At 40.1% G+C, this 72,089-nt stretch overlaps 1 long non-coding RNA gene across 1 annotated transcript; it reads left to right on the top strand.

Moving 5' to 3' along the window:
* Positions 1-11,479: 11,479 nt before the first annotated feature.
* Positions 11,480-41,012, top strand: LOC112545825 (uncharacterized). The gene is made up of 3 exons (XR_003089372.3): positions 11,480-11,978; positions 37,861-37,927; positions 39,059-41,012. It is a non-coding gene; the product is annotated as an uncharacterized LOC112545825 (long non-coding RNA).
* The last annotated feature ends 31,077 nt before the right edge of the window (positions 41,013-72,089 follow it).

The following is a 72,089-nucleotide window of genomic DNA, read 5'->3' as shown; positions in this document are numbered from 1 at the left end:
ATATTTCTAGCTGTTTTAATCAAAGTGCCATACAGTACCAAGTCAAATGCCTTACAAAAATCTAAGTATTTTACATGTATACTATTGCCATTACCAAACTTGTAATCTCATTAAAAAGTATCAAGTTATTTTGACAGGATCTATTTTTCATTAACCCACATTGATTTGCATTAATTATATTATCCTTTAATTCATCACTCATTAGCTTGCATGGGATCAATGTGACACTGACAGGCTTATGATTTATATGCAGGTTATCCTGTTTACTCTTTTTTAAATATTGGCACAATAGCTTTCATCCAGTCTTCTGGAATTTCTTCAGTTTCAAGACTTTTTGAAAAGCCACATTATTGGTCCATTGACCTCATCAGCCAGCTCTTTTAAAACTCTTGAATGCAAGTTATTAGGATCTGTTGATTTTAAAATGTTGATTTTAAAATGTTTGATGTTAGTAGAGGTTTCTTAATATCCTTCTGAAAAACGAGTGGAATGGAAAAGATGTTATCATCTGATTAGACTACATCAGTGGTCCCCAATCTGTGGTTTGCGGACTCCTGCTGGTCCGTGACAGTATTGTAGGGTGTCTGCAGAAAGTTTAAAAATAAGGATTGGGCCCACCATGGGACTAGGACTTTCCGCCCGGCGAGTCTCACCCGGGGCTGACCATTCATGACTATCCGTCCACCATCAGCTGTGCTGCCGTTTATGCTCCAGCCTTTTCCACTTCCCAGTGCCGCAGTGGGCCTGATCCTTACTTTTCTTTTCCTTTTTCTTTTTTTTCTTCCCTAGGGTTGTGTGCCCAGCCAAGGGCTGAGTGCTGGGGCAGGAGCTGCCTTTGGCCATGAGAGCCTCCTCACTGTATCTTCCATGCATGGGAAGGAGACGGAAGGAGCAGGAGCTGAGGAAGCAGCGTGGGCCAAGGTATGTGCTGGGTACCACTTCCTGCTAGTCCCATTGAGTGAAAGGCAGGAACTGGCAGCTGACAGGCTCCAAGCCTGCAGACACTCCACATGGATAAAAAGTCCCAGTGCACCAGCGGTTTGCCCTGCTGGGCTTGGAAGTGACCCTAGGAAATGCTGTGGGCTGTGCTGGGACATTTGTTTGCTTGCAGAGTCTGAGTTTGTTTGATTGGAGGCACAGAGTCCCTCAGCTCCCATTGGCTCTGAACAGCAAACAGCAGCCAATGGGAGCTGAGAAGTTCCATGCCCTGTAATCTGCACGTCCCTCAGCCCGCGCTGAAGCTGACAAGCTGTGATTGTACTCTGGAGTCAGCTTTTAAATGGGTCAGTCTCTTTTTACCATTTTTTCTGTTTTTTGAAACAATCATATTATCTGAATATGTCACCCCGCCTTTGCTCTTTAAAAGGTATTAGAGTGGCAGGAAGGGTTTAGTCGGGGTGCTAGCAAAAATGGATCGGTGGAGCCAATAAAATTTGATTCAATAAAAATATATGGTACCTCAAAGTTGTTACATTTCAATGGGGACACCCTGTATTATCTCTCAATACTACTATATTTGTTTAGATAACATGAACTATTATACATTTCAAATAATTATCAAGTAATGGAATGTTTGAAAACAGATATATTGTTTGGGGAGGTCCGTAACATTTTAATAGATTGAAAAGAGGTACGTATGCCCATAAAGGTTGGGAGCCACGGGACTACATCATCTGATTTTTTTTCCTAAATACAGAACAGAAATATTTATTAAACACACACATATATTTTTCTGCATTATTATTGATAATTCAACCTTTTTCATCTAGAAATGGACCAACATCAGTTAAGATTCTTTTAATTCCTAACATACTTTTAAAAATCCTCTTTTTGTTGTCCTGAACTCTGCTTGCAATACACGTCTCTTTGCAGTCCTGAGCTTCCCTTATCAATTTTATACAGTTTCTAGCTCATTATTTATTATATAGGTAAGATCAGATATTGAAAGGTATATTGAAGTCAATGAGAGTTAGGTATCCAACCTAGTTAAGTTCCTCTGAAAAATATATTATGTGCCTATATATATATTTAGCACATAACTTTGAAAATCTTGTCCTTATGAGTCTAAGTCCCTTTGACTGCCAATGAAACTTAAGATTCTATGTTTCTCTCTTGAAAACAGGACTTAAGATTTTAAATCATTTAGACATGTTAGATAAATTGACCCTTAGTGCTGGAACTACTATTCATAGCTAATGTATTAAGATCTTCATAGATAAGAGAGGGAAATTGTTTTTTCCCCTTTGGCTTTTCTTTTAAATGGGAAGGAAAGGACATTAATACACACTTCATCTCTGGTCACTTATCACCATGGTAGCTAACTGTGGTTAATACCACCAATCAGGGTTACTGAAGAGATGAACAAAAGAGAGACAGAGCAAAAGGTACAAAGAAGCAAACAACGAGATGGCATATCTAAAAGTGACTGGACTGAGAAAACCTAAACAAAACTAGATTCTGTTAGGGTATGTCTACACTTGCACCCTCATTCGAACTAGCGATGCCAATGCAGGCATTCGAAATAGTCAATGAAGCGGAGATTTAAATATCCCGTGCTTCATTAGCATGATCTCGTCGGCGCATTACTCCAAATGCCAGCTGTTTCAAAAGTGAAAGTGCGCGCCGGGACACATTAGTTCGAACCAAACCCCTTGGTTAGAACTAACGTTACTCCTGATAGTAAGGTTAGTTCAAACCAAGGGGTTTGGTTCAAACTAACATGTTCTGGCATGAACTTTCACTTTCAAAACAGCTGGGATTCAGAGTAACGCGCCGGCGAAATTATGCTAATGAAGCATGGGATATTTAAATCTCTGCTTCTTTTACTATTTCGAATCTCTCCGTTTGCATCCCTCATTCAAACTAGGGTACAAGTGTAGACATACCCTTAATATTCTATTTTGTTCCTCTTATGTACAAAGACCTGGGGCCAACCCTTCAAAAGAGTGTGAGTCTAGCATATTCAATGCACAGAAAACTTCTCTTATTTGAGAGTGCTGGAGTTTTAAAAAAATAATAAAATAACTGTCAAATAATAGCTGTCAAATATCATTTTACACTAATTATTATAGCATGGTCCATTGGAGTATCAGCCGGTTCTTAGTAGCTAGACTCAAGTTGAAAGTCCATCAAACAGCAGACAAGTGTTCAAATGCCACCCAGCTGATTAGCAGTGGATCCAGAGTTGGGAGCATGTGTTTCTATTGGTGGTGCACATCCATACACCTCTTGGTGAATAGAACAATAATTATTCTGCATATGGATAGAACACTGCAGCACACCCAGACTATTTGCCTGTCTAGGAAATGACTCTGCAAGATAGCCTCGTTGTTCTCGTCAAAGCAATGTGGTATGTCTGGGAGAGGCTCACCTATCTGAGCTGTACTCCAAGTTCTGCACACAACTTGCTGTCCCTCCCCCCTCCTTTTCCTTATGAAAAAAAAGTATATTATCAAGGTGCATGAACTCATTTAAAACATGAAAAGGGTTGAGTTATCAGCAATAATGCAGAAAAGGTAAATTTGTTCAATAAATATTTCTGTTCTGTAGTTAGGAAAAAAACACAGATGGTGTAGTCATATCATATGATAACACTTTTTCCATTCCACCAGTTTTTCAGGAAGATGTTAAGAAGTAGCTACAAAAAGAAGCCATTTCAAAACCAGTGCATCCAAGAGTTTTAAAGGAGGAAACAAGATTTCCAACAGGTGGAACAGCATCTTCTAGTTGCTGAACTGGGAGGTCTCTACTATCATCTGCACCAGCCTGACATCATTAGCATTTCCAGGCCCACTAATCGGAGCTGGGGAGAAAAGGGAGTAGTTGTCCTGAGGCCCAGCAATTCAGAAGGGCCTGGGGCTCCTAGCCACTGCAGTTGCTAGTGTAATAGCGATGGTAGCCAGAGCCTTGGGCCCTTTAAATCACTGCTGGAGCACTGTGCTGCATGCTCTATGCACTTCTGATTGGCACAGAGGGCTGATTGCCCCATCCCCATTTTTCCATCCGAGTTCCCACCATTTCTAGAAGCATGGAGTCAATCCCCTCCCTCCTTGCCCAGTGGCCCATGGAGGCTGTGAACTCCCGTGACCCCATTAGCCAAATCATAATTCTTTCCTTGTGTATAATTTGTAAATCAATGGCATTAGTTCTGCTTATCCTTGTTGGATGTTTTTCAATATGTTCTGAAGTTTGTGACAATATATTTGGCTCCTACTATTCTACCACATTTAGATATGAACTGCATTTGACTAAGTACACAGAGGAAGCTTCAACACAGAGCTCTGCATTGGAAAAGGGCTCGATAATAAATTGAGAGGAAGTAAGCTTCTTCAGGTCTTCACAGTGTAGTTGATATTCTTCAAAAGAATGTTGGTGACATGCTCATTTGTCAGTGCTGTCAGAAGAAAGAAGAAAACAGGAAGACTCTAATGAAAATACTAAGTATTATATGTTACCTTCCAAACAAGGACTAGCACAGTGAGACCACTGCAGTGAGACATTAGTGCAACTTTATTCCAGTAGATAGAATCATTCAAAGTAGCTCAACCAGTGTCATGACAAATTCACAAGTCCAGTTATTCAAAATGAGATAACTGAAGAAGATAATTGGTTCTTAAAACCACAAGGGATAGTTCTGACAAATTCCTTGAAAGTGGAATACAATTATGGTAGATGAAACAATAGAGTTCTGCAACAAAGAGCAAGTAATTTTATGCCTGTGGTATGTTAACGATGAGAATGAAAAAGATCACCAAACAAAGTAATTTGTACCTCAGAAGGGGTAATCATATCAGTAATTACAGATAACATTGGGTCTCAGTGTGACAATCAACAGTTATAATGGAAAATGGGGTGGGGTTTTTCCTAGCAAACAGATTGTGGAATGAGGAACCATGAACTAGCTGGATATGTTGGTACAGGCTAGGGATTGTAGCCAGAGTTTTTGGATCATGTCGCTTCCAGAGGACAGATCTGTTGGGGCATCTCTCAGCATTCCCTAGGCTGCCTGCTGTGAAGGGATCCTGTATCCTAGCAGTCAAAATCTGAGATGTAATAAGCTCTTCCTATAAACTCTGGGGCGTCTGTTGGCTGCCCGCCATGAAGGGATCCCGATCCTAGCGGTTAAAGACACAGACATTAAACCGCTCGGGGCACCTGTCAGCCTCCCTAGGCTGCCCACTGCAACAGGACCTTGTCTCCCAGCAGTTGAAGACTCGGGTGTAACATACACACACACACTGCCCTGACCATCAGCTGACAGGGATGTAAACAACTAATCGACTAGTTGCTTCCCCCCCTTGTTGCCTCTATCACAAAGAGGCAGAAAGTGGGGGGAAAAGAGAGGGTGCTGGAGGAAGCCAGATTAAAAGCCAGTCCCCCACCCCTCTCAGCTCCAGCTCCGTGGGAGGGGACAGAAGCTCAGCGGCAGCCAACTTTAAAATGTACAAGAGTTCCTGCTGGGGTTCTTGTACATTTCAAAGTTGAAACGCCGTGTGGAGCCTGGAGTCAGAGGGGGATTCCCCGCTAGCCCTGGGCCCCACACGGTGTGCCAGCTTTGAAATGTACAAAAGTCCCCAGCAGGGGCTCTTGTGCACTTCAAAGAGGAAGCGCAGCATGGAGCCTGGGGCCAGCACAGGACTCTGAGTCCCAGCTGGTTCGTCGGCTCCATGTGGTGCTTCCGCTTTGAAATTCACAAGCGCCCCCACTGGGGACTCTTGTACATTTCAAAGATGGAACACAGAAGTTCTTATCGACTAATCGATCAGTCGATGGAAATCCCATCGACTATTCAATTAGTTAATTAATAACATTTAATATCCATAGTACAGGCATGTTTTGAATTTAGCAAACCAGGATGCTGTCAAAAGAAAGATTCTTGAAATTGTATGCAGGCATCACAAAGTACATTTAAAAAGCAAATTAATCATATGAGAAGCAGTATTTCAGGACATAATATGTGAAGTGTTAGGAACATCAGGAAGCAGTCTCTGTGTCCTGTGTTGAACAAGATGGTTTCTCTGCACAGGAACATTAGCTTCTATATCTGAGAATTACCTTGCACTGTGTAAAACTTGGGAAGCTGAGGAATTTCAGCCAAAATATTTAATTTTTTGTCTAATCAAAAATTAATTTTTGTTGGTTTATTTTAAATCAGCTAAAATATGTCAAGTCAATTTGAAATTGGTTTTCCCATTTTTCAATTTATTTCAAGTTGAATGAAATGATTCAATTGACTCTAAATGAATTTTTTTTAATTTCTATTAGGCCATTTGGGGGGTTTTCACTCTTGTGGGTGTGACTCTTTTAACTGGTCAAATTTGAAATTGAAATAGCATTTTAAATTAAAAATATCAAAGGGAAACATTCAAAATGGTGAAAACAAAATGTTTTTTTGCAGCCAAAACAAATTCAACTACTTTAATTCAAATTCAGCAAAAAGTTTTAGGGTCTGAAAAATGCTTTTTGAGCAATACAAGTTAGTTGAGAAAAATCACCTAACTCTACTTGGGAAGGATTCAACAAAAGATCCAGAAATGAGAGCTCAAATTGGTAATATATCATTTCACAATGAAATGTTTAAGTTGGTCTTTGGTATTGGCCTGAGTTAAAAACTCACAAGTCTGGTGGGCAATCTATCTAAAAGTTTGCAAGTATCAGACATTTCAGTAACAGAAGGCCACTTTCTTACGAAAATGGCACATAATTCACTTCAGTCCATCTGATCAGATAAAAACTCCAAATTTCCTATGGGAGTAAATCGATCAGAAAAGTTTAAAGCTGGAGATACTTGAAATTCTTGAGCTTCAGGGAAGAGAGATGTTCCCAAGAAAACACAAATAGGCACTGGTGAACCCAGCTACGCAAATTTAGCAAAGGTATTTTACATCTACTTCAAAGTAATAGATTTTATAATAACTAATAGTCACTCAAGAGCTGAACAGAAAAATTATTCAAAATCTTGAAACTCTCCTCACAAGTACACACTTAACAGAAACGTAGGTTCAAGATATGCTTCGGCTGCATGGCCCCAATTTCAGCCATGACCAATGGATTACTCAGCTTCACCTGTTGCAAGGAAAATGCCAGCTCACAGAAAGATTGTTGACATCTGTTCAGAAATATCTGAGCTCACTCAGCCAAACTGAAGATCAGTTGTTTTCTGAAGGGGTAAAGTTGATAACAATGACTGTGATGATGCCAGAAACTAACATTGCAATACCACGTGATTTAAGTGTTCTATGTGACGTTAAAACTTGGTTTTGGTCTACAATCAAAAAACAACTTCTCAAGTGCTGTATGATTTTTCATGTATACTTCATAATGTAGAGCTGACAGACTATGCAAAAGAAATCAAGTAGTACAGCTGAAGATCACTGATTTTTTTTTTCAGATTTGTAAGTTATTCTTTTACTCATATTCAAAACTGTAAAGCTTTAAGAGGATCTCTGTACCAAGACTAAGTTTTACTAGAGGGTGATAAAAGAGCTTCTGTTCCAAACTCAGTGTTCGATGTCTTAATTATGCAATTTCTAAATTTTATGGGGATAACAGACCTGCAACTTTTCAGTTTTCTATCTTCTTGAATGGTCATGTTCTGTGTGACCACAAACCTCGCTTGTGTAATGTCAAATTTGCATGCCTAAACTGACCCACACTGGGACAATCTGGCCTTGAATCTATATTGGTCTGAATTTAGGAAACACATCTCATAAAGTCTCTCAAATAGTGGGAACTATATGCCATAGCAGATAGTAGCGTAGATGAAGAGACTCATATTCTGGGTTCATTATTTAATTATTACCTCTGTTACAGTCATGCCCAGAGTCCTCTCAGGATTGGAGCCATATAGTTCCGTCCTCTTCAATCCAGTTGATCAGATAAAAGCTCCGAACTTACTATGGGAGCAAAATACATGTACAGAAAAACACAGATTTCCACTTTAAAGAGCTCACAAGCTACTTCTTGAGTTTTATTCCTATCTGAACCACCTTCTGCTATAAGTCAGAGCTTTACTCCAGTGCCTACTACTTTTCAGTGGCTCCATTTTGAATACCCAACTTTGACACCTGATGCCTGAATTTTACAGGCACTCAGAATTCCCAGAAATCCAGGTGAAATTAATAGGAGATTCAAATGCTCAAGTTGGTAAATCAAAATTAGTAAACACTTTTTTGTACCACCCAATTTTAAATATGGTTTGCCTATTTAATTCACTGAAATGGTGAAAATTAATGGCCATAAAGTGGATTGAAATCCTGGTACATAAAGCACTAAAGAAGTATAAAACATCAGTGAAATCTGGCCCTTTGACTCCCACTGATGTCCATAGAGTCAGAGTTTTATCATATAAAACTTAAACAAGCAGAAATACTTAAAAAAAAACATTTTTAAACATGCCAAGCTTGTTTTTCTACATTAAAAAATATTTGGTTTTGGTTTTTTTACTGAGATCTAAAAATTAACCACAGTACTTCTTTAACTGGGGAATATATTCCCAGGGCACGTACCACGTCTTTTAGGGAGAATCAGAGAAATCCATGCTAAATAGAATGAGAAAATGTTTCTCTGATTTGCTTATTCATAGTTATTAAGGAAAAGCAGTGGTTTTAAGCACAGCATTTGGATTACATCCATGTTTTTAAAGTCCCATAGTTTGAGAATATTGTGGTTGGGTTTTGGTTTGGTCTCTTATAAAACTATGGCCTGTTTCCAAAATGAATTAAGGATAGAGCTAGTCATAATATTTTAATTAAAATGTTTTCCATTTAAATATGCCATTTGAATCTAAACAGTTTTTTGCAGGAAAATGAAGCGATTCTGATAACATTTCTTTTTTTAAAAAATGCATAAAAATGCATAAAATGTTGACTTTGAATGAAAAATATTGATTTTTCATTTTGAAATATTTTATTTTATACTGAAAAAAGGGACAAAATCAAAAAGACTAGTTTTAATTTTTGAAGTATTTCATAAAATAAACTCTTTTTGGTATTTGGTTTATTTTGAAGCATATAAAAAAGTTGTCTTTTCATCCAAATTTAATTTTTTTAACCTCAAAATTTTCCACACAGCAATAAAATCTATTTTTAAACCAGCTCTAATTGGGGGAAATAAACATGTTTTAAGTGTTGGAGAGAGACTGAATCCAATATTTTGTTTAAGAAACATCTCTACTTAAGACTCAGCAAAAGTAGAACAATTTGTCCTGACTCCTTGGTAACCAAATGATCGTTGCTATTTAGTTCACTTTGGGGAAGCAAAATGCCAAATAAGTCCCCTTTAAACTTTCCAAAGAGGTCAATAAAATATTATGCACTTTGTAGAGTGATTATCAGATAAAATCTCTGCAATCTTGGAGTAAGTTATACTATATAATATACATATAAATTACTATTAAAATACTTGCTGAGTTACTTAAAATTTGTCAAGAGCAGCTTACACTTATGTTTCCTGAAATAGATGTGATGAAAGAATTGTCTTGGGCTCAAATATCAAACTTGGGTAAATATCGGTGCATTGTCTATTCCTGAATAATCAAAGGGTGATAGTTTTGCTGCTACAAGAATTTTTTTTAATCTCTGCTTGCTACTCCCATGTGACTTTGATAAATCAAATACCATATTTCAGTCTACATCAGTGAACTTCTATAAATCAGCCTTATGCATTCCATAGTCTTGAAATAACCCAATAGATTTATCTAAAAATCCACTATTTGATACAAACTCCTGTAACAAATTAAAGCAAATAAGAAAAAAATCAACATCCAGGTTTGAGTGATAAATATGTGAAAAGCTGAAAAACAGCTTAGAATGACAACAGTAATGGAAAGCTAACTGGAATACAGCTGAAAAAGAAAGATAAAATGAGAAAAGAAAAATGATAAAAAATGTTTATATTTGTAAAATAGGAAGGATTGATGCACTTTTAGATAATTCTAGTGATACATTCAAGAACTGCAGTATAGTACAAGTCAAAATTCTTTCTGCATATAAGCTTCAGTTCTTCCAAGTTCTCTAGAAATATTGTTTGGTCTAAAATTATTTTAAAAGTTTATTTGTAAACATAACCATTTGTCAGACTACATTACTTTATAAAAAGTTGCAGGAAGTTACTGTCTTCTAGATATATTGGATTAGGTGTCATTATTAATTATTATTATTACTATTGTTAGACTCCATCTGACAGTCTGAACAAAAGTGGCTAAGTAATCAAATTCTATAAAACCCTTGTCATCACAGCCTGATGGATCATTCCTCAAAGGCAACAGACTTTCAGTGAATATGCCAGAGGGCAAAGAGTATACCATCGGTGTACAGGAGCAAAGAAGGTACAAGCCCTTTGGCTATTTCATTGAGAGGGGGAAAAAAATATCTGTTTTTTAGGAAGGCCCATGAACAGGCAAAATCTAACAACAAAACTGTTTTCAGTATTATAAAGACTGTGTGATTAGCTGTGAAATATTATACACGGACACACACTTATGTGCACAATATGTTTAGAATATCCAATTTTGCTGAGAATTACTTTTTTTCCCCTTCTGTATCTTGTCTGATTAATTTCTGTGGGAGGAGAGAGAACTGCATGGTTTCAGTTTGAGAGCTGTCTCTCTCATATTGGTTTGTTAGCTTCTCATTTCATTTCCTTGTCCAATATTACCAGGACTATTGATATGCATTAAATGAAAGGTTTTCATCGTCATCTAACTAAAGTCGACCATCAGGTGATGTGCATCAAATCTCATTAGTGTGTTGATTTCGTTCAACATCCTTTTGAAGGAATGCTTCATTACCATGCAAATAGAAATAGCACTTGTTTTCATACTGGCTAATTGCTACAGACTATCACATACAGACCCCTTAGAGTCAAATTCTTTCCTAATTTAAAACTTGTGCAATCCCATCCAAATCTGTCAGGTTATGCAACAGAATTCCACTATGCCCATCAGATGGGCAAGCCACCACATAACATCACATGGGAAGGTACCTTCCTTTTCATTCCGCAATAATTAGTAACTAAGAAACTGTACTGAATGCTAAAATCTCCCATACATGTATTATCATGTTTCCAACAGTGATTAATGTAAACACATAATGTACCAAGATATGCTACAGAAAGGGGGGAATGGGTTAGAGTTAGGATTACTAGCTTTATATTTAATATGCAGAAGTGGAAGCAAAGACACAATGAAATGGAGCCATTAGGTTGCACGTATAGATTTCAAGATAATCTGAATTGCAAGATCTATAGCTAAAGGCATATTCTATATTTGATTTTACTATATACACTACTGGAAGGTCTTCTGTAATAATCTCTCCAGCTAGCAAAACTTGTTTTTCTTCAGCTACCATCAACCAGCCCAGATGCCATCCATAATCTTTCTGATAATGTAAGTTGCTCTAACATCCCAGAACTCAGTTATTTTGAACAAATTTTGTTGAAAAATAGCCAACCAAAGCAGTCATCTGGTCTGGGATTCTTCACTGAAACAAAAGCTTTAATTCATCTAACATTGAAACTTTTTTTCCTGAATTTCTTTGTGGTCCTTTAGATTAGCTTGCAGAATTACTATTTGGTTTTGGAAAATCAGAACCACTATTTAAAAAACAAACAAACAAACAAAGACAGCACACTTAACTGAATTTATACCGGCTCTGCGACCAATTCATTGTTATGTTTAAGCTGAGCTATTTCATTTCCTTGAGGCCTTCTCCCCAGGGATCCTACTCCCCAAGCCATTTTCTCAGAGCTCTGCCTGTATTTTGAAAAGAAATCTGCTGGGACAAGAACTAAGAAAATGAAATACAAGACAGGAGCTCAGAAAGTGAGAGTATGCATAAGAGAATAAAGGAAGGAGAGTCGAATGGGATAAATAAAACAGTTGGATACAAGAAAGCAAGAAAGCACACGGCTGCAAGCTAAAAGAGAAATCTCATTGCCAACTCAGAAGAAACTCCTGAGGCTGATTACAAGATTCAAATGTAAGTAGTACTGCTCTTGCAATAAAAATGAGCATTTATTAAAATTTTAATATTCCAACACAATTTATTTCTCTACTTCACTATTCCCAATTCCCATACCAAATGTAATCTTCTTTTTACCTATTACCTATATCTGTGAGTTGCATTCATTTTTTTAAAAATTCCCCTAAAATAATATATGTTTATATAAAAGCATTGGAAAAGGCCCCTGAAACAAGTTGTTTACTTAATCATAAAAAATTGAAAGCCCTGATGACAACGGACTAGTCATTAATTTGTTATAAATCAATGTAAAAATACATGCCCAAATCTTAGTCCCACTGAAGTCAGTAACTGAACATCCATGTGGTTTCTTTTGAGAAGTCAACACTTTTAGGACAAAATTTCCAGTGAGCACACTAAATTTGAGCTTATTAAGTCACACAGCATGTTGGACTGAAAGACTATTCTAGTTCTAAATGTGTGCACGGATTATATCTGTTGCATCACCATTGACCAGAGTGAATTTGTGCCAGTTGCACTGATAAACATAGACATTAAATAGTGAATGGAATCTGTGACTTTGTCTAGTCCTCTCAGTTGATCTCAGACTCTTTCGTGTGACATTAAAGGATGTAATACATTTGCTGATTGGTCTCACAAAAAATCAAGAGGCAGTAGAAGTTATTTCTGGGCTGACTGAACATGAGCTCTCTTACAGCTGTCATAAGATAAATGGCCTTGCAGCCAAAATGTACAATAAAAAAATGGGTGATATGGCATAAACAAAGGGCATAGTAAAGCACAGGGCATGGTGGAAGACTTTTCATGATTCTCTTTATTCAAATATTTTTGCAGTTCCTCGCTATTCAGAGAATGATGGAGGGAGGGAGAATAGTTCAGGTCCTTTTGGCAGGTTGACCTTTCCACTAGATAAAGTGGCTTTGCAACTCAGAAGACCTATGGCAGATGGTCATGGGACATGCTCTTAGAGTTGGAATCAATCTAAAGCTGTTTGGATACCAGAACAATACAAATATTGACACAAATCTTTGCACAAATAATGATTTAATTGTATAAATAATAGTGTAACCTTATACACTTAGCATTTTATTTAACATATACTCATTTAACTACAGTGAACAATTCATTGTTACACTTAATTGGGCCAACTTTGTTTTCTAAGAGTTTTCTCTCCTAAGTCATATTCTTAGCAACTTTGTTAGGAATTCTACCAAGATATGAACTAGAAAAATAAAATACATCTCAGGAGGCTGACAGAAACAAAATACACACGTGAATAATGTCTGGAAAGTAAAATGTAATAAATAAAGCAGATGGAAGTGAAAAAGCACACTGCTCCAAGCTAAAAAGAAATTTTTTCAATCTCAAAACTAACTCTTGGGGCTGAAACAAAGGTTCAAACCAAACCATTACTTATTATTCTTTGTTCTTTGCAAAAGTTACAGAAATTGCATCTAATGCATAAACATTCACTAAAGGCCTTCATGTTATGTATGTGTCAATTGGGTTTCTTATATTGATGAATTTAAACACATAGAAATAGACAATGAGATGAAAAAGGAAAATGAAAAATGAAGTATATAAGTATGAAACTAGATTTTCATGGGAATGTGAAAGATGCCAGTTGAAAAGTGCTGGTGAGTAAGGGCCAGTTTCAGAGGGGAGTCCAAGAAATTCTAGAGGGAGCCTAGGTTGGTGAACCTTACATCTCCTTTCTGTTCCAAGACACAGCTTTGACTTAATGCCTTCTTCTGGTTATACTCACTGAAAGGGACAATTGGACAGGAATAAAGACCCTCTGGTGAACAGATTCCCATCTCTCAAATCACCTAATCCCCATCTTTTAACTTATTTATTTTTTGAAAAATAATAGAATTCCCACATTATCACAAAGTACAGCTAGTTATAAAATTCAGTTGCATAAATATACCATGTATGTATATGTGTGTGAGAGAGAGAGTGAGAGAGAGAGAGAGAATGATGACTAGGAAAGAAAGAGCAGGAGAAAAGGTCAGTTTGGATTGTATGAGCTAGTATAAGTGAGCTGATTGAAACTAGGAAGTACAGAAAATGTCAAGTGAATGAGCTTTTCTGAAGAATATTCCAAACAATTTTCTGTTGTGTTTCTGCCATTTCAGAAAAAAGAAGAGGAATAATGGGAGGCTGTTTTGTGAATTTTAGTTTAATTGTATTAGTTAGCAGCAGGGACAGAAAGTTAGTCCCTACCATAAGAAAAATACTTTGAATTAAAGCAGGGTCACTAAGAGAGAGGTCAGAAAAAGGAGCAGTTGTTCTGGGGCCCAGTGATTTGAAAGGGCCGGGTCTCTGAGCTGCTACTGTGGCAGCAGTGGAGGGTAGAGACTCGGGCTCTTTACATCGCTATCAGAGCTTGGCACAGCACTATCTGGGTGGCACTGAAGGCTAGATGGGGGAGGTATGGGATGCTCTGGGCAGTGCTGAGACCTGGCTGTTCCTAGCCCTGTCCCCTTCCATCTGAGGCCCTTCCCCTTTCAGGGGCCCAGAGCTGAGCCCTTGCCCCCATATTGCCAAAGGGCCCAGCAAAGTTTGTCACCAGCTCTGACGTAAGGAAAGGGAGATTGTGTGCATGTGCCATGCTTCGCAGAATCATTAGCAGTTCCTGAAACCAAGAACTAGATTTTGGCTGCCTGTGTAACAGCATCAGTAGGGAAGAGGGCATAGAAACCAAAGAAATAATGCAATAACTTGAAGTAGAACTCATCAAGTCTCCTGTCTTTCAATCCAAGAGTCTGTTTACTAAACCATGGAAACCAACCTAAAGCTTGAACCAAATGTAATCCTGTTAGGTTCAAAATAATTCAGTTTATTAAATGACTTCCATTTTTGTACTCTTCAGTGCTTCTCAGTTTCATCAAATACCAAAACAGCACAAGCAAGAGTAATCCCGTGTCATTTCTACTCCAGACTCATTATGTATGGAAATCTTTAAAGATAACCTGACCATGTAAGATTTAAAGACCAAAGATGTCTGGATAAATCTCTGACTGGTAGATGCTTATCCGAGCAAACTTCCATATCTAGTGAGGTTCATCCATCAATAATTACCAGACCCCTTTGGAAATGTTTTTCATTACAGTGTGGGATTATCCAGATAACTTAGATTAGTTTCAAACAAGATCTCCCTGAAATGACAAGCAGTTTTTTAAAACAAGCATGACTGAAAAGGAAAGCATTATCCTCCATAAACAATCTGAACATTCTAAATATGGGGTCTGACTACATTGCTTATACTTTCACATGTGATGTTCTGAAATCCAGAAAGGTAATTTCAAACAGAATGTCAAATCAAAGCCTTAGCTGAGAATCCTAAATGTCTGAGGTTGTAGGCCCAAAGTTTTTAAAAAAATGTGATATACATAGTACAACATCATGATGGTCATAGAATCATAGGACACTAGAACAGGAAGGGACCTCGAGAGGTCATTGACTCCAGTCCCCTGCCCTCACGGTAGGACCAAGCACCATCTAGATCTGGAACTACCTATGGCTCTTCTGAAGTTAATATGCATCTCCTTGCTCAGGTACCGATTCCGGCGCTGCAGCTGCAGTGCCAACTTTCCTGGCTCCTTTTTCAAGCATATTGCACCTTCGCTCTTTCCCTCTCCCACAGAGCCTCCTGAGTGTTATGAAACAGCTGATTGCAGTGAGAAGGAGGCGCAAGAAGGAAGAGGAGGCACTGATCGGGGGGGGATGCTGGTGGGCAAAATATACTGGAGACAGGAGAGGAGGCACCTGATGGGAACTCCTGACAAATTACTGTAGCTCTGTGGCAATGTACATTGGGAAATGGTTGCTTCGTCTCAGGCTGGCCGCACCTGATGTAGATTATCCTTTAGCTATGTCTAGACAGCAGTGCTGTTTTGGGATACTTCCGGCATCCCAAAATAGCTATTCCGCATCTTTTGAGCAAGCTCATTATTTCAAAATAGATTTCAAAATAACGGGCTCACTATTCTGATGTCCAAAGGGACCAAAGGGACTCGGACCACAGAACCCAGGTCTCTTTCTTCTTTTTCTCTGACTCTAAGCTACACATTGTTTAGACTGAAATTATATAGGTGCCTTTTGTGCATGGGAAAAGAGCATGTCCCGAAATTAGAATGCCAGAAGTAGGAAAAACTAGGATGACTGAATGAAAAGCATTTGAAAAATAAAATTGATTGAATACACTTGGTTTCCTGTTTAATTTCTATACATGTATCCAGAATTAAACTTTAATTTTCATTCCATTTTAATAGAGTGGTGTATTAATTTTGATATAATTAAGCCTGCCAAGAATATATCTTTGGAATAGCACAGGGAGCTTTTCCTTGGGTAGTTAACTGTGTGCTGCACATTTCTACCTGCTTCTAGCTGAGCACAATGGGGAAGAGTAAAGATAAATTATTATTGGAAGCCTATATGATGACAAGAGAGATTACAAATGCTATTAAAGATTTAGCGTTAGGAGGGTGATGATGGAATACCAGTCAAATTTTGGATTTTTTTAACTGCCTTAGGATATTAGTGCCCTACTATCATTATAATTATGAGTTGATCTCTGGAGAAGCAAACGAGTCTCTGAAGCTTGCCAATTTAACAGGTGTCATTCACTCTTTTTTCCTCTCTCTCAATGCAAGCCTTGAAATACCCCTAACGGGCATGAAATAGTGAGTGAGTCTGAAAGAAAAAAAAGGAAGCATCATGAGAACAAAAGAATCTCAGCATTGGGAAGTCAGTGGTTCTGGCTTCCGCAGAAGCTTACTGTATTGTTCAAAATGCAATATTTGCTTCTTGATTTCTCTCTGGGCACACTGAACAATTCCCAAGGTCTCAAAGAAACTGCAGCATTGAAAGAAGAAGGAGAAAGTCGCGGGGAGAGGGGGACCAATTTTTCAGGGCTTGTTCCCGACAGAAAAGTACAGAGAATTCAGTGATTTCACCAGACTTGTTAAGCAGTTCTACTACTTTACTAATCCAGCCAATGGGTTTACTTTGCTTTTCTCACCCCAGTTCAAAGGGGCGTGTTCTGAAATCCATCATGGAAACAGGCTTATGCAACCCTAGTTTAACATTGTGACAGAGGGTCAAGAGTGACTGGGACTGGATCCCTGTGGCAGGATAAAAGCATGCACAGATGAATGGAGGTAAGCATGACAGCAAACCAGGCCTTTGCAGGCTTCTTCTATTTAAGGTAACAGTTAAAGGGAAGCTTAGATTTCATTCTGTAAAACTTGACATCAATATTTGGGAGCCACTAATCTCTGGTAAAAGACTTAGGAGCACTTGAAAACATGAATAAGGAGTTATTTTGTATTACTTCTTAGAAGATTGTTTGTTTCATTGCCCAAACCAGATAGAAGAGACAAAATAACCATATGCCAATCTGAGTTATAGTAGTATGAAGCTGGAGAAATTACACTGATTTCAATTGACCGATTTCAAATTCTCAATATGAAAGCAAATGAAATTAAATGTAACAGCACTTGTAACTGCAATGGGTGCTACAGGTGTAAATTCCAGGGGAAAAACAATGGCTTTTGTTGCTTTTCTCATTTTGTTATGATCTCAGATTAGTCTGGAAGAAAGCAGAGGGGAAAGCCTTTTCATTCTGAGTGTGGAAATAAACTCAGCAACTACTTTAAAGTGTTGTTTTCTTAGAGACTTATTTGGTCTTATTAAATTTGGAACCAGTGAAGAAGGAGAATACAACAGCTGTTAGGATCCTAAAACAGAAATCAAACAGCCTCTTAAGAACTTTATTGTTTTCTTTTTGTTCTTAGGGATTTATTTTATTTTATTTTGTGGCAGTTTAAGAGCGAACATGGGGAAACATTTGCTTAGGAGCTTGGAAGCTGGGACCAAAAGGAAACAACAGAAGTTAAAATGTTAGTGTATTTCTTTTCTTGAAGTTACATCTTTATCTCTCTCTACATATAAAAAAGTTGTTCCTGCCAGGCCACGGAATGACATCATTGTTCTCTCACACTCTCAGGCTGCAAAAGCCACCAGAGAGAAGGGGATAGGCAAGCATAGCTAGCATGGGGTGCAGCCCACTAGCGTAATAAATCAGCCAAAAAGAAGGGTAGCCTTGGTGACACAAAGTTGGATTTTGAAAAAAAAAAATAGCTTGTGTCTACAGATTAACACAAACACATATTTTGGAGGAGTTGGGGTATGACAGAGAGAAGAGTGTGAGCTCTAGGAAGAGGAATTCTGGAACCTGATTACTTCTGTGGGGTATACTGGTATATATATTACCAGAGATATTCAGAATAGTGATAGAAATGTAGCTGTGTTAGTCTGGTGTAGCTGAAACAAAATACAGGACTATGTAGCACTTTAAAGACTAACAAGATGGTTTATTAGATGATGAACTTTCATGGGCCAGACCCACTTCCTCAGATCAAATAGTGGAAGAAAATAGTCACAACCATATATACCAAAGGATACAATTAAAAAAATGAACACATATGAAAAGGACAAATCACATTTCAGAACAAAAGGGGGATGCGGGAGGGGAGGAAGGTAAATGTCTGTGAGGTAAACAGACATTTACCTCCCCCGCCCCCCCCCCCCCCGCATGCCCCTTCTGTTCTGAAATGTGATTTGTCCTTTTCATATGTGTTCATTTTTTTAATTGTATCCTTTGGTATATATGGTTGTGACTATTTTCTTCCACTATTTGATCTGAGGAAGTGGGTCTGGCCCATGAAAGCTCATCATCTAATAAACCATCTTGTTAGTCTTTAAAGTGCTACATAGTCCTGTATTTTGTTTCAGATATATTCAATATAGCATGTTCTCTAAACCTGAGCAAGAGTTAGTCTGTCTTTCAATAGTTTATGTGAGATATAAAACCTAAGCTCTGACCCACTTACATCCGTAAAAAATCCATTATCAGTAATATAAGAAGAGGGGTACTAACAAAAGGGGAATTAAGGAAATTCCAGCCTGGACAACTGGGTACCTGGACAACACCGGTTCTTCAACTGTGGTTCATGACGACCAATGGCAGTCCACAAAGCACTGGCTGATCACCTGGGGCCAACCCCCCTCCTCATGATGTTCAGTCTAATTCAAGTCACTTGAAAGCCATGATATAATTTCCTGTTAATTTCCATGTAAACATTATGTTAGTTAACAAGGGAAGCTGTTCACCATTGTGAACAGGAGAGAAGTTAGTGGGAGGGGAGGTGGCTATGCATTTGAAAATGGGAAAGACCATGTTCACAAGACACTTCCTCCATTAAGATGGAGATCACAATCTGAACCCCTATTTTAAAGTACTACCAATCTCCTTCTGAAAGCTGTTGTGAATCTTCCCCATGCTCGTTAAAGAAAAGGTTGAAGTCAATGGAATGAAAATCTTCAAGGACCCTTCAGATACTGAGGGATGGATTCAGGAGTACCACCAATATCATTTTGTGCCATGTAAGGGGGGGAAAGAGGATGTCTTGACAGCATACCAGGGGTAGGGTGGGGCCAAGCTATGCATGATCTCCCACTAGCTCAAGCAAACCAAATTTATTTCAGCTTCAGAAGTTAGAGGCTCCTGGGCTCCAATTTATGCTAAATCTGGGTGAGCAAGGATCAGAGAGCTGGAACCAGCATCTTACAATTGCCATTGTCCACTGCAAGTGCCACTTGGGCATTGCAGAGAATCAGGGCCCAGGCTTGCTTACAGAAGGCAGTCCTTGGCACAGCTTTCAATGAAATTCACACCTACAACAACAAAACTAATTGGTACTAACTTAAGGTTTTTATTTTTTCCTGCAAAGCAACCTAAATTCAGCGGATAAATAGGATGAGTAAAGGAGGAAGGAACAAAGAAGTGCTTCTTGTTCGCCACTGAAAAATACGTTACATGTGAGACATATTCATGATTCTGAAAAGGAGAGGGAAAAAATGAAGATAAATTCTGCTAGTGTAAGAATATGCTATAGGTGAGAACCTTTTTGTTTTGGTCTATTAGCAGCTCTCACCCAGCAACTGTCACCCACAGATGTCAAGTATCAGAGGGGTGGCTGTGTTAGTTTGGATCTGCAAAAGTGACAAGGAGTCCTGTGGCACCTTATAGACTAACAGATGTATTGGAGCATAAGCTTTCGTGGGCAAAGACCCACTTCATCAGATTCATATAGCACAAACTGGGCAGCATCTGACGAAGTGGGTCTTTGCCCATGAAAGGTTATGCTCCAAAACACCTTTTAGTCTTTAAGGTGCTACAGGACTCTTTGTCGCTCTCACCCACAGAGTAACTAATGTCAATGAGACAATTGAAACTGAATTTGGTCCCCAAAGGTGGGATTATACCTTCTGGAAATACCTATAGAAGAGGGCACATGGGCTAGAAAATCTTGTGAGGCTCCCCATACAGTTTTTCCTGAATCATTCCATCTTGGAGCAGACCTGACCCTCAACCTTTACTGCATCTAGCACAAACTGGGCAGCCATTATGTAATCCTCAGTGATCTAGGTGATATGTGGGATATCCTGTGTCTCTATTCTGCATCTGGGACTCTTCCCAATTCTAATTCCACAGCATTGTAAAGGTTTGCTACTGTCCTGGAGACATTCTCTCTCTTCGGAGTTTTCCCAACTATAGATGTGAAAGAGGAAGTCTCTCAGATGAGGGAAAAGCAAAATCCTCCCCCCTGCAAGTAGTACTGGCCAGATTATCTATCCCCATGTGTTTAAACCACCCCAAACTTCAGGAACATCAACAAATAATACAGACCTTTTGTTCACAAAAAAACTCATTATTTAACAAAGTTTCAGTTTGCAGACTGCAGAGCAGAGCCTTCCAGCATGCTCAGAATCACTAAACCATCACATAACTCTGACAGATTGTGCTGAGAAGAAACTGGCTTGGGAGTGTTTCTGGTTTCACTGATTCAGTCATTTGTTGTCAATAGCTGAAAAAATGAATTATTTAACTTCCTTCAGGGCAGAGGTGAGTAACTCATAGCTGAGATGTCCATTTTACCATTAGAAAAAAAAAGAAAAAGAAAACATTTCAGTGGTAAACAGCTGCTGCAGTTATCACTGAGCTCACTTTTAAGCACTGTAACATGGCTGTAACAAATCAAAGCTGAAAATTTGAGTGGTCCCTGGCAGCTTGTTCCATTCTGTGTTTCTTTCATTTTTCTTTGTCAGTTTCACACTGTGGATTGGTGCCAAACTGACCAAAAGTGCCCCAAGCAGCTGGTGTTCAGGTCAGAAAATACATGGTAAAGTTTGACTTAAGAAAATCAGTTGTAACACACAAAACACCTGAAATTTATGGGACAAGGGAGTACTTGAGAATAGCAAATCCCTATAATTTATAGAGCTACTGGGCTTTATTCTTCTCTCATGTGCTCTAGTTTTACATCTAATTACTTATATGTCCTCCAATCTCATAGTATCTGCATCCCTCACATTTTAAAATATATTCATCCTTTACAGAGGCCTAGAGAGATTAAGTGACTTTACCAAATGGCAGTAGGGAAGTGAATACAGACATTCCAAATCTCAGTTTAGCATGCTAACTGCTAGATCAGCCTTTCTCTCTAGACTCCTGATTTACATCAGGGTGAAAGAATTGGACCCAAGTTTAAATCTATGACTGAGAAAGAAACTCTTTAGAAAAAAAACCAGTTTCTCTTATGCAGAAGTTTGAGGGGTAGGATCTGCACAATCCTGTGGTTAATCAGTTCTAATTGCATTGAGATCTATCAATTTAAGAATTCTTAGGGAAGCTAAGAATTTTGGAAAGAAAACAGAGAACAACTTTTTAAAAGACTATGCACAATACATAAAATTTAAATAAGATCCAAGGAACATATTTCTTGACTCTGTCTTAAATATTTTCGTATTAGGACTAAGTCCATCATTGTTAACATGATGCATACTGGTGAGCTGACTCAGTAGAAAAAAACCTCAGAAATAATCATTGAACAAGGGTTTTCTTCAGCAATAATCTTTGTAACCAGAAAACAACACATAAGCTCAAAAAAAAAATCCCTTTTCCCTTCCCCAAGATCCAGATCAGCTCTGTGAGCCTTCCTTTCTTCCTCTAGGCAATCTCCCATATATATTCCTCCCCTAATCACCTGTGCAAGAGGAGCTGGGAACTGAGTGAGATTAACCTTTCGTTCAGCACAGACCAGTTCGGGCACTCAGCCTACCACACTTGTCTAGTTGTCCTGCCTTTGCAATACAGACTTATCTCTTCCAACCCAAGATTTATTTACACCACATGGAAATTTTCATAAGTAGCTTTTGTTTTTAGTTTTTCTTTCTGTGACACACAGGGAATGCAAATCTTCTGCTTTGTGTTACTAGCGACATTTATAGCTCTATTTTCTCAAGACCCCATCCAGCATTTCCTCCATATGTAACCTCTCTTTTCCTTCTTCTTTTTCTATGATATGAGACAAATGGTGCTCAAGCACCAGCATTTTTGCTGGGAGGACTAACATGTATTCATAGTCTCAGTGGGCCCTATCCTACCTCCAAAGGCTCATTGGTTTGAAAGCACTAAGAAATATATACTAATGGTCTGATCCAGCTCCAAAACAAGTCTGCAAAATTTGGCACAGACTTCAATGGGACTTGAATCAGAATTGTAGTCATTGGAAAGACTCACAATGAATTCAAAGTGTTGAACTGGATCCTAAAATAGGCTGGGGTTCATTTTCCCAGAAGTATGGAGGAAAATGTATTTAACTATCACCATTCTCCATGAAACTAATAATAGAACACAGACCCCAGAACAATATTATTAACCATTTGGGGACATTTCTATAGAATTAATAGGGACAGAATCAGTAGGGCTTAAAAGTTCTGTGGCAATTATGCCACAAACTTATAGAATTCAATGGAATCTAAACTCCTTTCTCTAGGTTTGTTGACCTTCGCTTTAGATTCTATGGCAGGGATACAAGTATTAATTAAATTCCATAGACAATAAAGGTTTTCAATCTCTCATAAATTCTACATAGCTTTTCCACAAAGAAATAAGACCTAAGTTCAACAGAGCTTGATTTTTCACAGAACTGAGCCCAGACACCTCCTATTGGCTGCAGTGGGGGCTAAAGGTGTTTTGAGTACTTTTGAAGATCAGGTTCTATAGCTTTATAAAACCAGTGCATCAGCAATGTATAAGTAGACGACAAAGTGTTGCTTCCCAAGCAGCTGTTTGTTCCATATTGAACAGTGTACTGCAGTGCTTAAAGGAGTTAGACCATTCCCACTAACTTTTTAAATGGGAAGGTCAATAACACACTCTGTTGATTGGGATGAAGGAAAAAGAAATGCTGAATGATTATAGAATTCTGGTATTATGTGCAGTGTTATTATGGCAAGATGCCCAGGGCTCATAAAAGATAAATGAGGTTTGAAGGGGGGGCTGAGGAGGGAGGGTGTTGTTAAATTTAATAGAAGTTCTTTTTTTTTTTACTGGCAGGGGAATGCAAAAGACATCAAAGCAGTTTTCCTATAAATCTATATGAAAATGAATTTCAGAGGCAACTTTTCTGCTTTTATTACTAAAGTTCTTTCAGAAGCTGAAAGGGAGCATAATTCAGTGTCTTTCAAATTGCTTTGGAAAAATATAATAAATCCAATATATATATGAGAAAATTTATGAGCTTTTGAAAAAAAAATTGTATGGACTAAACATATACAAGTCCTGGATCTTTTTTTAGTATATTAAAATGGTTCCTAAAAAATTCCTTCACAGCTCTGTCCATGCATATTTCACTCTGAGACACATTAATTTCTGCACTATGATACTGACGGCATGATATAGTATAGTCTAAAGCTACTATCACCTTTGTAGAAGGAACAGGACGCTTTGTGACTAGAGAGCAAGGTTGAGACACTAAGTGTTCTATTCTTGGCCCCGCCAGCTATTAAATCACTAGCCAAGGAACTTGACTTCTCTGTGCCTCAGTTTACCAATCTCTAGCACAGTTATAATACTAAATACTGGTGGTAAAGAGGTACAATTTAACATGGTGAGTTTAGCCTCAGCGTAAATGGAGACATAACTCTGTCCCAGACTTCATTTCAGACCTTGTCCTGATTCCCTAGTTCCTTAAACCTTGTGAAGTCACTGAAACATGATTGTATAATACAACTTAGGGGTAGCAAGAACACCTGCTTTTCTCTTATGTAAATAAACTCCAAAGCACTCTTCTTTCTTAATGTATCATCCTCATACATTTCACAACACCACCCCCCTCATTGCTCCATTCTTCACCTTGCCCCACAAATATATGTGGTTCCCCCCACATTCCAAATAATGTTTGAAATTCCCTCCCAATTCCATTCAGCTAATCCAGCACTCTCTTTTCATTCAATTCCCTCAGATGAATGACGGGAATTGAGTCAGTAATATAAAAATGGATTAGATAGTGACATTACAGTCTAACACAAAGCAAGGAGCAGTGTGCTGCCCCACAGGAGTCCAGGAGACACAATCTCTTTTCTGGTTTCTCCACTGCTCTGGGGAAGGACTACGCTGGAACACGCCTGCCTAGGCACACCATCAGGTACATGAGGGAAAAAGAAGGCAGAGTCAAGGCCTTCCTCCTCTCTCCGTTCCCGCCCATCTGCATGAGGAGATATCACTATACCTCACTGGGTAACATCTAAACATGCCAGATTTCAGCTAAACTGCTGAGAAATAGCATAGGCTCACCTTAGCCTAGTAGTTATTCTATCATTAGCTATTCCAAGCCAATAACAAAAGTAATGTGTAATTCACTAAAGAAAACTGGGTACATCTAATAATTTCTCACCCTAGATTTTATTTCAGATAGAATCCTTCTCAGGCTAGTTATCTTTTTAGCCTGAGTCCAGAAGCTTTTTAGCCTGGGCCCACCCCTTTCAATTACACTCATTTTGTTTCCAGGTGTTTCCAAGTATCTCTTTAGGGTAGGGAAGCAGAGGTGAAGCAAGCTGAAGACCATCATTATTTTTCTCCCCCGCCTTATCTAGAATTTCCATAAGGTGGGAATCCTTTGTTTGATTCCCCCTACCATCCTGTAGAACAGCAGTCCAAGACGCAGGTTAGTCAGGTGACCCAGTCACTTGACTATAGTGTCCTGAGTCAATCGCAGCATGAAGCACCCCCAGGAAGACAAAGGCTATTCATAGTTCTAGCTAATGGGCTCTTAGCCCTGTCTGGCTTTTCCATTATTGTACCTGAAGTTTCAGTGGTGGGAGTGACCCAAAGCAGCAAATATGAGATACTGATACAGAGTTCAATATTCTGAACTTCAGGTACAAGAATGATATATGCACTCAAATGGGATAGTCATGTTCAGTAAATCATAACCTTTTCATAGCACATCACCTAATAAACCATCGTGTTAGTCTTTAAAGTGCTACATGACTGCTTATTTTGGTTTGTTTTACCAAGATCAGACTACCTCTCTGTAACCTTTTCAATGTAATCTTATATGAACCACCTTGCATAAACTATATCTCAGTAACATCATATTCATATCATAAACATATATTCATAAAGTATATGGAATGGTCCAATACAAAAGGGTTCTTCTGATCTTCACAGATCGGCCACATACCCAGGTCAAAATATACCTCATATTTTACCAAATGATCACTCTGTTGCCAATCTTTTATTTTATTTATTTATTTAATTAATTATTTTTACCCCACCTTTCTATCTAAAATATTCAAGGCCGCTTACAAGAACAAACAAAAAAATACAAATATATATAAAAATTTAAAATATGAGAATTTAAAATATGAGACCTCAGAGGGACATAACCAGCTAAAAACATAAAGAGGAGGAACACATACATACAGACCCAAACATTAATAAAAGCACGAGTAAAAAGGGTGGCTTTAGCCTTAGGCCGGAACAATACTAGCGTTGGCACCATGCAAATATCCTGAGGAAGAGAATTCCACAGCCTGGGAGCAAAAGCTGAAAATGCCCTGTTCCGCGTTGATGATAATCTTATCTCCACAAGTAGGGGAACACGAAGCAAAGCCTCCCCAGCTGACCTCAATCCCCAGGCAGGTTCATATGGGAGAAGATGGTCCTTCAGATACCCTGGACCCAACTCATTTATTGCTTTATAGGTCATAACTAAAGCCTTAAATTGTGCCCGGAAACATACCGGAAGCCAGTGCAGCTGCCAAAGCACTGGCACAATGTGCTCTATATAACTAGTGTTGGTTAAAACTCAAGCAGCCGCATTCTGGACCAACTGAAGTTTCTGAAGGCTCTTTAGAGGCAGCCCTACATAAAGTGCATTACAGTAATCCAGTCGGGATGTAACAAGAGCATGGATCACTGTGGCCAAGTCATATTTGTGCAGTAAGGGTCTCAGCTGACGGATTAAACGAAGTTGCCCAAAGGAACTCCTGGCCACTGAAGAAATCTTATTTTCAAATGTTAAAAAAGGGTCCAGGAGGACTCCCAAGCTGCATACCTGTTCTTTCAGGGGAAGAGTAACCCCATCTAGAACAGGTGCATGCCACATTCACGCACAGATGGCCTCCTGATCCACAGGACCTCAGTCTTATCTGGGTTCAACTTCAGCTTATTTGACGTCATCAAACTAAAGTATCTAAAACTTAAGGAAAAGGAAAGGAAAGTTAAAATGGTTAGTAGAACATATGCATATAATGATGGCAAGGTTCTTATATCAGGTTTGTAACAGTGATGTTGTAGATTGCTGACTTGTAACTTTCAAAGGCCATTGTTCAATTTGCTCCTTTTAGTCCATATGAGGGAGTGAGAGGAGGGCCTGGCAGTGCAGGAGCTAAACAAGGTGTGGCAGCAAGAGACCCGCAATGGCTCCCATGGTCAGGCCAGCAGGGGGGACAGTGGCAGTGGAGCCATGCGGCATGGCACTGAGCCAGGCGGCAGAACACACCTTCAGGAGCTGGTGGGGGCGGCCACATTGGGGCATGCGCAGGAGCAGCAATTTGAAAATCCCATGACAGGCAGACAAGAATGGTGGCTGCTTAACAGAAAGATTGTCTAATAATAATTAGAGCAGGAAAGATGCAAAATGGAGTCATTCTAATAGTTTTCTATACCTTTTTCCCGGAAAACTTTTGTTTTAAACAAAGGTCACAGCCCAGTTTGTGGAAAGTTACTGGCAAAAGATGGAGTCACATGAGTATATCACATTTTATTACATGGGTTGATGCTCACAGGGTGTAGCCATTAGCCTGTTGAAGGCTAAGGCATCTACTAAAATAGTTATCTGGGCAGAGTTAATTTTTGCTATAGTCCATTGTGAGAGCTAAATGCCTTCACAATAGGCTGGCTAGAATGGATATAAGCTACTATCTACATGTTTTGTTAGTCTATAAAGTGCTACCAGACCATTTGTTGTTGTTTTTTTTCCTGTACAGACTAACTTGGCTACCCTCTGAAGCTACCTTGTAGGTGTTAGCATCGTAGTAAACATATTTGTGATACAAGTATATAGTCATCACTTCAGATACAGTGATGATACCTGAATTTATATAGGTTAATCTTAGTTAGCAAATTATAACTTTCATTGATACCCTACAAGAAATACTTTGCACCAGATTTGTTGCAATAGTATCACAGTGGAAAAATTAATGAGGTCAATGGTAAAAGTTTAATCATAAAGTATCACAAGGGGAACAGAGCAGCCTTACCCTGCTCAAATGTCAGCATGTAGAACAAACCACAGTTTAGGGCAGTGATGGGCAACCTGCAGTGAGCAGGCTGCACACAGCTCATGAGGATAAGTCGCAGTGGGCCGCCTGTAGCTCCCATTATCTGAAGTTCTCCATTTCCAGCCAATGGGAGCTACAAGAAATGGTGTAGGCCACAGAGACTTGGCAGCTGTTACTATTCACAGCTCCTATTGGCCAGGAATGGTGAAATGTAGTCAATGGGAGCTCCAGGTGACCATACCTGTGCATACAAGGTAAACAGCTTATTCTGATTAGTCATGTGCTGCCTGCAGGCTCAGGTTGCCCACCATTGGTTTAGGGTAATATGAGCTGTAAAATACTCCCATCCTTGTAATTCCTCCATGTTGACTTCTAAATAAGATCCAACACTTGAGTTCTACTTCATTTAGAATCATGTTTTTTGAGTGTTATTCCTGCAATAATTTACTACCATACATGTCAAAAGAAGTTATTAACAGAGCTAGAACAGAGCTGCTATATGAAGCTATATCAATTTATACTGATTGAAGATCCAACCCACGTTTTTGGTTTGTATGAAACAAACAGAAATCCTGAAACCAAACATCCCTAATCTTTGTGGAGTTTGACACCCAGATCCAATCTTCAGTCCAATTTGTAGACCAAAATACTCCTCAGTTCAGCCCAGTCATTTCAGTCATGGGTCATGCTCCTTACAGACTCCACATGTGACTACCTGGAGATATGAATACCTTTCATGCATAGTCTAAATGGGTATGTCTACACTGCCACCCTAGTTCGAACTAGGGTGGCTAATGTAGGCATTTGAACTTGCAAATGAAGTCCAGGATTTAAATATTCCGGGCTTCATTTGCATGTTCCCGGGCGCCGCCATTTTTAAATATCCCATAGTTCGAACTACCCGCCCACGGCTACATGCGGCACGGACTAGGTAGTTCGAATTAAAGCTCCTAATTCAAACTACTGCTAAACCTCTTTGCAGGAGGAATATTCATTTGCAAGTTCGAATGCCTATATTAGCCACCCTAGTTCGAACTAGGGTGGCAGTGTAGACATACCCTAAAGATTTTCTCCTCTATGCATAGCCTTAAGTAGTACCATGTTCTGAACATCACACAAATTGGAGAAATTATGCCAAAAAGTGTAGCATGTAACTTTTTTCTCTGACACTTGGAAACTTGTTGACATCTTTGAACTAATTTTTTCTTAACATTGGCTCTTTGTGTTTTGATGGCTGGGACTCCTTTGACCATATATAGTCATTTCCTTTGTTGTGACTCTCACTTAATTTTATCTTTAAAACCATATTATTTAATATTCTTAATTTATTCTAATTTTGAATCAATGTTAGCGATATATGAGACTGATACATTTTATTATATTCATAACATGTTTGTAAAGCACATACTATCCATTCCCACATAATGACCATTTATTTAAATGTATATTTCCATCAGTCTATTTTATGTTTATTTGGATATTATTGTTTATAAAATGTTAATAAACCTTTACACCATATTCAGCCATGTTGTAAGGGGATACAACCAGAATTGCACTTACTTATGAAAAGCTAATTTTAGCCTGTTGCTCTTGAAAGAAAATTCAAAAAATACCTTTACAGGATCCTCCTACATCTTTTCATTTTTATTCTCCAAAGATACTACTGGAATAGTTACAAATTGAGCAGATGAAGCAATTTTGCCTCTGAAGATGTGCTGTTTTATCCACCAGACACTGATCTAGGTGAAAAGGTTGAAATTATGTTTTGAAACAAAGGTCATGTATAATCAGAAATTAATGTGCTAAGCAGCAAATATGATCTGGGTCTCCTACCAAGGAGATATCCTCAAATTTTCATGTTGCTACCAAACCAACATTCTGCGAGGTATAGAAAATAGCACACAGATCCACACAAATGTCTAACAAAGCAAACAATGGACAGTTCACAAACTTTTTTTTGGTAGATTTAAGGCATTGTCGCTTAGCAAGGAGGAGTTTTTATCCATGATTTAGTTTTCACCAGGCATGGATCAGATCAGTATCCAACCTTAAGGGCCTAAACTAATCAATGGTTTAGGAATCATGGACATAGTACAGCGAGAAAAACATTTAAATTGTTGTTATACAACAGCAAACTATTTCTGTTTTTAACAGGCATTTCACAAACCTGTGAGGTAAATCTGACAGTTCAAAAGCATCGTGTGCACAGATAGTATTATACATGTAAAACAGATTTGTAGGAGTACAATGGCCACTGTGGTATCTCTTCTGGGACTTTGCAGACTACACATTTGAAAGGTCATGGGAATACTTAGTAATGCTCCATCTAAGAGAAATATTCACTCAAAATGCAAAACACCTATGCAGACATATTGAGAAAAGCCTCGTTCTACCACAAAACCTAGATTTAAACTGAATGTAATGGTATTTAACTCATTCCATGCTAAACTACACTAGTCTATTACAATAAACAAAGGAGAGTAAAAGGCCTGTGGTCTTCAAAGAGGCAATTGGGTAGGTAGTGCAAATTGTATTTTGACTTTTTGCCAACGCAGTAAATTCCTGCTTACTACTATTTTGAAAATGTGTTGAACAATTCTAGAAATAATTACAGAATTTATGGAAAACTGACACTGTGAATATGATATAGTACAGTGGTCTCCAACCTTTTTAGCCACAAGATCAGTTTTCCTATATAAGTGCAATGTAAGATATACCTCAAACCCAAATACCCTTGCACTTCTTCCTTCCCACCCCCTCTGAGGCCCTGCCCCTGCTTCACCCCTTCTCTGAGGCTTCACCTTGTTCACTCCATCTCCCTTCTTCCCTGAACCTCATTTACTTTCACCAGGCTGGGATAGGAGGTCGGGGTGCAGGTTTTAGTCTCGGGCCAAAGGGTTCAGAGTGTGGGAGGGGCTCTGGGCTTAGCCTAGGGTGGAGGATTGGGATTCAGGATGGGTTTCAGGGTGCAAGCTCTGGGAAGGAATTTGGGTGCAGGGGAACTCATGTCTAGGGCAGGAGGTTGGGTGCAGGAGGAGGTTCAGGGCTGGGGTAGGAGTTCAGGAGGCAGTCTCTGGCTAAGCACCACCTAACTGAGATGGCTTCTGGTGGAGCAGTGGGGTTAAAGCAGGCTTACTCCTGCCCTGGCCCTGCACCACTCCTGAAAGCGGCTGGCATGTACAGCAATGGCTTCATGTGCTACTCCTCATGTACAGACACTGAGCCCACAGCTTCCATTGGCTACAGTTCCCCATTATTGATCAATGGGAGCTGTAGGAGAGTGTGTACAGGCAAGGACAGCACAGGGAGATCTCCTGCTCTGCCTTTCTCAGGGGCTGCAGGGACATGTCAGCCACTTCCTGTAGCAGCCATTATCACAGGTATAATTACTCCAGCCATGGCAGGTTAGGCATTTTTAGAACTCACTATTCAAAGAATGAAATTTAAGCATAAGAGAGAAATGAAAATGATGAAATGCACAGACCAGTCAAAAACCAAAAATGAAACACTTTGCAAGCAGTAAAAGTAGTAACAACAACCCCCCATGTATGTGTTGGGTCAGGCAATGAGAGTGCAGGACAATGTGTATGTGAGAGAATAACAACAATGACAGACACACCCACATTGTATGATAGCGACAGAGATTTGCATTGACAAGCTCCCTCCACCCCCTTTTTCCTATGGGTCGGCAGAGGCATGTAGATTTGTTTGTTCAGCAAAGGTAAATGAAGCCGCGATTTAAATGTTCGCGGCTTCATTTACATTTACATGGCTGCCGCGCTGAGCCGACAAACAGCTGATCAGGAGTTCAGGAAGTACGAGGAATAACGGGGCTGCCAACAAAGGACTTTGATGTCGACAGGGGGAATGTCCAGACTAGCGGCGAGCCGACAAACAGCTGATCAGCTGTTTGTCGGCTCAGCGCGGCAGCCATGTAAATGTAAATGAAGCCGCGATCATTTAAATCGCGGCTTCATTTGCCTTTGCTGATCTGTCTAATCTACATGCCTCTGCCGACAGAGGCATGTAGTCTAGACACAGCCTATGTGGAGATGGGGTACAGAAGTGGTGGGAGGAAGTACACCCTGACATCAGTACCTCCCTTTTTCTAACTCCCAAACCTTTCACAGAAAGCTGGAGGCTCCCAGGGGGGAACAGTATCAGTACCAGCAGGCGATGGAACATGCACAAATGGAAATAGGGATGCAGTAAAAGACATATTGAACAGGAGCTCTGCAGCCTGGGACCTGGTCAGAAACTAGACTGGATAGTCAGCTCTGAGACACAGCACTGTCAGTTAATATTCAGAATGATCTGTATAGCGTAGTGCTTGGAACCTTTTGTGGATTGCGGGTCGCTGACCCACAGAAAAATCAGTTGGGAACCACACACAAGTGAGAAGCAAAAAAAATGCACCAGAGCCTGGGGGAAGCCCAGACTAGTAGATTTTGTGTGCTCCAGCCCCATGGCGGGCAAACTATGGGGGGCCTGGAGCACTACCACAAGCTTCCCAATGCTGGGGGAGCTCTGAGCTGTATCCAGGCAAGCCAGGAGCCACATGCAACCCCTGGGCCTTGGGTTCCCCACCCCTGGTCTAATGCATGAGCCTGCCAATTAAAATAAGGATGCTGCTGCCATTTGTGTTCTCAGGTCACTGGCAGCCCACCCACTGCAGCTATCTCTGTTACCAAGCAATATCCAGTCAGGGAACTGATATATTGGGGAGGGTCAGTGACTACACTGAGGAGGCAATGAGGGAAGAGTTGCTCCAATACCAAAGGCAGATTCTTTCCTGATTCTATATCTTGGGGACACACAGACTGGCTACGTCTAGACTGGCATGATTTTCCGCAAATGCTTTTAACGGAAAAGTTTTTTCCGTTAAAAGCATTTGCAGAAAAGAGCATCTAGATTGGTACAAACACTTTTCCGCAAAAGCACTTTTTGCGGAAAAGCGTCCGTGCCAATTTAGACGAGCTTTTGCGCAAGAAAGCCTCAATTGCCATTTTTGCAATAGGGGCTTTTTTGTGCAAAACAATATTGCGTTGTCTACACTGACCCTCTTGCGCAAAAGCATTTGCGAAAGAGGGCTTTTGCCCAAACGGGAGCAGCGTAACGTTTCCTCAAGAACACTGACAATCTTACATGAGATCGTCAGTGTTTGTGTGGAAATTCAAGCGGCCAGTGTAGACAGCTGGCAAGTTTTCCTCAAAAGCAGTTGCTTTTGTGGAAAAACTTGCCAGTCTAGACATAGCCACTATGTCTAGACTACAGGCCACTTGCTCAAGAAGCTTTTATTGGAGGAAATCTTCCACAAGTCTTCTTGTGCAGGAGTGCATCCACACTGCAAAAGCACATCGAAAAGAGCTCTTTCACAAAAAAGCCTTCTTTCTCATAGAATGAGGAATACCTATGCCAGAAAACTCCCTCTGTTCTTTCGATTTTCTTGTGCAAAAACACGCTTGAGATGTGGATGCTCCGTGAGTTTTTTCAGAAAAACAGCAGTTTTTCCTAAAAAATTCTGTAGCGTAGACATAGCCACAGACAGGACAGCACCATTACCTCAATCCTCTTGAAAGGCAGATGGATGCAGTCCTTATACGCTATCACTACCATTCCACAGAGATCATCCCTAGCATCCCGAGCTGTCTCACCACTCTTGTCTTTTCCCTCAGATCACTCGGATAAGTCATTAGAGAGTAAATGACTACTGCAGGTGTCTGCAGCTTCTGAATCCATCTGCCTTTTCATATCCATTGCTCTCTAGTTCCCATATGCCAGGGAAAAGGCTGGAGCAGTAAAAAATTGGATCCGGCTCAGAAAGGATTTCTCTGACATAGGCCCTACAAAGTAATGATATGTATGTCTTCAAAGACCCTTTCACACACCCAGAGTGTGATGAGCATGACAAGGCAAGGCTGTGGCAGGGAGAGCTGTGGAGATTCTAGGCAGTGCTGCAACTCTCAAAGCTGTACTGAGAAGGCTGTCATAGCTTAGACAAGACCACAAAGTCACCTAAGTTATGCCAGCTGTTTTTCCACCCTTGGGAGCTGCCCAGGATTCAGATGGCTTAAAGCCACCTGCCTCCCTTTTCTAGGTCTACAAGTTGTATGCTTTGTCTCTTACAGGCACCACACAGAATTTTAGCCTACATGTGTCTGCTTTACTGAAAGTTCTAAAAAAAACTGGTCTCTAGTCAAAAAGAAGGAAGCCAGCTTGTTTGCGGTTCTAATATATGCTTCTTTCTTCCCTTTAAAAAGAAATGTGGCTCCATATAACATGACAGTATAAATGCCTAGATTGATAGATACAGTGTTGTTGTAGCAGTGTGGTCCCAGGATATTAGATAGACAAGATGGGTAAGGCAATATCTTTCAAGCTTGAAAGCTTGTCTCTCTCACCAACAGAAGTTGGCCCAATAAAAGATATTACCTCATCCACCTTGTCTCTCTAAATTATTAGGCAGCCTTTCTGTGCTTCTTATTTGAGCAAGGCTAAAAATTGCATATTTGTTCTTTTATTCTTAAACTACATAAAGTGTTTTACAAACTAAATACCTAAAACAAACTAAATCCGTGGGCTGTGTCAAAGGGGTCATCTTTTATCTGCAGTTACATATAAGATGGGAGGCAACAATTGTTTAACAGGATACAACACCACTACATAACAGTTTAGGACATGAAGTGATCAAAGTAGCTTATTGAATAGAATTTTATGAATCAGCAAGCCTGGATAACTTGCACAAATGAGTTGACTGAAAATATTTCTGGATCACTAATGTTTAATAAAACTTGGAATGCCAGTGAAATTCCAGAAGACTAGAAAAGTGCTAATATTCTGCCAATATTCAAAAAAGGCAAGAGATATGACTATGTTATCAATTGTCAAATTGCCATTTACATTGATACCAGGACTAGGAAAAATAACAGGAAAGCTAATACGGGATACAATTAATTAAAATTAAAAGACAGGAATATAATGACAGTCAGTGTGGGTTTATGGAAAATACATTTTGTCAAACTTGATTTGATACTTTGATGAGATTACAAGTTTGGCTGAAAAAATTAGCTATACAGATGTAATATATTTACACTTTTGTAAACATAAGAATTAGTACTCCACAACATTTTGATTAAAAATTATCATGATACAATATCAAGAAAGTACATATTAAATGGATTAACAGCTGGCTAACTGACAGATCTCAAAAAGCAGTTCTCAATAGGAAATTATCATGCAGTTGGGGGCGTGGGTTTCTGCTGAGGTAACTAGTAGGTTCTACTGAGATCAATACTGTTCCTGATGTTAGTGAACAGTTTCATCACTGATCTGGAAGTTAATATAAAATCCCATGGGAGATAAATTTTGCGGAGGACACAAAGACTGACAGAATGGTAAATAATAATGAGGACAGGGTGGTCTTTCAGAACAATCTGGATCACTTGGTAAGCTCGGCCTTGTGATGGGGAAGCTGAGCTGCCATTCACTGACAGAAAAGGAATTAATAGCAACCCTATGGAGGCTCCACTGGAGACAGCCAAACAGAAGAGGGCTGAGAAGAGCAGCCAATCAGGTTCATATATGAAGGAGTGGAGGGCAGAGAAGAAGTCAACAGTTGACTGGAGCCTGAGGGGAGAAGACCAGGCTCCTAGGGAGCACCAGCATGTGGGACAGAGCAATTCTGTAAGCAGGAATGAGGGAGCTAGAGAGAGCTCCCCGCTGGCTGGCTGCTAGTTCAGAGGAGGTGCTACAGCTTCATGGGAAGTAGCCACAGGACAATGGACTGCAGTTGCCACAAAGGGAGTAGCTGGACAGAGATTGCAGGTCCCTTGGAAGAGGGGGAACACAGAGTGTGGTGCAGCCCAAGGGCAGTGTTATTGAGGATGCTGCAGTCCTAGGAATAGCATGGATCCTTGAACAAAAGTGATGGTGATGAGGCACCATCAGAGGAAGGCATCCTGGCAAGCAGAGATAATTGCCATCACAGCCAGCAGGATGTGCAGGAATGATGAGTTGCCCCCCATTATAGGGCTATCTAAAGAAAAGGCATTTTAATGCAGCCAAATGGAAGTTATTCATCTAGGAATAAGGAATGTGGTCATACCTATAGATTGGAGAATGGTGGATGGAATGGTATGACACTGAAAAGAATTTAAGGATCACAGGGGTCATCAACATTAACTCCCAATGTGATGTTGTGGAAAAGGGGGCTTTATATATCTTGGGATGTATAAAGAAAGGGCCAATGAGTAGGAGTATGGATCCTGGGATTGCTTTTACCTCTGTATACAGCATGTGTGAGACTGGTACTAGAATATTACATTTAGTTTTGGTATCCATATTTGTAAAAAGGATTCTGAAAAATTGGAGAGGCTGCAGAAAAGAGACACAATAATTTGAGAGCTGAAGAAAACATTGTGCAGTGAGAAGCTTCAAGAGCTAAATCTGTTAGTTATTTTTTAAAAAAGACTGAGAGGTGACTTGTTTAGTGCGTATAAGTACTGTCAAGGGCAAACATATAGGGAATAAAAGGACTCTAACAGAGAAAGGCACAGCAAGAACGAAAAATTGCTTGGCTGGAAACTGAAGCCAGACAAGTTCAAATTTTAAGGAACAAATTTTTAAACACCAGAGTGATTAATCATTGCAACACATTACCTAGGAAAGTGGTAGATTCTCCATCTGTGATGTGTTCAGATCAAGAATGGATGCCTTTTTGGAAGATATACTTTAGCAATGAACAAGTTACTGGGCTTAAAACAGAGATACCTAAATGAAATATAATGGGCTATGATTATACAGAAAATCCAGACTTCATGATCTAAATGTCCCTTCTGTCCTCAAATCTATGAATATATGAAAACAAAATTGCAGGTGGACATTAGCATTTAATGACCTGAGCTGTATTTCTGTATACAGGAACTCAACAATTCAGCTTTCATAAAAAAAAACATCTTGAGATCTTTCACGAACAATGCTACCAAATTTTGTGATTTTCCTGTAACTGTTAGTGGGGGAGTTGTTAAAACCCTAGATTTAGTTCAGAAAAAAATTAATTTCTGGCTTTTAGGCTTCTGGAATAAAGCTAGAAAATGTGAACCGAAAGGCTCAAACACCAAAAAGAAAATAAATCTTATGTTTGTTTTTAAATCCCATGATTGTAAAGTGAATCTCAAGATTTTAGGGGGGCCCAACTAATGATTTTGTTGAATGTTTGTGAGTGAACTACCTAAGTAAACACAAATGGTAGGAGTCCAAATTTACATCTCCATTTTCATTTGACATTCCCAGCAGTTGAGTAGCCACTAGCAATATAATATAGCATTCATTCAGCACAAACTCAGGGAGAGATGAGTACTACCATCTGAATCACCAAAATCACTTTCTATGGGAGCTAGTATTTACAGATTAAACTGTACTTTTCCAGTAATGTATAACTAGACACAAAAGCAAATCAACTGAGCAACAAATAGATTGTTATCAACTCAGTAATACTCAAGAGTCAGCTAAGCATCTACTTGATTTCCAGCCCTAGCTTCCCCTTTTCACCTAGTAAGGAATGTATTTCCCTCTTGATACACGTTTATCTTCCAGCACTAATGACAACTGAGCTGGCAATTATACATTCACACCATAGGAGGCTTGACCTATAAGGACAGCAAGTCCATGAAAAGTGGAAGAGAAGACTTAGTAATATAATTCTGCAAGAGTCAGTCAGGCAGAGTTTTGCAAAAGTTAAACTAATATGTTTTAAAAGTGTGCCAGTGTTTTAGAAATTAGTCACAAATGAGCAAACATCGTGCAGGGCTTTCTAAACAAATTAAAGTGTCAGCTCCATTCACTGTTACGCAAATAGCTTGAACATATTTGCAAAATGGACAGCATGGGAATTTATTCTTAGCAAACAGTTTGTATACATTAGCAAATTAAATTTCTCAATGCCTCTTAGGGTTTAATCCAAAAAGGATAAGTTAGGGATCTAGGGGTGGTAGTGGAGAATCTGACTCCTCTCCTGATAATCAACAGGGGCTCAGTTGCTGGTGAGGTATGGAGTTGAGGCCCCATGTTTCTTAGCCTGACATTAGGGGGCAATCTAATGTAAGGTTACCGCCACAGCACTTCTAGTGAGCTGGGGCTAATTTCAAGATGCATAGTTTCTGAGAGTTCTTTGTTTCAGCATCTGCAGGTCTGTGCATTATTACCTAACTGCAGCCATATGAACCTGCATGTAAGAAGACACAGAGGTGAGTATAGTAAGACTTTTGAAAACATATTTTAATATAATTTTCACAACATTGTGCATACCTGGAGTGTATTTCTGGAGTGTACAAGGACTTTATTACTTATTAAACTTATTTTAGGACTTTAAAATAACTAGCCATGTCCAAAAGCCACATTGAAAGGCAGAACGAGGAAAAGCTCCAATTTCCACAATTGCTATACAATTCTGACAACGTAATGTTTCCATTGTTTTAGTATAAGGACAAGAATCAGCATTTCTCTGGGCAGCACTTTAGGGAATGATATCAGAACAAAGGAATATAACACAGCTGTCTTAGATGAAAGGTAAAATGGACAATAACATTTCCCCTTCAGTTTTTCATGTCTCTTTATAAATTCATTCTGTAAAGGTTCAGATCATCTTACAGACCTACACATACTAGAAATCATCTTTGTTATGAAATATGACTGACAAGTTTACATTTCAAAAATCTGTAAAAAAAATAATTGCCAGTGAAAAGTAGGGAGGATAGTTACTTCCTCTTCAGATTCAGTTAAAACTGGAGGAACTGTGCACATGAACAAGACTAAGAAGATGAAGACCACAGGCCTGCTAAACAAATATTTTCCATGAAAAATTGAGGAAAAAATGTTTACATTTAAAGAATCTGTTTTTTCCCATTTTTTTCAGGGACAAAACAAAAGTACTGTGAAGAAAACCATCTTTTAATCAAAAATCCATTTATTTTGAGAAAATTGTGATGCAAAGCTTTTCAAACAGCTCTAGTGGTGACATATCCAAAAGGAGAAAATAGTGTAGGAGGGAAGATGCTTTGAAATAAATCAGGATGAGAAAAGGAACATTTTGATAGAGTTTAAAACAGACTGCCAGATCTTCCAGTCTAATCTCTTGCACTTCACAGATCATTAAGCTCCACCCAATTACCTCTGTACTGAGCCCAACAACTTGGACTATATGCATAATATTCAGTTTTCAGAGACAAAAATATTTAGTACCATGGGCAGAGAACAGAGACCAGTGTGCACCAATGCACAAGGCCACTGCAGTGGCAGGGAACTGATTTGGTGAGATAGATCCGGATAGTCCTAGCAAATGATAAATGCCCCATGCTTTTCATTTCATTTTGTTCCAGGTTTTTAAATCAAGTACACAAAGAAGAAAACATCTCCAGATTCTTCATTCAGTTCTCCTAACTTTGCAAGAAAAATATTTCCCATACCAGCTAAGGAGAAATTCCAGTCATTTACATCCAGGAAGCTGATTGCTGAGTGAACTGAAAGAGTGACAAGAACCAAAACAGAAAGTTGCCAGATACACCAAGAAGCTAAAGTGGTTTGGTTTCATTATTTGAGTGAAATTAGAATCACTCAACCCTCACATCACAAGATAATTATGCATTATGCATGTCAAGTAGAAGTGTGCACCTATACGCTGTTCTTTGCTTTTCATAAGATTTGCCTTAATATTCTGTTGTTTTAAACTAGTGTGCACAGTAATTATTGCCTGTGGTGTCTCCTTGTTATTTCTGATTTCTCTGTTCAATTAACCTTGGGGACCATACCTGCATTGTAAATCACAGTGATTCCTGTAAGTCTCAGTGCATTAATTTTCCTACTCATTCTTCAGGGAAAGGTGTGGTGTACCTTTCATAGAAGAAGCCAGAGACACTATGCCCTTTAAACTGAAGATGGTCACAATCTCTGCAGGTGTCCCTTGTCTCTTTTCTATTATCTAGCTCCCTCTGGCCCCAAATATCAACACAGCTTCCAAAAACCTTCTTCTGACTAGACTGACTGTGGTTGTCATGCCCTCACTTACACCATCCCTGCGCTTCTTATTTCCCAGAGATGGAAACCTACAGAGTAGTTTCCACAGGGTCAGCACATTGAAATCTGAAGGCAGAAATCCTATTTTCACAGGCACAAGCTTTGTTCTGCCTTTGCAGTTTGCCTTACATATTGGGGTTTTGCTCTGTTAGGGATTGAGGGGGAGGGGCTTGTGTGGAGGTTTTTTTTTTTTTTTTAATAATAGGGAGATCAGCACAAAAACAAAATCTCATATTCACCAGTGAAGAAGACTGTGTATGTTTTGTTGCATACATTTACTGAGAGCCATTGCCACTCAGCTAGGCTGAAATTTTCTGTCTGCATAAAATGTCAGCAGCAGGTTTCATTTTAAAATTGGAAATTAATATTCTAAAGAGGAGACGAAGTTAGAAACCCAGGAAGAATAATAATTGTTTCACTAATCTTCATTTCTATTTGTAAGAATGAGGACATGTCTACTCAGCAAGGCTAAAGCTGAAATAAGCTACACAACATCAACTATATCAATTGCATAGCTTAGGTCGAAATAGCTCATTTTGGTTTTTGGCACTGTCTACACAGCAGGAAGTCTACTCTTCCTCCAACTTCCCTTACTCCTCATAAAATGAGGGTTATGGGAGTTGGAGTAAGTCCTCCAGCTCGCCATTATTTTGACATTATGACAAAATAAGTGCTTGTAGCGTAGATGTGGACTATGTTATTTTGGAATAACACTGCTGTGTAGACATACTCTGAGGCTATGTCTACACTGGTGCGATCTTGCGCCAGATCTATGCAAATCAGGCTAAGCGTGGAATATTGCCAAGACTCATTTGCATATATAATGAGCTGCCATTTTGCAGAAGAGGCTCTTGCGCAAGAAGGAGCTGTCTACACGGCCCCTTCTTGCACAAGAAAAACCTGAAAATAATCAGCGTAGCGGCATTGCGCAAGATCGCATCAGTGTAGACATAGCCTGAATGTCCAGCCTGCTCCACCCTTTTTCAAAAAAAGAACGTTCTGTTAAAATCCATTTGTTTCCTCAAATATTTGACATATGTATTGCACAAAGCACTGTGATTCAACTAGACCAATTTCTTTTCTCAAATGTTTTCTTTGCTTATTGATTTTTTTCAAAATTAAATGTACAGCATCTAAGAGAATATGTGTGTGGGGAAGAGATGAAGCAATTTTGACATCACTTACATTTCTGTTTTGCCTAACCTTTGTGAAATGATCAGTACCCAGGGTACAGAGGAAATAAACAAAAAGACAAATATGTGTGAGATATTTCTATTTTTCTAACTCTCAGTATATGGACAATATAATCCTCATATGTTTACAAATTTATTTCCCTTTTTCCCCAACTTTTTCAAGTGAAGCAATTTCAGATAAGAAAAACATTCTGGGTTTTTTTTTCTTCCTGGATCTATCTAGAATGATGGTTATGAAAAACCCTGGCAATTTTACTTTAGATAAATAATCTGCAGCATTCCCTTGAACTCACTATAGCAAATGGATTGATTACAGTAAATACGGAAGTTAGCTAACTGCAAACCTTAATTACCATGGGAATTTGGAAAGTTTTTAAGTAATGAGGTTAAAGTCAGTGGGAGTTATGCACTGATGTCAAAAGAGAAAACATATTATCCCTAGCTTTTAGTACCATTATGTCTGTTTCAGAAGTGTCTAGGGCTCCTGTTACCTGATAGCAATCACTAATTATTTTGATAATTAATCAATAGATTCCCATACACATCCTAGCATCTCAATAAACAAAAAAGAACAAGAAACAAATAGATTTTCAACTTTGTGACTGTAACATGGTTAGGGGGATGCTCAGGCAATACTGTGTATAATTATATTGCACTCTACTTCTTCCTGTACCTCAGCTTAAATCTTATTGGTAGTGTTCTGTCTTTTCAGGACTTTTGTTTCCCTCACAAAATATTATGTAGGGTCAACTCTCAGGTGTATTATATGTAAAACCCTGAAAAATAGGGATTAATAGTTCTCAGCTAGCTTCAGTGAGAGAACAGTCATACAGTTTGTTAGTAAAATAAACATTTAATGCATACAAAAGCATTAAATATTTAATAATGTACTTCAAATAGTATTTGGAATGCTATGAACAACTTTTAACCAAAGCTATTGCAGTAGTAAATCTTGTGTTCCTTGTACAGACTTTCCCACTTTGTTGCTGCTTCATATATAAATGATAGGTTCTACAACAACATTTATACTCCTATATTTTAACATATACAACTAGATTCATTCATCTCTGATGTTCTTTTAAGTGTGATTTCTCCCTAGACTAGGCCTAAACTAAACTATTTGGCTATGTCTAGACTGGCATGATTTTGCGGAAATACTTTTAATGGAAAAGTTTTTCTGTTAAAAGTATTTGCGCAAAAGTGCGTCTAGATTGGTCCCAGACTTATAGTTATAACGATGCGCTTTTGCGCAAAAGCGCGTCTACATTGGCGGGCCGCTTTTGCGCAAAAGCAGAAGCCCAGAACCATTTTGAAGAGGGCAAAAGGGCACCAGCCCTTTCTGGGGGTGGGGACTGCAGCTCCTTTGAGACACGTGTTTAAAAGGATCTCCCTGGACAGCAGTTTTTCTCCTGCTGCGTGCTATAGGACCACTTGCAGGGACTGTCAGCCGTAGCAGTTTTGGTGGTTGCCCTCTGCCTTTTTGGTCACCACTGCCTTTTGTCACTTAGTGCCTTTGTTTGGTTTTTTTCATCTCCCTTGCTTTGTCTGCCATGGAGCCAGGGGTGGCCATGTGCCTGCTCTGGCCCCTGCCGGCCATTTTGGAGTGCCTGCAGCTGGTGCTCCAGGCTGCTACCCTTGTGTTCCAGGACCTGGAGGCGCAGATCGATTTGGACTCCCTCACCAGGGAGGCCATGGTGTCCCTGTGGCATCCCCACCCCAGCGTGGAGAGGCCACTGTGGAGACTGAACACCAGTATGGACTGGTGGAACCGGCTGGTTCTGGAGCAATGGGATGACCAGCAATGGCTCCAGAACTTTTGGATGCAAAAGCTGACGTTACTGGAGTTGTGTGCCTGGCTCGCCCCTGCACTTCAGAGAGCCACCACCTGGATGCGGGCACCCATCCCCATTGACAAGAGGGTCGTCATCGCACTATGGAAGCTGGCCACCCCGGACAGCTACCGATTGGTGGCACACCCGTTCGGGGTGGGCAGATCCACCGTGGTGTCATCATGATGGAGGTAAGTCCCAGGGAGAGTGGGGTGGGGGAAGGGTGTTGCACTCCATGCCCAGGGGCAGCCAAGACTCCAGGCTGGGTCACCCAAGGGTGTGGGCTGTCCCTCCCTTGCACAGGCCTGCTGGTGGGGGAGGGGGACAGTAGGGCAATGGGGCCCTGGTGTGTGTGTGTGTGTGTGTGTGTGTGTGTGTGTGTGTGTGTGAGCACAGAGGGCATCACGGGGGGGGGGAGCCCAAGGAAGTGCACACTCACCCTTGCCTTATGTGATGTGTTCCCCTGTGTTTCTCTGCTCCCTTCTGCAGGTCGTCCAAGCCATCAATGATGTCCTGCTCCCTAGAGTCATCTGCCTGCATGACGTGGACACTACCGTGACCAGCTTCACTACCCTCGGGTTACCCAACTGCGGGGGAGCCCTGGACGCAACCCACATCCCCGTCCAGGCACCAGAGCATCAAGTGGCCCATTTTATGAACAGGAAGGGGTACTGCTTGATCATACTCCAGGCCCTCGTGAACCACCGTGGCCACTTCCTAGACGTTTATGCGGGCTGGTCCGGCAGGGCACACGACTCCCACATACGATGCAACTCCAGCCTGTTTTGCAGGCTGGAGGTGGGCACCTACTTCCCCCGGCGAGAGTTTACTGTTGGGGATGTGCCCATGCCCATATGTGTCGTTGGGGACACGACCTACCCCCTGCTGCCCTGGCTAATGCGGCCCTACACGGGGCGGCCGGACCAGAACCGGGCCTGGTTCAACGACCGCCTCAACCAGGCCCGCAATCACGTGGAGTGCGCCTTCGGCCACTTGAAAGTCTGCTTCCGGTGTTTGCTCACCCGTCTCGAGATGGGTGAGCAGAATGTCACGGAGGTAGTGGCCACGTGCTGCGTACTCCACGATGTTGTGGAGTGGAGTGGGGAGGCCTTCCTCCCTGCATGGATGGCAGCCAAGGGCCAGGCCTATGAACAGCCCCACACAGCTGCCATCCGCCAGGCGCACCAGGATGGGGTGCGCATCCGGGAGGCCCTGACAGACATGTTCACCCAAGCCCCATAGTAGGGTCGCCTCAGTCTCCCTTTACAACTCCCTCCCATCCCCTACCCTTCCCCCTCCCCTCTCATTACCTCCCAATAAACACCAAACACAGTTTTGTTTTGAACAGAAAAAACGTGTATTATTTTATATACAAGGAGGAGAGGGGGAGGAGACCTTGAACTGGGAGGGGGAGGAGCTACTTCTGGGAGGGGTGGCCCCTGTGACCACCCCTGTGGGAGCGGACCTGCACATGGGGGGCAGGCAGTATTAGGGCAGGCTGCATGGGGAGGTGGGCAGGAGGGACAGGAGCAGGAGGGGCCACTGCAGGAGGGGGCAGGGGCAGTGCTAGGGGAGGGACAGCGGGAGCATGGGGCAAGGCCATGCCATAATGGATGGAATGGCCAATGTGGGTGGTGAGAGTGGCGATCGAATCTGCCATGCGGATGCACTGGGCCTAGAAGGCTCCCCAGGCCTCCTGGTACCACTGCACGTCCGCCTCCACACGCTGAGTGATGGCTGCCTCGACGCGCTCGACGGCCTGCACATGGCGCCGAAGTAGCTGGTCCCGTTGGCAGAGCCGCCACCTCGGTGGTTGGGCAGCTCGGGGTGCTGCTGCTGCCGCTGCCACTGCTGCAGGACTAGAGGGTCCCTGGCTTGTGCTTGGTCCCGCTGCAGGGAAGAGAAGAAAGGATGGGTCAATCAGGCAGCCCTGCCACTGTCCCCACACCTCATGCCTTCCACCCCTGAGCCCAGGTGACACCACAGTAGTGTGGCTTGGGCCCACTAGGTTATCCCCCATGTTTATGTTTGCATACAGGACCGCCCCTGGAGTAGGGTCCTCTTCCATGTATTGTAACCACCGGTCTGTGTCCTGGCCCCGTGGAGGGCACTTGTGTTGTGTTAACCTGTGGAACTCCCTGCCAGTGAAGGCTGTGAGACTTTGGGCTAATCAATGGTGTTTGACAGGGAGCGAGATGAATCCCCACACAGTGCCAGGGAGCACATCTGGCAGACGTGGCCTGGGCTCTCAGATCCCCATCGCATGGGTTGTCTCCTGGACAGAACCAGGGGTGACTGGGGAGTGTACCACCCTTGCAGAAAAACTCAGGCAGCCCTAGGACCGGCCCGTGCGCTTCCCCCTTCCCCCTCCTGTTAGCCCTCGTACACGAAGCCCAGGGACATGTGTGGCCGCAGTGGGGACTTCCCTCGGGGAGCCAGCCAAGGCACCGGGAGAAGGTGAGGGGCTCAGTGGGGCTGTGATGCTGCGGTTTTCCCAGGAGCAGCTGGCTGTGCCTCACAGCCAGGCATGAGACAGTGTGCTGTTCTGCGTGCTGCACCCTTGCTCTGGCCTGAGTCCCTGAGGCCCTGACTGGTTCCAGCCGGCATCCACTCTTCCCCCTGGTCCCGCCGGATGTGTGTGAGCAGCATGGGCCCAGGCGTGTCCTGCAGCTGCCTGCCGCGGCCACATCCCGCTCGGTCACCAGGCTGCACGTGGTTGCATGTGCTTCTTACTGCCTAATGCTACACAGCGTGCAGCTCACATGGCCTGAGTGATGCGTTCTCCCCCTCCCCACTCCAGGCGCCTGGCTCCCCTTCCCACCCCCACACCCCCGCCCTTGTGAGTGCAAAGTGCAACAATCACTGGTGGATCCTTTCCCGGCCTCTGAGGATGCATGGGAGACATCGGGGCTGCCGGAGGGGGCCTGCAGGGTGGCAGTGCTGGCCTCATCCTCCGACGCACTGCTGATGTCTCCTTCCCCCACCTCGGTCATCCTGGTGATGGGGAGGTGGCATGCTGCTGTCCATGGGGACGTCCGGTGCCTGCGGTGCTGGCTGGCCCAGGATGGTGTGGAGCCGTTGGTAATGAGGGCAGGTGTCGGCTACTGCCCCTCACTGGCCCAGACGTAGCCCAGGTGCAGCTCCTTTACTTTAGCCCGGACTTGCTCCAGGTCTGGGCTGGATGGCCTTGCTGGGCAAGTGCCTGGGCCATGAGGGCAAAGGTCTCCGCATTACGGCACCGGGAGCAGGTCTCATGCAGGGCCTCTTCCTCCTTCCACAGGTCCATTAGGGTCTCCAGCTCCCCTGAGGACCACGATGGGGCCCTTCTTTTTCTGGCCCTGGGGGTGCGGGTGGCTGATCCCCACCTGGAGCTGCCATCATGCTTGGGGGTGTCTGCTGGACGGCAGGGGCCACGTGGCAGACCTCTGGCCAGAGGTCAGAGAAGGGCTCCTGCCTTGTGATCTCAGCAGCCTGCGTCTGCTTTAAGGGGGCTCGGGTTACCAGGAGTCCGTGAGCTGATTGCGGCTATGGAGCCTCCAAGCGTCCACTAGGGCTTTTTTCCATTTAGTCTGCTTTTGCGCAAAACGTCTTAACTGCCTGTCTACACTGGCCTTTTTGCGCAAAAACATTTGCGCAAGAGGGCTTTTTCCCAAGCAGGAGCGTGAAAGTATTTGCGCAAGAAGCACTGATTTCGCACAGTAGAACGTCAGTGCTCTTGTGCAAATTCAAGCCACCAGTGTAGACAGCTGGCAAGTTTTTGCACAAAAGCAGCTGCTTCTGCGCAAAATCTTGCCTGTCTAGACGCACCCTTTCAGTATAACTATGACACTCAGCAATGTGCAAAATCCTACTTAAACCCCTGAGCAGACAGTGCTACATTGACCATAGAGCTTCTCTCATTGACAGAGCTACTGCTTCTCAGGGAGGTGAACTACACTGAAAGAAGATTCTCTCCTATCGGCATAGCCACGTGCCACAGTGACACAGATGCATCATACATGAAGAGAAGCCCTTAGTTAGTGTGGCCATAATATATAGCATGTGTCACCTGGATTCTCCAGAGTGTGAAAAGAATTATAAGGCTGGAAGTAGTCTTCAGAGGTCATCAAGTCCAGTCCCCTGCACTCATGCCAGGACCATGAACCAAGCAGTATTTTAGTTCTTTCGAACACTTCAGGGCCTTGTCCGCAAACAGTACCAGGATCTCTACAGCTAGCACTGCTCCAGTTCTTGTGTTAATGGCTCCCCAATCCTCAGTTGTTGGTGAAACAGAAATAGTCGCTATCCAAAGTGGTGCAGAAATTGGGATCAGCATGTACATATCCATGCCTTGAACGTCTATAAGGCTCTTGTGCTGTAGAGCACCATCTTTCCCTCATAAATCTAACTAAAGTGAAGCAAGACCTGACAAACCCTCATCTCACTAATGCTGCCACATTCTCTTTAGCTGAGATGGGATGCCAGTTTAAAGAAGTTAATTAATAGCTAACTGTAAGTTGCAAAGACTGTGAAGTCTCTCAGAGCAACAAATTCTCCCTCTCCCATCATTACACCCTCATTCATATTGCTAATAGTTATTATGGCAAGAAGCCCCATGTGTCCCGCTACTGACCCAAGCTTCAGAACTCAGAGTTGAAATTATGCAAATTTGATCCCTCAAGAGACAAGTGCACCTCTTGCCTTTGAGCCTGCTCCCATCCCCAGGTATGTGATGAGACTCAGAGCTTCTCATACAGTGCCAGGTCTGTCAACCTGCTCCTATTCAGTGGAGCTACACATAACAATGGCCACTGCTATTTCAGGGGCAGCCGTAGGGTTGCATTCACAGGCAGCCTAACTCAGTACTTCCTGCTTTTCAGAGATTTCATTTTTGCTGAAGTCGCTGTTCTGGAAGGACACAAGCTACCCCTGGGGAACTTCTGTGTGAATAAAGTTATTTGACAGTGAATAAACCACTGAGCATCTATACTGAAAAGACCATAAATGGGGGATGCTAACTTGGGGGAAGGGCAGTATGTTATCTATATTGCAGCCACCATCTTGATAGATAGGCAGTGCGAGCTAGATGATTCACAGAATGGGTGAACCCATAAAAGGTCACTTCTGGAATCTATTACTGCCCATGGGCCTGATTCTCTAAAGTGTGTAGTGCTGCTGGGGTGGAGGTGTTCTGTACCACCGTCTCCTAGAGATGTCACCAGGAGTTGATTATTGTCCCTACTGTAGTTCCTTAAATGAGGCATATCAGTTTCTTCAAATGTGTCCTTCCAGTGACTGCCTTTCCTGTGACTGCCAATATGCCCCCTTTCCTCCTGCATCTGCCCAATCTTCTCCTCTCCTTCCTGATGCACCCTTTGTATGGCAAACATTTTGAGAAGCACAGACAGTTGGGTGCTGGTAATCTAGAGTAGGTCCAGTCTCCACTCCCTGGAGTTGTCAGGGGATTACAGTGGATGTGGGAACTGTGGAAGCTTCCCCTTTAACAGTGTGATCTAGTCTGTAGGCATTGAAGTTGGATGTATACTTTGGGTTGCTGAAACTAAGCAGTAAGAGACACTTACAAAGTCAGTTGTGCAGGGTGCAGCATGTTGGGCTCAGTCTGGCAAGAGACTTTCCCAGCTGTCTCACTACAGAGCTGTTTATTCTGCTGGGGTCTGCCTCACACTCAGGCCACTGTTGATGAATTATGCTTGAGAGGAAATACTTGAATTTGAAGCCAGGCCATGTTGTAGAGTTAGATAGAATTCCGTTTACTGATTAAGTCCTTCCTACCATTCTCCATTCTATTAGCCCCAGAGCACAAGTTCCGCTGGACTTGCCAATAGGCTGCATTGAAACTTGAGTGATACATGTTATAGATATTGGAACTGTATGCAGTGTGCTTAGGGGATCATAGTTTATTAAGTTTGTGAATGGTGTACAGATAGCTGTGAACCAGGGATTTCATGCAACACCAGGGATTGGGGAACAAAAACAATGGGGAGTGTGATTAAGGTTCATCACTCAGTCTGTGAACACTGCCCTAACAAGTCTTACATATAGGCTACGTCTAGACTGGCGTGATTTTCCGCAAATGCTTTTAATGGAAAAGTTTTTCCGTTAAAAGCATTTGCGGAAAAGAGCGTCTAGATTGGCACAGATGCTTTTCTGCAAAAGCACTTTTTGCGGAAAAGCGTCCGTGCCAATCTAGACACGGTTTTATGCAAGAAAGCCCCGATCTCCATTTTCGCGATCGGGGCTTTTTTGCACAAAACAATATTGCGTTGTCTACACCGGCCCTCTTGCGCAAAAGCATTTGCACAAGAGGGCTTTTCCCCAAATGGGAGCAGCATAGCATTTCCACAAGAACACTGACAATCTTACATGAGATCGTCAGTGTTCTTGCGGAAATTCAAGTGGCCAGTGTAGACAGCTGGCAAGTTTTTCCACAAAAGCAGCTGCTTTTGCAGAAAAACTTGCCAGTCTAGACACAGCCATATTGGTTCCAGCAGCTTTTCCAGACACCAGAAAAAAAAAAGAAAAAAGAAAGGGCACATTGTATAAATATACTGAGTGTAAACAGATTCAGGGCCTTCTTTCTAATTCAGCCATTGGACAGGACCATCTGTCCAAGGGAGTTCCAACCCTTAAGGAAGGATGCATCTGATGAAGTCGGTCTTTGCCCATGAAACTGCATGCACAAATAAATCTGTTAGGCCATGTCTACACTACAGAGAAAATAGAAGCTGCCACAGTCACTCTTCTGGGGGAATTATCAGGTCTAGTGAAGACATGCTAATTTGAATTGAGAGGGCACTCCCATCAGTGCTGGGAGTGCTGCTCGTCATGAGAAGTAAGGAAAGACGATGGGAACATATGCTCCCATCAACTTCCCGCTGTGTGGACAGCACCAAAACACGATTTAAAGATACTATGTAATTAACATAGCTGGAGTTGCATGTCGGAAGTCAACTTTCCTCTTTAGTGTAGACCAGGCCTGAGTCTTTAAGGTGCCCCAGGACACCTTGTTGTTTTTGAAGATACAGACCAAAACAGCTATCCCTCTGAGACTTGTCTAAAGAAAAAAGACACTCAGACAATCACTGCCAGCCCAGAACACCTATTATTCTACTCTTGCCCTATCACAATGGAATTTTTCCTGTGTGTGTCAGCATTTCAGTGGCCTACCCATTAGTAACCCTGACTGCAGTTAAAAGGGTATTTTTTAACAGAATGGTTTCAGAAAGTAAACAAATGGCTGTATTTTGAATCAAACCCCGCTAATAAGTCTGAAGTAATACCAACAAGTGTTTTATGAAAGAAAGGAACACACACTGGTAGGTTTGTAGGAAAGAGTCATTTCTGGGCAAGAACATAAATTAGTCTATGTAATGAAAGCTTCTGTTCCAAAGTGAAATGTGTTATGTTTGAATTTTGCTCATTGGATTTGCAGAGCGTAAATCAGAATGTTTTGATTAATTACATGCTGTAAAGAGAATAGACAAAATGCCAGATGAACCCTGAGTATATTCAGCATGTGGGGCTTTCAGAATGCTCACTAAAAATGTCCAAATATTGAAGGATTCTCAATATTCCCAGCACGTCCATGTTCTGAACGAACATTTTATTTTCTTGTCAGTGATTCAGAATTTCCACCGCTACTCTTCAGTGACTAGGGAAAATCATGCCAATTGGGATAAAGCTTTATTTTAAGGTTGAAGGCATGAAATAAGCACTAAGAAGACAATTGTACACCTGTTTTGAAAAGTAAAAGGCATCTCAAATCTGCTTTGCTTTTGAAAATTTGGCCAAGGAGTGTATTTCAAAGACCCAATAGCCCATAACATTATTCCCAGTGCTCTGTGCTGTATGCCTAATTGGACTCCTACACATTTGCATAAGCATGATGCTTCATGATTAATGCATAAGTCACAGCATGGAGCCCTGTACCAATTCATCTGCAGATCGTTTTTCCTCCTCCCCTCCCCACATTGCAAACAACCATTGTGCCACAATTGCAATCCATCATAATTGTAGGTATGGTTGTGTTCTTGAAAGTCAAAAACTGTACACATTTCATCATACTGCCCATACTGAAAAGTAAACCTCTTTTGACAAAAAAAGAAAGTTAGATGTTATGATGCCTCTGGCATTTATACTTCCTACACTGCAACTAAGGACAGCATTTTTTAATCTTAAAATTAAGTGTCACATTGCTGGCTTTGTTCTGGAAATTGTACCAGATCACATAAAATATGAAGACATTGTTAAATTAACAACCTAATAATTACTTTTCATCATTATTCTTGGGGTAACATTAACCTAGAGTGAACTGGAACTAGCTGCTCAAAAAGAGCAACAACATGTTAATAATTCAATACCACATTCACTCACAGATAAATTAAACAGAAAAAAAATCTCAACATGCTAATAGCAGAAAGCCAGCAAATGCTGTTTTAAGGCTGCCAGGTCAACTTTAATCCAGCCCTTTATAGCTAGTCACTGCAGGCATCTTGAGAGACTGTAGGTTAATACATATTCAGTTTGCTGCAGTACTTAGTTCTAACTAAGTGACTGTAGTTAGGGTAGCTTCCCTGTAAACTGGATTTATTTTAGCCACAAAAGGTTAAAAGGCATAGTGACATCTAAAGGACTCCTCCTGATGCCATATCAGCTGTAAAATATGATGTATTTGCAAGCAAAAAGTGACATGTAATTTGTAACATTATCAGTACTGCGTGTGTGTGAACCCAGATAAACAGAACTCAACCAGTCTCTAACCTCTCTTAGCTGTGATTTCACAGTGAGACTTAAAAACTGTAACATTTAACACATAATAAACATTTTATTTAACTTATTCCGCATAAATCCACATATTACTAAACCATATGACATCATATTGGAAATTTATTTACAGTGTTCTCCGTAAAGATAAACTTCACCTTAGAATGCCATGCTGTCTGCCATTAAGATGTTCAAAGTTTCTTCCCCCTCCCTCCCTTGCATTAAGTAATTCTTCAATAACTTCAAAGCACTAAATGGCCATTACTGGAAGCAATGGTAAGGAACACTGTGCAAAATACAGCTGAAGCAAAGATGTATAGTATTTGCCAAATGGCATATAGCACCACTACTATATGCTGTGTAATCAGTGCTAATACGCTTTACTGCACGAGTTCTGTAATTAGGGTGCTGCAAATTCTGTTGTGCACCAGCATTTTCTTCTCTGATTCTGTCTTGTTCTTCCAAAAGAAAATGTCATTTGGGACCCTGGCATATTCTAAGGGTTGTGTGGAACATGCAGTGGAGGAAAATCACCTGCTTAATGGAAGGATGCCTCTGTCATTTGTTCCAGGATGATGTCTTTAGGCTTAGCTTTGGTCTGGTCTGTCTTTCACTCTTCATGATTTTAAAGTTGTTAAAGAAATGTGTTTTATGGAGCCTGGTTAGCATTACTATCCTTTCTCCCCTGAATTAAATAAGATCCTACCTCTGCATAGATTTTATCTCCTATATGGTTATGTACAAAGGTGGCTTCTCCTTTAAAAAATATCCCTTCTCTTATCTTATAGTAATATGCACTTACTACATCCACAGAGGACTTTAGATTCCAGGGGATTCATTCCTTACTGAGACACAAATGACTGAACATAGACTCAAGATTTCTGGTTTATTTGTATTTACAGTACAGACAGTCCCTTTTACAACCTTCATAAAGAAGGAGTAACAAGAAAAGTAACAGCAAAACAAACATATATAGCCTCACTTCAGGAGTGCTGCAAAATTTACATACCCATCTCTGGGTTCAAATATGTTAAGCCAAACTGCTCCTATGGCAGCTGCTTCTTCCAGGCACTGCTGAAAATTGGTATATCACACAGTGGCCCAACCCAAACATATATTAAAGCATTGTGGGCCCAATTAACCATTGTCCTTATAGTGCAGCAGTGTAAAAATCTACCAGAGCAAATAGTTACAGAAGGTACCAAGCAACAGAACATCCTTGTGCTGAATTTTTCAGTCAAAATCTGCTAGCAAAGCAATTGGCCTAGGAGACACATACATAACAACATAAGAACAGAGGCCCAATGCAGGTGTTCCAGAGGGAGTGAAGTGAACAGGTAATGATCAAGTGATCTCTCTCCTGCCAACCATCTCTACCCTGTGACAAACAGAGGCTAGGGACACCATTTCTTACCCATATTGGCTAATAGCCATTAATGGACTTAACCTCCATAAATATATTTAATTCTCTTTTAAACCCTGTTATAGTCCTAGCCTTCACAACCTCCTCAGGCAAGGAGTTCCACAGATTGACTATGTGCTGTGTGAAGAAGAACTTCCTTTTATTTGTTTTAAACCTGTTGCCCATTAGTTTCATTTGGTGCCCCCTAATTGTTATATTATGGGAACAAGTAAATAACTTTTCCTTATTCACTTTCTCCACAGCACTCATGATTTTATAGACCTCTATCATATCCCCCCTCAGTCTCTTCTTTTCCAAGCTTAAAAGTCCCAGTCTCTTTAATCTCTCCTCATGTGGGACCCATTCCAAACCCCTAATCATTTAAATTGCCCTTCTCTGAACCTTTTCTAATATCAGTATATCTTTTTTGAGATTAGGAGACCACATCTGTACTCAGTATTCAAGATGTGGGTGTACCATGGATTTAAATAAGGGCACTAAGATATTCTCCGTATTACTCTCTATCCCTTTTTTAATGATTCCTAACATTCTGTTTGCTTTTTTGACTGCTGCTGCACACTGCGTGGATGTCTTCAGAGAGCTATCCACGATGACTCCAAGATCTCTTTCCCGCTTAGATGTTGCTAAATTAGGCCCCATCATATTATATGTATAGTTGGGGTTATTTTTTCCAATGTGCATTACTTTACATTTATCCACATTAAATTTCATTTGCCATTTTGTTGCCCAATCACTTAGTTTGGTGAGATCTTTTTGCAGTTCTTCACAGTCTGCTTTGGTCTTAACTACCTTGAGCAGTTTAGTATCGTCTGCAAACTTCTTCACCGCACTGTTTACCCCTTTCTCCAGATCATTTATGAATAAGTTGAATAGGATTGGTCCTAGAACTGACACTTGGGGAACACCACTAGTTACCCCTCTCCATTCTGAAAATTTACCATTTATTCCTACCCTTTGTTTCCTGTCTTTTAACCAGTTCTCAGTCCATGAAAGGATCTTCCCTCTTATCCCATGACAACTTAATTTACATAAGAGCCTTTGATGACGGACCTTGTCAAAGGCTTTCTGGAAATCTAAGTACACTATATCTACTGGATCCCCCTTGTCCACATGTTTGTTGACCCCTTCAAAGAACTCTAATAGATTAGTAAGACATGATTTCCCTTTGTAGAAACTATGTTGACTTTTGCCCAACAAATTATGTTCTTCTATGTGTCTAATAATTTTATTCTTTACTATTGTTTTAACTAATTTGCCTGGTACTGACGTTAGAGTTACTGGTCTGTAATTGCCAGGATCGCCTCTAGAGCCCTATTTAAATATTGGCGTTACATTAGCTATCTTCCAGTCATTGGATACGGAAGCTGATTTAAAGGATAGGTTACAAACCATAGTTAATAGTTCCGCAATTTTACATTTGAGTTCTTTCAGAACCCTTGGGTGAATGCCATCTGGTCCCGGTGACTTGTTATTGTTAAGTTTATCAATTAATTCCAAATCCTCCTCTAATGACACTTCAATCTGTGACAAGTCCTCAGATTTGTCACCTACAAAGGACGGATCAGGTTTGGGAATCTCCCTAACATCCTCAACCATGAAAATTGAAGCAAAGCATTTAGTTTCTCCACTATGACTTTATTGTCTTTAAGTGCTCCTTTTGTATCTCGATCGTTCAGGGGCCCCACTGGTTGTTTAGCAGGCTTCCTGCTTCTGATGTACTTAAAAAACATTTTTTTACTACCTTTTGAGTTTTTGTCTAGCTGATCTTCAAACTCCTTTTTGGCTTTTCTTAATACATTTTTAGTTAATTTGGCAGTGTTTATGCTCTTTTCTATTTACCTTACTAGGATTTGACTTCCTCTTTTTAAAAGATGTCTTTTTATCTCTCACTGCTTCTTTTACATTAATGTTAAGCCACTGTGACTCTTTAGTTCTTCTACTATGTTTTTTAATTTGGGGTATATATTTAAGTTGGGCCTATTATGGTGTCTTTGAAAAGTGTCCATGCAGCTTACAGTGATTTTACTTTAGTCACTGTACCTTTTAATTTCTGTTTAACTAACCTCCTCATTTTTCCATAGTTCCCCTTTTTGAAATTAAATGCCACAGTGTTGGGCTGCTGAGGTGTTCTTCCCACCACAGGAATGTTAAATGTTATTATATTATGGTCACTATTTTCAAGTGGTCCTCTTGGTCCAGATCCTGTGCATCACCCAGGACTAAATCAAGAATTTCCTCTTCCCTTGTGGGTTCCTGTACCAGCTGCTCCAAGAAGCAGTCATTTAAGGTATCAAGAAATTTTGTCTCTACATCTCATCCTGAGGTGACATGTTCCCAGTCAGCATGGGGATAGTTGATATCCCCCACTATTATCGAGTTCTTTATTTTGATATTTTATTTACATATACACACACTCTATGGAGACCTCCTGGAGACCTTAGTTGTTGGGTTTTTTTTGTATTCTTCTCAGTTTAAAATAAACATAATTCTGGTTGAATGTAGCTGTTTGTTCTTTGCCTGTGATATAAAGCTTCCAGAACTTTAGCAATGAAAATGCTGCTGTAACATGAACAAAGATCTTAGAAAATGAAAATAAAAAGAAAGAAAATATAGTAATAGAACTAGAAGTTACTCTAAACAATATGCACACCACATACAAGTTCTCTTAGAACACCTGATCCTCCTGCTGCTTGCAGGATAGCTTAAAATACCAAATCTTCTCAAGGGGAAGGTCACTTCTGAGAGATGACTGTAATTTTAAATGTCCTCACATTAACACCAGTGGCCAAGTTTGCCAGAAAAGGAGGTGAGAATTTCAGCTCCATGGACATTCACCTTTCTAAACCATGGACCTGGAACCCTCAGAAGGGGCTTGTAGGGTTCTGGAGACAGAGTGAAATAATCTGTGTGGGTCAGGTATCAGAGGGGTAGCTGTGTTAGTCTGGATCTGCAAGAGCAACAAGGAGTCCTGCAGCACCTTATAGACTAACAGATGTATTGGAGCATAAGCTTTCGTGGGCAAGGAATCTGATGAAGTGGGTCCTTACCATGCATCTGACGAAGTGGGTCCTTGCCCACGAAAGCTTATGCTCCAATACATCTGTTAGTCTATAAGGTGCTACAGGACTCCTTGTCACTCTGTGTGGGTGAAACTCTCCCTACTGCGAGTTCAGGTTCCCGTCTCACTTTCAGTCCCTGGGAAGATCATGAGGTCCTCTATGAATGCATTCCATGAAGGTTTAAAGTGTGTATATGCCACTATCTATGTTGTAGCTTACTAAAAGAAAAAAAGAAAGAACTCAGTGAGTTTAGTACCTTTCATGAATCTCATAAGCCAAAAACTATAATTTAAATATATATGCTCTGTGTGTTTACACAAATGAGTGTGAATTTATGATTGTGTTCCTTTACAATATAAGACTAAAGTTAGAAAACTAAGGTACTAAATGAAGCCTATATTGTAATCACTAGGGCTCTCACTGCCTATCTAATATTTCCTATTTTTACTGAAATGGGTAACAGTGTTAGTCTGTAACTGCCAAAACAATGACTCGTGAGACACCTTAAAGACTAACAGATGTATTGGGGCATAAGCTTTTATGGGTAAAAGCTAGTTTGTCAGATGCATCTAACAAAGTGGTTTTTACCTTACAAAAGCTTATGCCCACATAAATCTGTTAGTCTTTAAGATGCCACAGGATTCCTCCTATTTTTACTCTATTTTCACTGCTTTAGTCCCTGGTCCCACTGAATTTAATGTAGAGAGAGACTGATCTTGTTCCCATTGGAGTGCACCTCTTTCTCTTTTCATTTATATGAGCCTTGATTTCCTAAAATGGAGATTTACTACATCCTCTCCTTGTTACTGAAATCCATCTATAGTAAATACTGTGTAAAGGCTCTGGTTCACAAGTTTTTGAATTGAACATTTGAGTTATTAATTTAATCAGTGAACGTGTGATAAAATATCTGAAATTCTTTACATAAAATTAGAACTATATGTAAAGTTTCAGTTTAATTTGATTCCATTGACTCGATTCACTATTGTCTTCTCAAACTAAAACCATACATTTTCTATAATAGAGAGGGAGCATGCTGAAGAAAATGAGAACACTTTTGTTTGTTTGTTTGGATGTGAGTCCATTCCACCTAACCTATAAATGGGATATTAATGGTGAAATGAAGGAGGTCTGGGATTTGTGTAGATGAAATATATGTATGTCAGGTTAATTAAGCATTTTGTTTTAGTTTTCATAAATCCAATGTTCTTGCTTTTCATGGTCTGCCATATCAGCCTGATCTTTTGGGGTCTTGACTTTTCCAACATGTCTTCTAAGAAAATGGCTGGCAGCTCCAATAGTGTTTGTCTGCTAGAATGTCTTTAGAAGGAAAGCATAGCAGAGTTCTCCCAGCTCCCTGTTTTGGAATAATCTATATTTTACTTAGTATTCATGTAGCTGTTGTGCATAATCATGAGCATTCAAATAGGAACAACACATAATAATAAATCACTATTTAAATTACTTTGACAGCACATTTTAATAATCACATAGACTGGTCCACCAAAATACAAGTACAGAATCTTAATACCTTTGCAATACTACAGTTTTACCACAAGAACAAGATATCATTGACAAACTAAGATGCTTGCATATCAAAACCTTCAGAAATATAAGGGAGATTAGATAGTTTCAGTTCTGTAGCAGGTTTCATAAAGCAGGAAATTGTGCAAATCCCACCTCTTTGGCTAAAGAAGTGGCCACTGGATGAGTTATTTCACACAGATCCTTCCTTGTTTTTCTGGCTGAAAATGGTTTCAGTCTTTATGCCACTAACCTGGGCACAATATGGATTTAATTCCAGGACAAGTTATGTGACCAAATTCATTGTCATTCATCAGGATTCAATACATTCCACAAGTTAATTATTTAATGTGAAGAAGCTTGATTAGTTGTGTATTCCTTCCACTCTGATAGTAGCAACATCACTCTTTTTACACTGCAGAAGGAAAACCACAATGAGCAGCGGTTGTGTTGTTTATCTGTGCTCTCAGTCTCATACCTACATCCATGTATAAATCAGAAATCTTCAACATTAGCAGCAAGTTTTCATTTAAATGTGCCTCCATCAGCAGCAGAACCAATGTGGAAGAAAAAGGAAACCAAGAAGAAAGTTATAGCATTTCAGTTGAGATACATGGTTTAATATTGCTAATGCTCTCTTATCAGTAGAAATATTGGCATGAAAGCTAAGAAACATATATAATATGGGATAGTGCCAGGGCAGAATTTTTTTGCAGTAGGAATTACTATAATCTCCATGAGCTCATAGGGACATGAGAGGACCCATAGAGTCCTGCTTGTTGTCCTATGTTCTCGGCCTCATTGTAATAATCTACAGGATCAGAACATGGTGAGCTCTGGGCTACTGACACTCCAACATCACCACTATAAACTTAGGCTAGGTTTCTGCTAGAGGATCCTATGAAACTAGTCTTAAGAAGTATTGCCCATCAGGGCCACAGTGACAGCCCCTCCCAGACAACTGTTTGGTTAATGCTAATATTTAAACCAGGAAGCCAGCAACAGGAACTGTCGGAGCATCAATGCTGACAGCCTACTTGTGTACTTCTGCACAAGTCTCTGTTTGCTGATCCACACCATTCCAAACCTCATTGTTTGTCTCTGATGACAATGTAGCAGATAACCTGTACACATAGGCCATCCTAGTTCAGATACTTTGTGAGCCATAACCTCTGGGTATGGCGCTGTTTTTAATTTGCTGTTTCCACCATTTGTGGGTCAGAACTAACCAACATCATCATGAACAGACTTTATGCATGTCCAATACACCTGATTGTGAGACTTTATAGCATTCCTTCTTGCTTTGGGATAGGAACCCAGAATTTGAGCCTCAAATTGCAGTCTGCAGCCAGTCCTAGGCTCTTTGTTCTCATTGTACTTTATCAATAGAGTGTATTTCCCCACTTACATTAAATTCAAGAACATATTACCATGGTGTGTCTACTATACTTGCTTCTAAGCTAATATGATTGCATACTTCTTTAGCATCGAGATATGATAATTGGCATCTGAGATAGCATTATAGCTGCATAGTTGCACCAGATAGATGCCATTCTATAGTGGATTTGTTGAGCATAATTATACCTTTTCCTTGGCATTTTCTATGTCCTGATTTCTACAAAAATCATTGAATTTAATTTCACCCAAACTGTACAAGTATTTTATGCTTTTTCTTTAAATTGCGCACTCTCTCCCCTCACAATATGATTCAGAAACTTCTGGAACAAGAATTGGAAACAATCAATGAACCCACATTATCTGATACAATTCTCCACCCATGAAGACAATTTATGGAAGCCTTTTTTAATTCTGCAACCATCTTCTTTACAAAGCCTCCATACAAGCAAGAAATGACATGTGCTCCTGGAATGAGGCAAACAGAAAGAGACTCGCTAAACAACAACAACTGAAGGGTTATGACATCAGCATTATTTCTGAAATCATTTGAATTAGTAAATGAATTCTTTCTACAAAACTGGCTGCTTTTTTATTCCTTTTTTCTTCCTCTCTCTTCTGAACAACAGAGAAACAGGCAAGCAAGTAAATTGCCCTGCTAAATACATGATGCCAAGACATACAGTTTAAGGAAATAAATAACACCTAATCTTAGAAGGCACTCACAGTAAGAAATTATATATACAGACATGTATGTGTGAACAAACCACTTGAACTTTTTGTCTGGTGCCAAAGAACAGTCAACAGTGGGTTAAAATACAGCCACTATTTACAAGAAATAGCAATGTTGCACAACAGTTGAGGAAAGAGAAAAATATTGAATGCAGAACTAAAACTATAGCTTTTCTAAAGGAGTCTGGAAAGCCAAGTGTAGTGAATGGTTTAAAGACAAATCCTACACCTTACCTGGGGTTAGGCTAGATGATCCTTGCAGTCTCTTCTAGTCCTATGATTCTGTGATCCTACGGTGTAGTATTATGGTGACAACATGAAAAAGTGAGGCAAGTTGATTGGAAAATGAAAACCTTCTCCTGTAAAAAAGAAATCATGTTTATGTCTATATCAAATTAAAACAGAGTCAACATGGCAAAACTTATCATAACAAAAGATTTCCTGAAAAATTCCAAAAAAACCTAAACACAATTATCAGTGTCAGCTACCCACAGAAAGTGAAGATATTGATAATTGTTCCGTGCCCACAGAAAGTCAAATTGACAGGCATCTATCTTCTAGTTGGGCTGCCCAGGTGACGCACTTTAGGCTCCCCATCTCCCCATTCCAACCTGAGCCCTGAGATGGCTATGGCTCCCCCGTTGCATGTTTGAAAGATTTTCTTCCTGGAGACAGTGTATACAGTTTAAAACACCATTTCAGGTAGACTAGGTGGAAATGTCGTTTTGATTTTTTTATGGAAAAAATAATTTTGGCTTAATCAAAATTGTCTTGCTTAACACATAAGTTTTACCAAAAAGGGGGGTATGTTCTGTCAGAAATTAATTCTGATTCAAAATCCCTTTCCAGCACCACAAGTGAACATAACCTGGAAATTGCGGACAATGCATTCCGTTGTGGCACGCTAACCTTATAATTTTATTCTACCATGTGTATCTCTGCCTTTCTAATTTTTTTCTGGGGGGGGGGGTTCTTAAGTATTCCAAACTCCTGATACTATATGCATCTTTACATGATGATAAGCAATGTAGTTTATAGCACATTCTAAAGGCTGGAATTCTTTGGTTTTCTTCTTGCCCAGTTTTAAGGAATATAAAAGGCACTGGTTATTCAGAAAACCCATTGCATCATTAATTGAAATGTAGATGCAGGATCTGCCAACTTTCAGGAACATTGATTAGAGCCTGGAATTTAAGCACCAGCTGGGATGAACTCCACCTGAGTAGTGAGGGAAATAGACTTCTGGAATGGAAGTTGGCACGACTCATTAAAAGAAAGTTAAGCAAGGAATTCACAAGAGACTGTTTGGGGGGTGTTCATGTAATCTCCAGACCTGAGTTTTAACATTGTTCGGGAGAAAAATTAAATAAGAAAGTATACAGCAATAGACAGCAGCAGTGGGTAGAAGAATGGACATTAAGAAGCTGGAAAGCATTGATACGAGTCTGATAGGTGATACTATCCATAGAATGACTGTACCCAATCAGGCAAGGAATGTTCATGAAGCCAAACAACAACAATTAAGATGCTTGTACATCAGTGCAAGAAGCTTGGGTAACAAAATAGAGGAACTGGAAGTACTGGTACAGGAACTGAAGATAGATACTATAGGAATAACAAAAACATGCTGAAATAGTAGTCATGACTGTAGTACAAGTACTAAAGGATTAGGTGCTGTTCAGGATGACAGAAATAAAGGAAAAAGTGGTGAAGTAACATTGTATATTAATGATGAGGAAGACTTTAAAAAAATTAGATATGAAGTCTCTTGGAGCTAAAATTATTTTGGGGAAGAAAGCTTCTAAAAGTTCCTCCTGATATAGTGCTTGTAGATGTGCTAAAGACCAGGATTTGATTTGGACCTTGATAGAGAAAACTTAAATATTTTAAGGATATTAATACTACTGAGAAATATGAGATTATGGGGAACTATAACTTTCCAGATATAGATTGGAAGACGAGTGCTACTAATAATGATGGTGTCTAGATATTCCTGGACATGATAGGAGACAGATTTCTTCACCAGTTTCCAAACCAACAAGAAGAGGTAATGACATTTTTCATTATTGATAGGTAGTGAGGTCCTCACAGAATACTGGTTGTAGAAGATAGCTTATGCTAACTCAACTCAAGGTTAACTCAGTTTAAATTAAATGTAAAAATAAGCAATAATAGATTTGCATCAAGCGTCATTGATTTAGAAAGAGCTCACTTTAAAATTAATAGGATTAGTTACAGAAAGGGACTGAATTGAAGAGGTCAAAGTTCTGAAAGTGGAGGAGGAAGAAGTAAGGGGGAAAAGTTTGCAGAGAAAGGCTGCAGACCAAGCTGGGTGAGCAGGAATTTCAAACAGGTCTTGGAGATCAGAAAGTATGGGAATGAAGTGATAACTACCAGAAGCCAAAGAGTGTTGGATCTTGAAAAGGGAATTAAAATCAATAGTGAAAGGTTTTATAGCCATATACATCAGGAGAAAATAAGGAAAGAAAAAGGCGGCCACACAGTATTGGCACTAGGATGAAGATTACAGATTGTTTAGGTATTGCCCATCACCTAAACAAATACTTTGCACCAGTTTTTAATGAGGCTAAATGAAGAGTTTAGGAGCAGTGGCAGGTTGGCTAATGACAATGAGGATATGGAGGTAGAAATTATTCCATCCAAAGTGGAAGTCAAACTCAAACAGCCTAATGAGACTAAATCAGGAGACCAGGATAATCTTCATCCAATAATATTAAAGGAACTGGTACATTACATTTCACACTCAATAGCAGGGATTTTTAATGAATCTGTAAACTCACCAAGGTCATACCTTATGATTGGAGAATTGCTAATAGAGTTCCTATTTTTAAGAAAAAGAGAAAAAATGATCCAGGAAACTACAGATCTGTTATTTTGGTCTCAATTGTATGTAATGTCTAAGGAAAAAAATTGAAATACAAACTAGTAAGTACATAGCAGTGAGCGGTAATTGGGATACAATACAACATGTTTTTGCAAAAGGTAGATAGTGCCGGACCAATCTGATCTCCTTCTTTGAGAAGATAACTTATTTTTCAGACAAAGGAAATGCAGTAGATTTAATCTTCTTTTAATTTCATTAAGGCATCTGATTCAGCTCTACATGGGAAATTATTGGTTAAATTAGAGAAGGTGGGGATTAATACAAGAATTGAAAGTGAATAAGGAACTAGTTAAAAAGAATATTATAACACACCAGAGGTGAATTTTGAAGCTGGAGGAAGGTTACTAGTGGAATTTTTAAGAGATTAGTCTTGTCACCAATACTGCATTTAACATTTTTACTACTGATCTTGGCTCAGGACGTAAGTGCGCTAATAAAATTTGAGGATGACACAAAGTTGGGATATATTGTCAATAAAGTGGAGGACTGGATTACTATGGATCTGTATGACTTTGTAAACTGGAGTAACATAAATGAGATGTAATTTAAGTGCAATGTGCAAGGTAATTTATGTAGGGTTTAATAACATGAATTTTTGCTATAAGATGGGAACTTATCAATTGAAAGCAACAGAGGAAAAGAGAACGTGGTGTATTGGTTGATCGCAAGATGACTATTATGCCACTGATAAAAAGGCTACTGAAGTCCGAGGATGTCTTAGGTGAGGTATTTTCAGTAGAGACAGGAAAACTCTGTGCAGCTCTAGTCACCCACATTTAAGACAGATAAATTCAAACTGCAAAAACAAAGACAGGTTGGTAGGATGGTTGGAGGAGTGGAAAACCTACTTTATTAGAAGAGACTTAAAGAACTTGGCTTGTTTAGCCTAACCAAAAGTCAATTAATGAGAGATATGATTGCTTTCTGTAAATACATCAGAGGGATAAATACCAAGGAGGAAGCGCCAAAATTGATACAAAAATGAAAAGATATAATCTGTCCATTCAAGGAATTTAGGCTTGAAATTAGCAAAGATTTCTAATCATCAGAGGAGTGAAGTTCTGGAACAGCCTTCCAAGGTGAGCAGTAGGGGAAAAGTCCAACTGGCTGCAAGAATGAGCTTGAAAAGTTTATAGGCGAAACGATATGATGGGATGGCCTACAATGGCATGTGGCCCATTAGTGATTGCCAGTAGCAAAAATCCCCAATGGCCAGAAATGGGGCACTGGATGGTGAGACCTCTAGGTTACCTAAACAAAAGTGCTCTGTAGTCTCTCCCTGGTGAGTCTTGCCAATGTACTCAGGGTCTACCTAATCACCATATCTATGATGAGGAAGACATTTTCCCTGAAATCTGATTGACAGAGATAGCAAGGGTCACTTGCAGGTTTACACATGTGTAAATGGTGAATTTTTTGTAACTTGCAATGTTCAGGACATCAGACTGGATGATGATGGTCATTTCTGACTTTAAAGTCTAAGAGTCTATGAGACTTCTACAGTTTCCTCTTCATTGACTAATTCTTCCTCAATAACTGTTCTCATCCTGCCATGATCTTCTACTGCTATTTTCATGCCTGCCACAGACTTCCTTTGCTTCATCTTTTTTACCCTCTTCTCTTCCATAATCCCTTTTCCCACTGGCATGATCACCTCTCATTTTCTATATATCACCATTGACTTAAATAGCAAGCTTATACTCCCTCTTACAGGCTCACATCTATACACTGCTTCCCTCAGCCTCAATCCTCCTTCCATCTCCACTCCTTCCACCTCTCCCCCTTTTTCCCACCATCATGTCTCCGTCTGAACCATCTCTTTCTAACTTCACACTGCATACCTCATTCTCCACCCTTACCCATGGTACAAGGCAAAGGCCTCATCACCATTTGGGATATCCTCTCCATTGACCAATGGCAGGTTATTTTTAATGCTGGAAACTCCACCCCAAAACCTCCAAAATCTTTATAACATTCTTTTACCTTAACAACAAAGTCACCTAGTTAATATCACCTTTTGTCACCAATTGGTCCAAAATGAGGCTTATCTGAAGTACTTGGATGTCACCTTGTACAGAAGATTGAATTTTATAGCTCACCTGGAAGAGACATGCAGAAAGGTAAAGCAAGAACTACCCACTTCTGAAAGCTCTTGGGCATAACATGGGGTGCTGGTGTACATACACTTCAATCAGTGACTCTAGTATCTGTATATGAAACTGCTGAATATTGCACAACTGCACAACAGTTTGTGTGAGCAGCTCATATTCCAAATCTCTGGATGTGCACAGAATGCTATGGCAAGATTCATAACTGGAACGTTAAAATAAATACCTATTCAATTCACTCAGGCACATACACCCCCATCCAAAGTCTCAAGAAACATAGATGGATCCTGATTACAACTGAACCATGGCCAACCATAACTTGCCAAATCATGAGGGCCTCCAGTATATTCTGAAGACATGCGAGAAAGCTGGAAAACCTTCTTTGGATCAGGCTAATGCTCTTAAAGTATCTTCACATAATCTTGAAGCACCCTGGATAGAATAGTGGGATAATATTAATGACCATAACAAACACTTGATTGTCAACCTCACAAAAGAACTTTCAGTCTTTAACCTATGTGGAACTGCGGTCCACATTGAATTGTTTCCAAATGACACATGGCAGATGCAGTCATGTCTTACACCTCTGAGGCTGTGTCCAGACTCAGGGGTTTTTTCGAAAAAAGTAGCCTTTTTTCGAAAAAACTTCACCTGCGTCCAGACTCAAGCCGCATTCTTTTGAAATTAAATCGAAAGAACGCGGCTTTTCTTTCGATGGCGGTAAACCTAATTCTACGAGGAAGAACGCCTTCTTTCAAAAGTTCCTCTTTCGAAAGAAGGCGTTCTTGAATGTAAATAGGGATTCCTCGAAAGAGAGCATCCAGACTCGCTGGGTGCTTTCTTTCGAAAAAGCAAGCCGCTTTTTCGAAAGTTCCGCGTGTAGTCTAGACACGCTCTTTCGAAAGAGGCTCTTTCGAAAGATACTTTCGAAAGAGCCTCTTTCGAAAGAGGCTTGCAGTCTAGACATAGCCTGAGAGATGAGAGATGACAAATATAACACTGGATACCAACCACAAACTATGGACCACATTGTAAACAAGGGTTGAGTTTGATCATTTGTTAGTGTCATCTCAGATTTACACTATGCCACTTTTGAAGATTCCCTAGGCTCACTATCTGGACTTGGTTATTTGATGTAGTACAGGCAGTCCTCAACTTTACAAACCTAATTTGACTACAAGGTTGGTTTTGAGTTTATGAGACTTGGTCCCACAATCGAGTGGATTGCATTTCTGAGTTACGACTTTTCAACTTATGATACAATTTTCAGGAGCTAATTGTGTTGTAAGTCTGAGGACTGCCTGCCAGCTGGGGCCTTTGGGTTCTACCACAATATACATTTTTCTATTCCTAATACTGATGATAATAATAATAATAATAAACAAGCTGGCAATTCAGTCGAGCTCCTGCCTTAAGTATCATCCCATGGCAATATGAAAATGATTTCATGCCTGAAGTATACATGTAATAACAGTAAATTTAATCATGCAAAACCATGATTCAACACAATGGAATTTTAAAGACAAGTGATTTAGTGGTTTTCATGGCACCTCTGACTAATTTGTATCCAAAGATTTGGGTATTTAGCATTAACAAGTTTAAGGCATGCTGTTATCTCTCCTGCCAGTTTACATCACTAGGGAGATGTAAAATGAGAAATGTCTCACTTTCCCTGCACTGAACCAATTTGAGGTGTGGTGTTAATTGCAAAGACTGAAGAAAATCATTAATAATTACCCTTAATTAATTTTGTGATGAATGAAGACTGTTAGAAGGGATAGAATGAGGTCTAAGAGTAGCTAATCTCTTAATACATTCCTTTAAACATTGTTCCTAAAAGGAAAATGGATTAAAGGGGTCAATATCTAACCATGGATATTGGGGAAAGGGTGGCAAATTACCAGCACTTTAGAGCTGTTTTGGAGTTTTCTGCTGAAATATTTTCTTGATGAAAAAATTTCCATCAGTAAATTTTGATTTTGCCAGAATAATGAGCTCATTATCATGAAAATGGGAATTACATATTTTGCTTGGGGTTAGGTCAAATAGAATCTAAATATTTTGATATGCCACAAGGAATAGAAATATTTATTTTCAGGTCAGCTCTTCATTAATCTGTGATCACCTGAGCTGCTGTGTATCTTGTGGGAGTTGTAGTTTGGGTAATTTATTCTCCAATATGGGCTAGTTCTCTGGCTGGACTACATCTCCCATCATGCTCTATGGTCTCCCACCTGGTTTAACTGATATGGTGGTTTATCAGGACATGTCTACACTACAGATAAGATCGAAGCAGCTGCAGTTGATGTTCCAGGGTTCGAATTAGTGGGACTAGTGAAGACATGCTAATTTAAACTAAGAGAGTATTGATGCCGGTGGTTCTGCTTCTACAAGGAGTATGGGAAGTCAAAGGGAGAATGTACTTTGAGTTAAGATACTTCAACTTAAGTTACAATTAACATAGCTGAAGCTGCATATCTTAATTTGAATTTATCCCCTAATATAGACCTGGCCTCAGAGATTTAGTCTGCCCAGAGATCCCAGCAGAATGGAAACATGAGATACTATAGAAACTTAGGCAGTTCGGCTGAAATTCAATTAAAACAACTGTGAACATAAAAAATGTTAAAACCAAATGTTCAAACAACTGTGAACATCAAAAATGTTAAAACCAAATTGTTCAATATTTTTGAAATGAATTTTTTTTTAATTTTCAGCTTGATAAAAATGTTCAATATTTTGAGATCTCAATTTGGGATAAAAATGGTGAAAATTTGAAATTTCTTATGGAACAGCTTTATTACACACATTTTTTATTTTATATCCATACCTATCTATCTATATCTACATATATAAATGTTATATATCAGAATTTCTCAACTACAGAAATTCCTTAACATGTTGTTTCTAGGGTATTTAACTTTTTGAGTTTCTTGCAGAATAGGAGTTGAAATTCTTAAAACAACCCATTTTGGAGTCTGAAAACATACATACCAGAAAAGTACCTAAATTCCATACTGGAGTAATTACTAATGCCCTTTTATTACAACAAGGCTAGTGATTGAAAAAAGTGATTGAAAAAAATGTGATTAACAAAATTAATCATGGTTTTAAGAATTAAATTTGATGAATCGTGCAATTAGTTGTGCAGCTAATCACGCTGTTAACAATAATAGACATTTCAATATTTTTATTGTTTTCTTCATTTTTAAATATATTTAAAGACATGCAGTGTTCACTTTGTTTTAATTACAAATATATGCATTTTAAAAAAGAAAATAATATTTTAATTCACCTAATACAAGTACTATAGTGTAATCTCTTTATCATAAAAATTGAATTTACAAATATAGAACTATGTAGAAAAACAACTCATTCACAAATGAAACAATGTAAAACATTAGAGCTGCAAGTCTATTCAATCCTATTTCTATATATGGCAAAATGCAGGTAAAACAGAGCAAGAAACACACAATTCTCCCCTACAAAGTTCAGTCACAAATTAAATTAATTTGTTTTAATAAGTATCTTCAGTATGAAAGAATGCTTTCTGGAAAGGTGGTCAGCATGAAGCACGAAGAGGCATACGAATATTGAGCATATCTGGCATGTAAATACCTGGCAACACTGGCTACAAAGTTCCATGTGAACACTTTTCACACTTTCAGATGATATTGTAAATAGGAAGCAGGCAGCATTATCTCCTGTAAAAGTAAACAAACTCATATTAGTGATTGGCTGAACAAATAGGACTTAATGGAATTGTAGGTGCTCAAATTTTATATAGTTTTGTTTTTGAATGCAGTTGTGTAACAAAAAAACCTACATTTGTAAGTTACACTTTCATGGTAATAAAACAAGGTGAATTGAAAAATAATGTTTTGTCATTTTTACAGTGCAAATATTTGTATTAAAATTATGATATAAAAATCAATAATGTACACTTTGCATTCTGTGTTGCAAAAGAAAGCAATATATTTGAAAATGTAGAAAAACAAAAAATATATAATGCATTTCAATTGATATTCTAGCAACAGTGCAATTAAAACTGTGATTAATTGTGATTAATTTCTTAAATCATGTTTACTTTTTTAAATTAAGGACATCAGTTAACTACAATTAATCAAAAGCCCTAATTCCAACCTTTTTTCTTCAAAGATTTTCATCCAAGTGATCTTTTAATGTGAAGAATAAGCTAATCAACAGACTTTCTCTAGCCAAAGAAAGCTGTGTATCCATTGTTGGCTTCAAGTGCCACCTCACTCACCAAATTGTCCAGAACTGAAGAAAAGGGCAGGGCTGGCTTACAGCAGTACCTCCAACAAGATGAATGAGATACTAGTCATTAAGCACTAAATCACTCCTTACTACTGGAACCATCCTTTCACCCTCCTCCCCCTCACCTCAGCAAATTGATCTCAGATGACAGAACTGATGCTACTTGCTAAAATTCCATGTGAACTATTGAAGATAAAAAGGTAGCATTTAAAGCACTATGGAGCTGATTAACAATAGTATTCAGGAGCCTTAAGATGCAGTTCAATACCTAGTGGGATTCATAAGCACCTAAGCAGATCTGGCAACTAATCAATTTGGAAGCCTAATCCTTAAAAGTGAATGGGATATAGACATCTACCCTACTTAGGCTCTTTTGTAAATCCCACCAGGTGCTGCCTCAATACTTCTGTTAATCTGGCCCTATTTTTCAGAGCATGTTACTAATTTCTATCACCTTGCTCCTTTCTGCCTAACATTACAGGCCCAATGTAATCACCCTTTGCTACCCACATTGGTAAGGGGTTCTGTTATCACCTGCTCTCTAACTTCAGGGTACTTTCAGGGTTCAGATCCTTGACACCAGCAGCAGCCACCCACAAGCATAAAGTCTGACCATGGCTCTCACCAACCTACTTTCTCTTTGCAGAGTGACACCAGTAGCCCTCCTGGTCCTGAGTGTCCCAAAATCTGTACTCCTCAAGTTCTTAACCACCAGATCCTTGGACCATTTTCATCTGGATCATCACCCAGAAAGCAAGCTACCTTTGCCTCTCAAACCTGCTTGAGGTAAACATAAACAAAAAAGAGAAAAGCCACTGAATCAAATATGAAATGGTCTGGGAGAATAAACAGCTACAAAAAACAAACAGAGACAAAGTTGCCTTTGGAACTGCTCCCTACCCTTCTATGAAGTGGAGCTGAAGTTTATGGGCACAGTTTTCTGCACAAATACATAAATTCATGTCCAAGCTCTCCAGACACAGCTCATAATGGCCATCAAGTCCAGAACAATACAAGCTTTCATAGCAGGCATTGCTAGCTGTATCTGTACAATACAAAGACAATATACAATCAGGTGATTTCATTGGTTATCCTTAGGGTTTGGACCTTCTGTTTTCCTATTGTGTCTGGACACTGATTGTCATATCTAGCTACATAGGACTCCCAAGGAGGAATAAAACCAATGAACCAGCTCTAATCTATCACTGAGCAACATCCATCGCAGGCAATGTAGCAAGACAGTAGGGGAATGACCAGCAAACAATTAAATTCCAGCTACTTTGGGCTGCAATATTAGTTCCTCAGTCAGTGCCAGACTCAGGAATCTATGAAGTCACCTTTGCTCCCCTTCTCTCAGGTCCTGCATTTAGTAGTGTTAAGCTAGTCCAAAGATCAGGGAACTCACCTTGAACTGTTCAGTAACTCATGAAACGCATTCTGGAATAATCATCATGTCCTTTTACAGCAACACTTAGACAGAATAGGCTTTTTGTGAGACAGTTTTCTGTCATTTTGGCTTTTGTAGTCTGTTATTTCTCCTAAAATTAGTCACCTGCATTTGTGGTGGAGAGAAAAGGCTTTGCGTTGAAGAAAAAGCCTGGATGACAAAGTTAATTTGATCTTTTGCTGTTTCAAGGGTGAAACTGTAGTGAAAGAAGTTAGGCTCCATTTCTGCAGACTAGCTCACATGCTTACTTCACGGGCACTGTGAGGGCTCCCATTGAAAGCAGTCAGTTTACTCATATGGCCTAGAATTACGCAGGTGTGCAATTCCTGCCAGGACTGGAGCTTACATCTGTAGTTTACATACTAAGCAAGACATGAATGCATAGGCCTTTATCCATTTTAATGACAATATTCCCTCTGCTTTTGTCAAGATAACTTAGCAGAAGAGGAGGTCATTTTAAACTTACCAGCTGGAAAAGTCTGACAAATGTTTGACTTGTTTGGACCTAGAGAAAAGAAGGGAAAGGGAGGTTTGGAAATTCTATACATATATATATGGAATATCCTGCAGCCAAGATTCACTTTTTTCCCTTAGCTTCCAGACTCCATGACAGCTTGAGACAGCCTATTGCCTCTGAAAAGTTTATACACATGTAAGTGTTATTAAGAATAGCCTTAAATATAGTATTAACTATATCATAATATAGCATACCTTCCCTGCTAGCATTCCAAACAGTTGGCTTTGCTGTAGACTTCTGTAGAGTCTATTTTTATTCTATGTTCCTCTTAGAGGATTTTAGGTTTGTGAATAGGACAGAAAAAATGCTATATCCAGAATACCTTTTGACTGTGTTGTGCTCCATGGGACCTCATTCATATCTCTGAAATTTAAGTGGCAAATGTGTCTTCACCACAGTTGTATATGCTGGTCCTCATTAGCTTGGGGGAGGAGAGCAGGAGAATGTTTGAATTACAATCACAGTACTAGATAAGCCGGAGGAAACCACGGTGCCCACTAATGGGTTTAAGCTGCATCCCTGCATGGACATAGAGGTGGAGATATCTAGGAAGAAAGTCTGTGACAAACAAACACGTAAAGGGAATTTTTTAAAAAAATCTTCCTATCTGTCTTTAATTTTTAAAGGTGCAGTATCCAGAGCCCTGCCCTGAGAAATTCAGGTTTTCTTCTTGCAACCTAATATATGGTAGGCTTCCATGCATATAACAATATGTGTGGTATCAACATGGGTTACTTTTAAGCAATTAAGGAAAGTCAACCAAACAAATGACAAATATAAACTATGTGAGCTAGTGTGTTTCTCTCTCATTCTATGTGATACTTCATCTTGACATGTTTTGCAGCCAGACACCAGACAGAAAGGCAAACTTCTAACACGGAGAAACAAAATTCAGGACTATGTAGCACTTTAAAGACTAACAAGATGGTTTATTAGATGATGAGCTTTCATGGGCCAGACCCACTTCCTCAGATCAAATAGTGGAAGAAAATAGTCAGAACCATATATACCAAAGGATACAGTTAAAAAAATGAACACATATGAAAAGGACAAATCACATTTCAGAACAGAAGGGGAATGCGGGGGGGGGGGGAAAGGAAGGTAAATGCCTGTGAGTTGATGATATTAGAGGTGGGGAAGGGGAGATGTCTGTGAGTTAATGGT

The sequence above is a fragment of the Pelodiscus sinensis genome, chromosome 5 (genome assembly GCF_052426305.1).
Source record: "Pelodiscus sinensis isolate ZL-2025 chromosome 5, ASM5242630v1, whole genome shotgun sequence".
NCBI lineage: Eukaryota > Metazoa > Chordata > Testudines > Trionychidae > Pelodiscus > Pelodiscus sinensis.
This window is presented reverse-complemented; position numbering and strand designations above follow the sequence as displayed.